Below are 72089 nucleotides of genomic sequence, written 5' to 3'. Positions count from 1 at the left end.
AACACAAAATAGTAGCATAAAACAATATCAAAAATATTGGAAAAAACAGGAAAAAATTGTTATATTTTATTCCTCAGCCTTAGGCTGTTTTATATAGTGAAGATACAATTATTACAATTGATTTTCTCCTTAGTGGAGAATAAAGAAAAATAAAGGTAGTATTAAAGACAATAATAAAACTGGAAATAATATTTTTTCCAACACCCCCCTCAAGTTGTTGCATAGATATCTATCATGCCCAACTTGTCTATCAAATGCTCAAAAGTAGGTCTTGTGAAACTTTTGGTCATGATATCTGTAGTTTGCTGACTTGAAATCACAAAGGGTAGACATATGATTCCCGCATATAACTTCTCCTTTATGAAGTTTAGATCAATCTCGATATGTTTGGTTCTGTCATGTTGAACTGGATTATGATCTATGTTAATAGCAACTTTACTGTCAGAGTACAATTTCAATGGAAGCTCAATTTTCATCTTAAGTTCTTCTAGGACTCTAAAGATTCATAATCCTTCACAAATACCTTGAGACATAGCTCTAAACTCGGCCTCTACACTGCTCCTTGCTACAACTCCTTGTTTCTTGCTCATCCATGTCACAAGATTACCCCAAACATAGGTACAATATCCAGAGGTTGATCTTTTATCTGTGAATGAACCTGCCCAATCGACCTCGGTGAAGATATACACATTTCTTTTACTAGTCTTCTTAAAAAATAATCCTTTTCCAGGATTTCCCTTCAAATATCTTAGTATCCTATAGACTGCCTCAAGATGTTCCTCGAAAGGAGAATACATAAACTGACTCACTACACTAATTGAGAAAGTAATATCAGGTCAGGTGTGTGACAAATAAATAAGTTTCCCAACCAATCTCTGATATCTTCCAGTATCAACAGAAACATTACCTTCTCCCCAAAGTTTATCATTAGGATCCATAGGGGTATCTATAGGACGACATCCATTCATTCTTCTTTCTTTTAACAAGTCTAGAATGTATTTCAGTTGTGAAACCACAATACCATTCTTTGATTGAGCAACCTCCATACCTAGAAAATATCTCATGAATCCCAGGTCTTTGATTTCAAAGTCTACTGCCAATTTCTCTTTTACTCTTGTCATTTCCACTTTATCGTCTCCAGTAAGGACAATATCATTAACATAAACAATCAGGACAACAACTTTCCCATTGTGGGAGAACTTTGTGAACAAGGTGTGGTCAGCCTGTCCTTGAATGTACCTTTGTTTCTTCATGGACTAAGTGAATTTTTCAAACCAAGCTCTAGGGGACTGCTTTAATCCATACAAATACTTATTTAGTTTGCACATATTTGATACAAATTTGTTTTCAAATCCAAGAGGATATCCATATATACTTCTTCTTCTATATCACCATTAATAAAGGCATTCTTAACATCTAACTAATGCAAAGGCCAATCCATGTTAGCAACAAGAGACAAAAGAATTCTAATAATGTTCAATTTTGCAACAGGAGCAAATGTCTTTGAGTAATCTATACCATAGGCCTGAGTAAATACTTTAGCCACAAGGCGAACCTTGTATCTTTCAATTGACCCATCTGAATTACACTTCACAATAAACACCCATTTGTATCCAATTGTCTTCTTGCCATCTGGTAGTGACGTAACACTCCAAGTTTTTTTCTTTTCAAGAGCTTTCATCTCCTCAAGTACAACTTCCATCCACTTTGGAATTTCTAGAGTAACCTGTACACTTTTTGGAATTTCTACACTAGACAATTTTGAGGTGAAGGCAAACATAAATGAAGACAAATTTGAATATGATATAAAATTGGATATGGGATGTTTAGTGCAAGATCTGACGGGTTTTCTAATGGCAACAAGATCATCTATATCAGGATATAAAATACGACTCTTAGAAACATAGATAGACTTACCTTTCCTTTTGTTAGGAAGTTGATCATGAAGGAGAAGAGCGATCCAAAATGTAACGGAATTTAAAAAATTCTCCTTTAGTGATCCTTATGAATGAGCATGATCAGTGATAGAATCGTTACCTGTTGTGGCGATTGAAACCTTTGATGCAGATCTATGAAGCGATCACGAACTTTGAATGGTGACAACGCCTCTACTCAGTCCACACGAACGGATTCCTTCAATCTCAGTGCTAGCTGCTACGAATGAAGGCTTTGAGTAAGAGAGAGAGAGAGAAACGAAATTACAACTGCACAAATGCTTATGCATAAGGGTTCTATTTATAGAACCACTTGTGTGGGCTGCAAGCTAAAAAGTCCACTTAAGTGTATGTGGCCCATATCTTATGATATGCCAAAATCACTTAAGCGTGTGGCACCTTACCATATTTCATATTCTACTTAAGTACACCGTACCTTACGATGCTCTACAATTCACTTAAGTGCACTGTACCTTACGGTGTTCCTTAGTTACTCTATCTCTCATCAATCCATCCTTTTGTGTGTGACCCTAAAGGTTTTCGCGACATTAACAATCATGTTAAATCACGTATTTAACATGATAAATAGTGAGCGGTATCTAGCAACACGTCACTGCTACCCAAGATACGAAAATGTCATGTGATCTGACAAATCCTTTTGTGATAATACTTATGTGTATAATTACCCTTTTGCCCTTATGTATATATTGAACACAAGGCATAGACCGTGTCATCCTTGTCCAGTTCAATATTGGACCCATAGACATTTATCCTGTTATGTAGGATGGGAAAATTCCATCTAGGTCACTCATGTCCCTCAGCAGGCTTCGTGGAGTACCCATCAACTATATTTATGGTCATCCAATTATGGACAACGTTTGATCATCAATAAGGCACTCCGCTCTACATGTAGGGTCCATAGTGGTTTCAGGTCGAAGGTTGGTATACACCATTATCACCATGAGAATAACTTATGACACTTCGCATAACATTCTATATAGTATTCTCATAGCGGGTCAATCTAGTATAAATATTACTCTTAATATTCATACCTATGTTTAAGACTTGATAACTGTCATACGGTGAACTGACTTGGGGTATTTTGCTTTTTATCGCAATGTCGCGGATAGCAAGAGTCGCCACCGACTTTTCTTTTATCCAATAAGGAAAGGTGGAAAAGAACAGGAAAGACCTCAATAGATTTTGGGTTCGGGAGGTACATTATACAAAGGGAAGGTATTAGCACCCTTTGTATCCATGGTTATCCATGGGCTCTTAATTGCTGGATCACTTATATTTTTGTCTGAAAAGTGTTGGTGAATTGTTTAAAAATGTTTCGAAAAGAGAGTTTAACTTTGTAATGATTCTCGTATGAATGTATACAAAGTATTTATCTCGTTTGATTTTGAAAAAAAACAGTTTAGAAAAATATAACTTGGTAATGATTCTAGTATGAATGTATACCAAGTGGTGATTTTCTAGGACTTGCCAAGTGTGAGGGGTGGAAAATGTTTTAGGTTATGATCCAGTAATTGAGAGTTATACCTTCCTAAGGTCGTTATGGGCATTTCCTATCCTTATGAGGGTAAAACTGTCCTTACTATGGAGAAGTAAGTAATTGTACCCTTTGGATGTTTAAGGGTCATCGTAGGGTCATCGATAGGTCATTGAAGGCAACAGTTGTAAGGATACCTTAGCATTCGAAGGGACGATCATCATTTAACCGTAGGCTACACCGAAGGGTCATTGAGGGACGAAATCATATATTCGAAGGCAACATCCGAGGGGCTATGATTTATTTTATGATGATTTAATCGAAGGGCCATTGCTAAGTGTATCCCCACATTCGCGGGACATGACCGTAATACTGTAATCGTAGGGTAACAAAGAGAGGTCCAAGATCACTTATTTAAAGGCAAAGTTTTACAATTAATTAGGTAGCCGTCATCAAGTAGGTAATTAGATTCATATTAAAACCAATACATTAAGAACAATTAAGCCATTAGGGTGGATCTTTGCCATAAAATTAATACATTAAAACCAATTGAATAATTCAGATTGAATCTCCATAAGGGTATCCCACCCATAAGGTGGAATGCCTAGCCGGCCATTTCCTTGGAAACATGTAAACCTTTACACAATTCAACACACGGATTAGAGCATCGAGATAAAATATAATTGAAAGTTGCACCATAAAATAAACACAACAATCATGAACTCAGACCACATGATGCAGAATCATAATAACTCATGATTAGACAAACATAAGATAGAACAGCAAAAATGAGACAGCCACTGTCCCGTTCGCCCCTGCTTCGCCTAGCGAAGGCCTAGCGAGTACTCGCTACTGGCTCGCTTAGCGATGTGCTAGCGAGTGCTGCTGGTTTTTGAATATGATATCAGTACAATCTCAACCAATTTTATGCCTTATGGATCTTATTACTGCAATTATACGATTAATCATTTAAGGTATGCATGGTATATACTAAAGTTCACATGCCAAGCTTAAGGTATTTCATAAATCTAATCAGAAAGTCATATGCAAATTAAGAATATAAAACAATGATAGCAATGTGAACCTGTTAGCAGCTGAGTTGTGACTTCGAATCGGCAAATCGGATTGAATTGGGCGGAGGTAGAACTTGGTGCCGCCGAGTTCCTTCCAGGTTTGCCTCCAATGAGTATCAGGGTTTGCTTGCTAGGGTTCTCCTTTCGTCCTTTTTCGTTTTTCCTTTTTTCGTCCTCTTCTCTGTGACTGAAGCTTGGCTATTTATAGTGCTCTTGTTGTGACCTAATGGGCTCAGAATGAGGCCCATAAATTTTGATATTCGCAAGCTTCGCTAGGCGAAGGAGTTGCTCGCCTAGCGAGCAAGCTATTTTGGGCTTTTACTGGATCTGGTGCTTCGCTGGGGCGAGTGTCATAACGAAGGGTTCGCTAGGCGAAGGATTTGCTCGCCTAGCGAGCGAGCTAGTTCGGGCCATTTTCTGGATTGGGCCTGTTGTGAGCTGGGCTTTTGCTCCTTTAAGACTAGTGCCTTGCGGAATAAGTCGGAGTGTCTTGAAAAATGTTTTATAAGATTAGTGGGCAAATTTTGGGGTATGACAGCTGCCCCTGTTCAATATTCTTGAACCGAGAGTTAGGATGGCAAGTATGCCATTCGTGGTCTGGAGGTGGAAGATTATTGAACACTAGAATGCCCCAAAGATTTACACTTGTCAATTGGTCTTGATGGAGATGGGCTTAAAGATGCCATCCAGGAAGTTTGATGATAAGAGTTTCAGAGTGTGTCGTACGTTAGACGATATCCGAAGACATGGGTGTCATACCGGGTCGTACGTTAGACCGTATAGTGGGTCGCCTATTACGCTGTCGACTTTGCTGGGGAGTCAGAGTGTGTTATATACTGCTGGGGATAAGGGATCAGAATGGATTGTACGCTAGATCGTATCTGAATTGCAGGATGAGCCGTCTGTTAGGCGGGTGACTCCACTGGGGATGCGAGATCAGAATGGATCGTGCGTTAGATCGTATCTGAGTTGCAGAATGAGCCATCCATTAGGCTGTATTCGAAGGTTGAATTAGAATAGATCGTACGCTATATCGTATCCGAGTTGAAGATCCAAAGGGGTCGTATGTTAGGCCGCATTGGAGTTGCGGAATGAGTCGTCTGTCATGCCGCGTCTGAGGATGAAAGGGTAGTCGTATGCTAGACCCCGTCAGAATGTACCATACGCTAGGTAGCATCTTATCAGCAGAATGAGTCGTTCGTTAGGTTGCATCTGATGAAATAAAGGTCAGACCGGATCGCACGCTAGATCGTATCTGAGTAGAAGAATGAGCCGTTCGTTAGGCTGAATCTGATTGTGAAGGATCAAAATGGATCGTATCTGAGTTGTAGACTGAGTCGTCCGTTAGGCTGTGCCTGATGATGAAGGGGGTAGTCATACGCCAGACTACACTTCAGAATGTACCGTACGCTAGGTAGCATTTGAGGCCTTGAAGATCCAAATGGGTCGTATGCTAGACCGTATTGGAGTCATTGAATGTCAGAATGGATCGTACGTTAGATCGCATCTGAGTTGAAAGAGTCATATGTTGAGCTGAATCAGAATGAACCGTACGCTACGCTATATCTGATAGTATTTGTATATGTTGTATTTGCAATGAATATCTGGGATGGGCTTATTGAAGGAGAATTGCCATCCAAGGCGCAGCGGAATATAAAAATTTCTCCTTTAATGATCCTTACGAATGAGCATGATCAGTGATAGAATCGTTACCTCTTGTGGCGATTCAAACCTTTGGTGCAGATCTCTGACAATGATCAACCTTTGATACAGATCCACGGGGCGATCACGAACGTTGAACGATGACAACGTCTCTACTCAGTCCACACGAACGAATTCCTTCAATCGCAGTGCTAGCTGTTTGTGAGTGAAGGCTTTGAGTGAGAGAGAGAGGGATACGAAATTCCAACTCTTCAGTTGTGTTGTCTGGAGTGTAAGTGCTTCTACCCAAGGGGTTCTATTTATAGAACCACTTGTGTGGGCTTCAAGCCAAAAAGCCCACTTAAGTGCATTTTGGCCCATATCTCAGAATATGCCAAAATCACTTAAGTATTTGGTACTTTACCATATTTCGTATTCTTCTTAAGTACACCGTACCTTACGATGTTCCTTAATTATTCTATCTCTCATCAATCCGTCCTTTGTGTGTGACCCTATAGGTTTTCGCGGCGTTGGCAATTATATTAAATCATGCATTTAACATAATAAACAGTGAGCGGTATCTAGCAACACATCACTGCTACCCAAGTCACGAAAATGTCATGTGATCTGACAAAACCTCCTGTGATAATAATTATGTGTATAATTACCCCTTTGCCCTTATGTCTATATTGAACACAAGGTATAGACCGTGTCATCCTTGTCCAGTTCAATATTGGGCCCATAGACATTTATCCTGTTAAGCAGGATTGGCAAATTCCATCTAGGACACTCATGTCCCTCAGCATGCTTCGTGGAGTACCCATCAACTGTCTTTATGGTCATCCAGTTACGGATAACGTTTGATCAGTAATAAAGCACTCAACTCTACATCTAGGATCCATAGTGGTTTCAGGTCGAAGAGTGGTATACACTATCATCACCATGAGAATAACTTATGACACTTTGCATAACTTTCTATATAGTATTCTCATAGCGGGTCAATCCGGTATAAATATTACTCCTAATATTCATACCTATGTTTAAGACTTGATAACTCTTTATCCATGATCCATGAGATGTGATCATCAGTCTACAAACATAATAGTCTTAATGCTTTAATGTTATCCCACTTCACATTTAAAGCTCGACTACGGATACTTTAAGAATAGTGTCCTTATGTTTAATGTGTTCTCATGATTAAGTCACACTTAATACATTAAACGGACTATCTATTCTAGGGACTTTATTAATCAACCATAATAAAGAAAATGCCTTTTATTATTAATAAATAATTCGATACAAGTACCAAAAGTATTGGCCTCTAGGGCTTACACCAACAATCTCCCACTAGCACTAGAGCCAATCAGACATACCCCGTATGCCCATTGATCTAGTATGGCCATCATGCTTCTGCTGCGCAAGAGGCTTTCTCAGTGGGTTAGCAACATTGTCAAGTGTAGGTACTTTACATATTTTCACACAACGCCTAAGTATGTGTTTGGATCGTTGGTGAGATCTAGGCTCCTTAGTTTGTGCGATAACACCATTGTTATCATAATAGAGACCAATGGGATCCACAATGCTAGGGACTATGCCAAGTTTATTGATCCAAACAGCTTCCTTTGCTGCACTCAAGGCAGCAATATACTCGGCCTTAGTTGTAGAATCAGCAACTGCATCTTGCGTTGAACTTTTCAAGCTCACAATGCCACCATTTAAGCAAAACACATAACCAGATTGGATTCATATTAAAGCGTCTCAGCACTTTGTCTATGTACTCTGACTTAGGCCAAGCATTTCATAATCTATCTCTATAGATTCTGATAGGCTGCTTCACCCAGGTCCTTCATAGAAAAGCATTTCCCCAACCAAGACTTTACTTGTTGCAGGGTAGGGATATCGATTCCAATGAGTAATATGTCATCTACATATAATACCAGGAATACGATCATGCTCCCACTAACCTTCTTGTAGACACCAGGCTCATCTTCCTTCTTGATGAATCCATATTGTTTTACCGTTTCATCAAAATGAAGATTCCAGCTTCTGGAAGCTTGCTTCAATCCATAGATTGATCTTTGTAGCTTACATATCTTATGGGCTTCTTCTGGTATGTCAAATCCTTCAGGCTGTGTCATGTACACATCCTCAAGAAGATTCCCATTAAGGAAAGCAGTTTTGACATCCATTTGCCATATTTCATAATCATGATATGCAGCGATAGCAAGTAAAATTCGAATAGATTTAAGCATTGCAACTGGTGAAAAGGTTTCATCATAGTCAACACCATGAATTTGTTTATATCCTTTTGCAACCAGTCTTGCCTTATAGGTATGTACCTTACCATCCATGTCAGTCTTCCTTTTTGAGGACCCACTTGCATCCTATAGGATTAACTCCTACAGGAGGCTCTACCAAGTTCCAAACTTGGTTCGTGTACATGGAATCTATTTCGGATTTCATGGCCTCTAGCCACTTCTCAGACTCGGGACCAGTTATGGCCTCTTGGTAGGTCACAGGCTCATCTTGATCCATGAGTAATACATCACCTTGATCTGTTATGAGATATCCATATCTTTCAGGTAGGTGACGTATCCTGCTTGACCTACGCTGGTCTTGTTCTACTTGAGCAGGTTGTTCTTCCACAACTACTTGTGTTTCCTGCTCTAATTCCTCCATAGGTTTATCGATACTTTGTGATTCTTGAATTTCTTCAAGTTCTACTTTCCTCCCACTGATTCCTTTGGAAATAAAATCCCTTTCTAGGAAAACTCAAGTTCGAGCGACAAACACTTTGCCCTCAGAAGGATTGTAGAAATAATATCCTCTTGTTTCTTTAGGATATCCCACAAATAAGCATTGGTCAGATTTAGGCTCAAGCTTAGTTGAAATTTGTCGTTTCACATAAACTTCGCAACCCCAAATCTTCATGTAAGACATATGTGGTCTCTTACCACTCCATATCTCATATGGTGTCTTATCAACCTTTTTGGATGGAACACGGTTAAGTGTGTAAGCTGCGGTCAACAGCGCATGTCCCCAAAAGGAGTTTGGAAGATTGGTGTGACTCATCATGAATCGGACCATGTCCAACAGGGTTTGATTTCTTCTCTCAGATACATCCTTTCATTGGGATGTTCCAGGAGGAGTAAGTTGGGATAGAATCCCACACTCTTTCAGATGGTCATCAAACTCTAGGATTAAATACTCATCACTTCGATCTGATCGAAGAGTTTTAATATTCTTACCTAGTTGGTTTTAACTCGTTAGGTTTCACCCTTTTGTATTAATGTTATTAATAGGCATTTCAAGATCAAGGACATATAGTCCATTGTTCATCTGTGCAGTAGCATAGAATATATCATTCAAATAAATTGAGCAACAATTGTTCTTTATTGTAAATGAAAAACCAAACTTGTCCAAACAAGAAATGGAAATAATATTCCTGCTAATTGCAGGTACATAATAACAGTTCTCTAACTGAATTATTAAACCACTAGGTAAAGTCATTACAAAAGTTCCTACGGCTAAAGCAGCAACCTTTGCTCCATAGCCAACTCGTAGGTCGACTTCACCTTTTGCCAAATCTCTACTCCTTTTTAGTTCCTGCACATTTGTACAAATGTAAGAACCGCATCCAGTATCTAATACTCATGATGTAGAAGTAGATAAATTAATAACAAAAATACCTGAAGTTGAAGTCTCTACTCCATTCTTCTTATCTTCCAGGTACTTTGGGCAGTTCCTTTTCCAGTGTCCGGTCTTACCGCAATGGAAGCAGGTGCCTTCTTTTGCTATGCCTCCACTAGGCTTCAAAGCAGCAGTGGGTCTGGGATTGGCAACTTCCTTGCCCTTCCCCTTATCACTATGCTTAGTGGGCCTTTTGTTCTGTCTCTTTCCATTTCCGATCATCAGAATGGACTTCCCTTTTGCCTTCAGATTCTGCTCGGCAGTTCTTAACATGGCGAGCAGTTCAGGAAGAGATTTGTCCATATCAATCATATTAAAATTTAGGACAAATTGACTGAAACTATCTGGCAACGATTGCAAGATCAAGTCAGTTGCAAGTTCCTTTTCGAGGGGAAAACCCAATCTCTCAAGGTTTTCCACATACCCAATCATTTTGAGTACATGGGGACCTACAGGGGCTCCCTCAGCTAACTTGCTTTGAAAAAGGGCTTTAGAAACTTCAAACCTCTCATGCCTTGCTTGCTCTTGATAGAGCAACTTCAGGTGTTCGATCATATCGAATGCTGACATGTTCTCATGTTGCTTTTGCAATTCTGAGTTCATGGTAGCCAGCATGAGACAAGCAGTTTCATTTGCATCATCGACATGCTTCTTATAAGCATCTCTTTCTGCCTTAGGTGCAGAACTAGGAGGTTCCTCTTCAGGAACAGGTGTCTCCAAGACATACAGCTTTTTATCATGTTTGAGGACAATCCTCAGGTTTCGGTGCCAATCCAGAAAATTTGTCCCAGACAATTTTTCCTTATCAAGGATTGATCGCAGGATGTTGTTAGAGGTGTTTGTTGTCATGGTAATCTACATAAGAAATAATGAAAATATAAGTATCATTGACATATTTAATTAGGCCTTTAATTAAACATGCTCCCACTATTTTACTCAAAAACACATGACCCTCATCATCTGATTCGGAAAATCCCGTTGGAAGATTTTCTAGTGGGTCGAGATCCATATTTCACTTCGTTCTAAGTCCGCGTAGGCGGATTACACAAAACTAGGTTATTTAGGTAGGAACTCCTTCCAATTGTATCTCATACAACTCTCGAAAATTTCAATTGGGTGAATAACTCCTTATTCTAATCCATCATATGGATTATTCCCAACTCTTGCTTCTAAACATATATAATCTTATTATAATTTGTTTAGTTAAGTTTGACCCATTGTTTTAACAGTTGGATATTACAATTATCCCATCGCACCTTACTAATATATAGATCATGCACCTCGCGTAGGCGAAACCTACAATTTCCATTACTAGTCTTGATGAGTGTTAAAACTTGGAAAGCTTAAAACTTAATATTTAGTTTTGAGGGAATTGCAATTTTACTGATCTCACCGGCTTGTTTATCATATAAACCGTCTCTCACATGCATCAACATACATACACATGCATCAACATACATATAAACAAAATGAAACAGTTATGGCCCCTAGCGCAATTGTTCTCCCAAGCCAATGAGAGAACCTAAGCTAACCTATAACGATCTAAGCTTCTCCAAGCAAGATCTTCAAGGTTGTCTTCCTTTGGCACTGACTTCTTTGCTTTCTTCATATCATTACATTACATGAAAGAAACTCGTTTTACATACGAGGGAGTGAGATGAGAAAAGAAGTTACATTTGGGAGATTAAGAGAGAGGCACGACACGCAGGTCGTATTTTAAAATCCAAAACAAAACAAAGGAAAACTAAGGCCATAACCGATCACCACAAGACAATAATAAAAACTTTATTATTATTATTAATTCCTTTAATTAATAAAATCAAATTAAATTTCGACGACCGATCACACTACGCAGAGTTAGCCGGGGGTCCGCTGCCCGGACAGGGGTCAAGGGGGCAGCGCCCCTTGCGGGGTCTAAGGGGCAGCGCCCCGCTCGAAAATTTTTAATGAACAATTCATTTAAAAATTGACGTCGTTTTTCGTATCAACACTTGATACTTCAAAGCACTTTTTCTAGCCGAACCGGTGAATTTTTCCTTGCGTTAACCGGTTAACCATATGCGTTAACCGGTTAACACTGTTTGAAAACATTTAGAAAACTCTTTTCTGCCTTGCGTTAACCGGTTAACCAAATGCGTTAACCGGTTAACACTGTTTGAAAATCTCAAAAAATTTATTTCGCATTCCGTTAACCGGTTAACCATATGCGTTAACCGGTTAACACTGTTCCAAAATTAAAAAAAAAAAAAATTTTATTTCGTATTACGTTAACCGGTTAACCTTACGCGTTAACCGGTTAACACTGTTCGGAAAAGTGTTTAGGACGCACAACTCTTGTGCAATCAAACCCCAATCGCATAACTCTCTAACAACACAACCCTTGTGTCGTCACTAACCCTGATGCACCAATTTCAGACCGTCAAACACGTCTCGATTGTTAATTCAGTATGATTGATCAACACGTCATTGCTTCACCATACTAATGTCGGATCAAGAAGCAAACGACCATTGATCGCTCAAAGGAAAACAATCATCGAGGTTTTTGAATGAATGAAACAAGAACACTATATCATATATAATGTATTTTGCATCAGGGTTACATATATCACATATATGTAACTTGATCGATCTCAATTTAACTTTGATTCATTCTGTTTTAATCATATTATTACAGAACAAAAACAGTTATCAGATTCATGGTTTCGTAAGTGGCTCTGATACCACTGAAGGAGAATTGCCATCCAAGGCGCAGCGGAATATAAAAATTTCTCCTTTAATGATCCTTACGAATGAGCATGATCAGTGATAGAATCGTTACCTCTTGTGGCGATTCAAACCTTTGGTGCAGATCTCTGACAATGATCAACCTTTGATACAGATCCACGGGGCGATCACGAACGTTGAACGATGACAACGTCTCTACTCAGTCCACACGAACGAATTCCTTCAATCGCAGTGCTAGCTGTTTGTGAGTGAAGGCTTTGAGTGAGAGAGAGAGGGATACGAAATTCCAACTCTTCAGTTGTGTTGTCTGGAGTGTAAGTGCTTCTACCCAAGGGGTTCTATTTATAGAACCACTTGTGTGGGCTTCAAGCCAAAAAGCCCACTTAAGTGCATTTTGGCCCATATCTCAGAATATGCCAAAATCACTTAAGTATTTGGTACTTTACCATATTTCGTATTCTTCTTAAGTACACCGTACCTTACGATGTTCCTTAATTATTCTATCTCTCATCAATCCGTCCTTTGTGTGTGACCCTATAGGTTTTCGCGGCGTTGGCAATTATATTAAATCATGCATTTAACATAATAAACAGTGAGCGGTATCTAGCAACACATCACTGCTACCCAAGTCACGAAAATGTCATGTGATCTGACAAAACCTCCTGTGATAATAATTATGTGTATAATTACCCCTTTGCCCTTATGTCTATATTGAACACAAGGTATAGACCGTGTCATCCTTGTCCAGTTCAATATTGGGCCCATAGACATTTATCCTGTTAAGCAGGATTGGCAAATTCCATCTAGGACACTCATGTCCCTCAGCATGCTTCGTGGAGTACCCATCAACTGTCTTTATGGTCATCCAGTTACGGATAACGTTTGATCAGTAATAAAGCACTCAACTCTACATCTAGGATCCATAGTGGTTTCAGGTCGAAGAGTGGTATACACTATCATCACCATGAGAATAACTTATGACACTTTGCATAACTTTCTATATAGTATTCTCATAGCGGGTCAATCCGGTATAAATATTACTCCTAATATTCATACCTATGTTTAAGACTTGATAACTCTTTATCCATGATCCATGAGATGTGATCATCAGTCTACAAACATAATAGTCTTAATGCTTTAATGTTATCCCACTTCACATTTAAAGCTCGACTACGGATACTTTAAGAATAGTGTCCTTATGTTTAATGTGTTCTCATGATTAAGTCACACTTAATACATTAAACGGACTATCTATTCTAGGGACTTTATTAATCAACCATAATAAAGAAAATGCCTTTTATTATTAATAAATAATTCGATACAAGTACCAAAAGTATTGGCCTCTAGGGCTTACACCAACACTTATAGATGCCATCGTTAGGAGGATGTCAGAATGAATGTTGACATGGAGTATATCTGAAAGATGTAGTTGAATCCTGAATGTAATTGATAAAGATGTCCGTCTGAATGGATCTTTGTTTTGACTGTATCAGGAAGATAATTAACCTGAAAAATAAAGTTAGCTTCCTGCCATGTCATGATGCATGAGATGTTTTATGCTTTCGAAAATAACTGCGAACGATGTATGCATGCGTATGCTGTGAAATGATGTAATGAATGAATTATGCATCTGAAAAGTTCTTCTTGAGGACTCTACTGGGGAAAATAAATCTCAATCTTCTGGTTGGGAGATACTGGTATCGATGACCCTTTCTTAGCCGGGGATGCTTGATTTCTGTCTGATGGTAGAAATGTTCAACAGAAGCCCGGCTGGGGGTGGAAGAGATGACCCATTTGTCTAGTAATGCCACTCTCTTCTGGGAATGACTGGCTTTGCTGGGGAATAGGATTAGCAACGGATTCATTGGAAAGCATGATTAGACCTTCTCCTCGATCCTGAAGCCTAGTAGTAATCGCTATTTCTATTTTATGCACGCATTTTTGGTAAACATCGATCATATCCAAATGCATATATTAATTCGAATTAAATCAATGGACGTTTATGCAAACAAAACAAAGAAAGTAAAACAAGAGCATTTTTTTTGAAACTAAAATTATATTGATTTCGAAAGAGGGCCTATAAACAGGCAATTTGTGTACAAGGAGACAAAAATCCTAGTAAGAGGAAATTGTCAAGAAAACAAAGAGAAAGCTATGCCGAAAATGTCCTATTGACTTTAATTCCACTACTGCCATTATGTCTTCAAGCCTCTCATCTCCTGCTGTCGGATAGAAGTGATTAGCTTGTTCAGTCCTTTGAACTTGGATGAAGTTGTCTGAGAACGGGACATAGTCATACGCTTTAATCCCTAATTTTTGCCTGGACCGCCTTTTCAGGTTTTCAATCCACCAGGATACCCCTTTTTGCCCAAGCCGCCTTTTCAGGTTTTCGACTTGCCGGGTGCACATTTTTTTATGTTTATCCCTAATTTTTGCCCGAACCTTTTTGGTTCGCCGGGATGCCCTTACTTTTGCCTAGGTACGTCGACCTAGCAGGTCTCTTTTATGCGTAGTATTTTTTGACTATGTCTGCGTTCACGGGATGCGGGAAGTCTTCGCCGTCCATTGTAGCTAGTATCATGGCTCCACCAGAGAATATCTTCTTAACTACAAACGGCCCTTCGTACGCGGGAATCCATTTGCCTCTGGGATCACCTTGTGGTAGAGTGATGCGCTTTACCACCAAGTCGCCAATTTGATACACCTGTCTCTTGACTCTTTTGTTAAATGCCTGGGTCATGCGCTTCTGATATATCTGTCCATGACAAACAGCCGCAAGTCTCTTCTCATCAATCAAGTTTATCTGATCGAGTCGAGTCTGAATCCATTCCTCTTCATCTAAGCTCGCCTCTTTCATGATTCTTAGAGAGGGAATCTGAACTTCCACTGGTAAAACAGCTTCCATTCCGTAGACTAAAGAGAAAGGAGTTGCTCCTGTCGAAGTGCGTACTGAAGTGAGATACCCGTGAAGAGCAAACGGTAACATCTCATGCCAGTCTTTGTACGTCACCGTCATCTTTTGTATGATCTTCTTGATATTCTTATTAGCAGCTTCTACAGCGCCATTCATCTTTGGTCGGTACGGAGAAGAGTTATGGTGTTTTACGTTGAACTGCGTGCAGAGTTCAGTAATCATCTTGTTGTTCAAATTAGTACCATTGTCGGTGATAATCCTTTCAGGGATACCATACCGACAAATAAGACTATTCTTGATGAACCGTGCCACCACATTCTTGGTGACAGAAGCAAATGAGGCGGCCTCTACCCACTTTGTAAAGTAATCAATAGCGACAAGGATGAAGCGATGTCCATTAGAAGCAGTAGGTTTAATCTCCCCAATCATATCAATGCCCCACATTGCAAAGGGCCAAGGTGCGGTCAACACGTTCAATGGAGCAGGAGGTCCATGTACTTTATCCGCATATATCTGGCACTTGTGACAGGTTCTGGAGTGATGGTGGCAATCAGCTTCCATGGTAGACCAATAATACCCTGATCTCAGAATCTTCTTGGCCATCGTATGTCCACTAGAATGAGTCCCAAAAATACCGTCGTGCATATCTCCCATAATCTTTTCTGCTTCCTTTTTATCCACACAGCGAAGCAAAGTCGAATCGTGGTTACATTTGTATAATACTCCATTACTCAGAAAGAACTTAGCGGAGAACTTCCTCAGGAATTTTTTGTCATTGATGGATGCCCCTTCAGGGTATTCCTGAGCTTCTAAATATCTTTTTACTTCGTGGAACCAAGGTTTTTCCCGTACTCCCTCAGTGTTAAGTTCATAACAGTATGCCGGTTCATCTAGTCGCTCAATGGTGATCCTGGGAGCTTCATTGTCCCATCTAACTCTGAACATAGATGACATGGTAGCTAATGCGTCTGCCAACTGATTCTCTTCTCGTGGGATATGTTCGAATGTAATCTCTTCAAAGTATGGGATTAATGTCATCACCCGTTCTCGGTAAGGGATGAGATTCGGATGCTTAGTGTCCCATTCTCCTTTGATCTGACTGATTACTAATGCTGAGTCTCCGTACACACTCAAAAACTTGACCCGCCGGTCTATAGCAGCCTTGAGTCCCAAAATACATGCTTCATACTCAGCCATATTATTGGTACAATGAAAACATAGTCTAGCAGTGAAAGGCGTATGGTAACCCTCGGGAGAAATGATTACCACACCAACACCATTGCCCAATGCATTAGAAGACCCATCGAAAACCATAGTCCATCGGGATCCTAGTTCGGGTCCTTCATCCGGTCCAGGTTCTTCATAATCAGTAACAAGCATGACATCCTCATCTGGGAACTCAAAATTCATAGATTGGTAATCATCCACTGCTTGATGAGCCAAATGATCGGCTAGTACGCTTCCTTTGATTGCTTTCTGGGTAGTATACTGGATGTCATACTCTGTTAAGATCATCTGCCATCTTGCTATTCTTCCGGAGAGAGCGGGTTTCTCAAATATGTATTTGATAGGATCCATCTTAGAAATCAATAAAGTGGTGTGATTCAACATATACTGTCTCAGTCGGCGAGCAGCCCAGGCCAAAGCACAACAAGTTTTCTCGAGCAGTGAGTATCTTGTTTCACAGTCGGTAAACTTTTTGCTAAGGTAGTATATGGCATGCTCTTTTCGACCAGACTCGTCATGTTGTCCCAACACGCACCCCATTGAATTTTCTAAAACGGTTAAATACATGATTAGAGGTCTTCCTTCAACTGGTGGCATCAGAATTGGAGGTTCTTGAAGATACTTCTTGATTTTGTCAAAAGCTTCTTGACATTCCTCATTCCATATCATCTCTTGATTTTTCCTCAGTAGCTTGAAGAGGGGTTTGCAGGTGGCGGTCAAATGGGAGATAAATCGGGCAATGTAATTCAAGCGTCCCAAGAAACCTCTGACTTCTTTATCTGTACTGGGAATTGGCATTTCTTGAATAGCTCTCACCTTGGCCGGGTCAACCTCAATCCCTTTACCACTGACAATAAAGCCCAGGAGTTTGCCGGACCTTACCCCAAAGGTGCATTTGTTCGGGTTCAACCTCAACTTGTATTTCTTCAATCTCTCGAACAGTTTGTATAAATGATCGAGATGTTCCTCCTCAGTATGAGATCTGGCTATCATGTCATCCACATATACTTCTATTTCATGATGGATCATATCATGGAACAAAACCACCATAGCACGCTGGTACGTTGCCCCTGCATTCTTTAAACCAAATGGCATTACTTTATAGCAGAACGTGCCCCATTGCGTCACAAACGTAGTTTTCTCCATGTCCTCAGGCGCCATCTTAATCTGGTTGTAACCTGAGAATCCATCCATGAATGAGAACACCTTGTGTTGAGCGGTGTTATCTACCAGAACATCAATGTGCGGGAGTGGAAAGTCATCCTTGGGACTCGCTTTATTCAGGTCTCGGTAATCTACACACATTCGCACCTTACCATCCTTCTTTGGCACTGGTACCACATTAGCAACCCATTGAGGGTAAGAAGTAACAGCCAGAAAACCTGCATCAAATTGTTTCATAACCTCGGCTTTGATTTTCTCAGACATTTCAGGACGCATGCGACGAACCTTTTGCTTAATAGGACGACAGTCTTCCCTCGTTGGCAGTCGATGCACTACTATATCGGTATCCAGTCCTGGCATGTCTTCATAAGACCAAGCAAAAATCTCTACATAGTCATGCAACATCTGAATCAACCTTCTTTTGACACCGTTTCCCAAGCCTGCTCCTATTTTGACTTCTTTCTTGTCTACTTCGGTACCCAGATTTACAGTCTCAACTGACTTCTCGTGCGGCTGTATAGTCCTCTCTTCCTGCAGTAACAGTCTGGCAAGTTCTCCAGGTACTTCACAATCTTCAACACTTCCATCCTCGGCTTGGTAGATCGGATTTTCAAAGTCATAATGAACAGTAGTATAACCAACAGGATCCAGAGTGGGTATGGATCTGCAATTCGTTACGTGAGTGTGTGTAAGAAAACATAGCTTGTTTGGAAGATGACAGAAAAGATAAAGAGCGCAATATTTGAATGCAAAAAGTCCATTGATTTATTGAATATGAATATGCTTATGAAGATGACAAAACCCTTAACAAATTAGCTATTGTGCCCCGGGCATAGACACAATGCTTGGAGAAGTTCAATTGTAAAAAAAACAAAAATTTGCAACACTAAAATAGACAATAACAATTACTCCTGACTAAAGGAAATCGGGATAGTGTCTTCAGCCTTCCAATTATTGAGTCCGTCACCAATTGTTGGGAAAATCCAGCTATCCAGGTTGCAATCGCTGTCAGCATCTTCTACAACATTAATTTGACTCTTGTCAGAGCTGAACCCCAGGCAAATTTGTCAGACTTGTAGGGTACGTTGATCAGTTGACCCCAACCAGTACGACCGCCATTTTCGACCACAGCTTGAGCATCTTTCAGAGAAATCATAGCAGGAGGAGCACGAATAACCTTGGGTACACAGGAAGTTGGCTTAAGGACAGGATTGGTCGGAGGAACTACTTCAAATGACTGACAAGGAGTCTCAATGAATTCACCATCCATCTCGACGTATCTGAAGGTATGCACACTACTGACAATGTACTCTTCTTCTCCACACACGGTGACAATTTTGCCCTTTGTGGGATACCTCAACTTTTGATGGAGAGACGAGGCTACAGCGCCTGCCCCATGAATCCAAGGGCGTCCCAGTAAGCAGGAATAGGCAGGATGAATGTTCATTACATGGAAGGTAGTGTTGAAGACTTGAGGTCCTATCTTGATAGGAAGGACTACTTCGCCATGGACAACACTCTTCGCACCATCGTAAGCACGTACCACAATGTCACTAGGTTTCAGTTCAATGCTTTTACAATCCAGCTTATCCAGCACAGCTGTCGGCAGCACATTCAAGGAAGAGCCATTATCGATCAACACATGAGACAAAGTGATTCCCCTACACTCAATGGAGATATGCAGGGCTTTATTGTGATTCTTTCCTGCTGGTGTCAGATCAGCGTCGGAAAAGCCTAGGCCATTGTCAACAGCCAAGTGAGCAACATAATGTTCGAACTGATCGACAGATGTCCCCTGAGGTACATGAGCGGTCTTCAAGAATTTTATCAATGCATTGGCATGAGGTTCAGAAGATAACAGCAAGGATAACATCGAGATCTTAGACGGGGTATGCCCCAACTGTTCTACAACATCAAAATCACTCTTGCGAATGATTTTCAGCACTTCTTCCATTTCTTGTTTGGCAACATCTTCGGGAGTAACTTCGACCGGTGTCTCTGACTGAGAAGGATTGACTGGTTCCTTTCCTCGAGTTTCAAGGACAGGAGGTGAGATTTCTGGAGAGAAGATCCTTCCGCTTCGAGTAATTTTACTAGTCCCAACAATGCCACTAGTATTAGCAGCATTATCCACTTGCTTCACGCCATGGACGTAAACATCACCGCCATAATTCCACGGAATAGCTTTGCTTGAGGAATACGGGATCGGGCCAGGTGCAGTGATGATTAGGGGAGCAACCCTGGGCTCAGCAATAATCTTCACAGGCGCCCTGGTAGCGGTAATCTTCACTGGAACTTTGGACCTAGCAATCACATATATTTCTTCAATAGGGTTTTCCGCCTTAGGAATCCTTTCGAAGAGAACTGTACGATCGTCCATCAGCCGTTGAATACCATTCTTCAATTTCAAACAGTCCTCGGGCCGGAGTATGCAGAGATTGCAATCTTCAGCACAACCTGGAAATAAACCAGCTTGCAATAAATTCCTCTTTATGATCGGGAGAGGAGATGTTAAGTCCGCCACATTGGAGATGTGAGAATCGTCATCCATAGCATTAACAGTCTTATCATGGTTAGGCATAGGAGCAGTGATGACATTAGGAGTCTCCGGAGGCTCAAACTCAATTTCTCCAGCTTCGATCATATCCTGAATCTTATTCTTCAATGACCAGCAATCGTTTGTATCATGCCCGGGGCTATCAGAGTGATATGCACACCTGGCATTGGGGTTATAACGAGAAGAGGTAGTGTTGGGATTTGTAGGAGGATCTCTAAGGGTGATCAAATTTGCCTTTAGCATTCCCTGCAGTGCCTGTGCCAAGGTCATATTGATCCTGGTGAACTGCCTTCTTGGCCTGTTTTGTTTGGGCTGGAAGTTTTGAGATGGTGGTGCTGCAATCGTAACTGCTCCAATGTCGTGATCACGGTTTTTCTTGTTACGACCCTTTTTACCGTACACAGCATTTGATTCGTTCCTCCCCTGATAGGACCTTTTGGTGCTTGCAGAGGTAGCCGCCTGTATCTTTCCACTTCGGATGCCGCTTTCAACACGTTCACCTGTTAATATAAGTTCAGTGAAACCTGATGAAGAACTTCCCACTAGATGGCTGTAGAATGGGCCGGTCAGTGTGCCCATGAACATGTCCACCAATTCTCTGTCAGTCATAGGGGGTTTGACTCTGCCAGCCAAATCTCTCCACTTTTGAGCATATTCTTTAAAGCTTTCTTTAGATCCCATAGTCATATTCTGCAACTGTAGCCGGGTAGGTGCTAGTTCAGAGTTATACTGGTACTGTTTATAGAAAGTTGTTGCTAAATCAGTCCAGGTGCGGATGTCAGAGCTCTCGAGCTGATAATACCATTCCAACTGTGTGCCAGACAGGCTCTCTTGGAAGAAATGGATCCATAGCTTCCTGTCAGTGGTATGCGGCTGAATCTTTCTCACATAAGCTCTCAGATGCATCTGAGGACAAGACGCACCATCGTACTTAGTGAAAGTGGGGATTTTGAATTTGCGAGGAATGGTCACATCGAAGACCAGACCCAAACTTTCGAAATCCAGACCGGGCGCCTTCTGACCCTCCATAGCTAGCATACGTTCTTCCAGCAACTTGTACTTATCATCTCTTGGAGAGTACTGTTCATTTTCATAATCTTCATCGTCGTCCTCAGGGTTGAAGAGATCGACATTCTCCTCTTCTGAATCATTCTCTGTCTCCTCTTCTGGACCATTCGGGATCCCAAACTTGACTCCTGCGGCCTGTCCTTTACGCCTTCTTCCTGGGTTAATGAAACTCACAGCTTTCTTGTCTTTCTTCTTTTCGAGCAAAAGAGCCTTCAGTTCCTCCTGCCCCTTGGATAAGCTTAGCATCATCTCCTTGAATTGAGCATTCTGAGTCTGGAGATCTTTGACAGTTTGTTCGAGATCCATTTTTCTGTTTAGAAGGAAGACCGTGAGAACATTGAACTTGTAGAATACCTGTTATGCAGTGTTATGTTATGTTATGCAATGCATGAAATGTTTTCAAGGACTTTTGGAATTTAACTTTGCGTAAATCACCAACAAGAGAGAAATGTTTATTGCTAATTTCTTTGATCAATGTTCATTACAAAAGGAATAATAATAAAAATACAATGAAAGCTCAAGTCTCCCAGGGGCGACTTCTTTTTGGGCGAAGATACGCATTGAGTCTTCGTTCCTCATTAAGCTGACTGGTAAGTTCTAACACTTTCTTCCTTTCTGCGACGAACTGAGTCTCGAAAGTATCCCTTTCTTCTCTCAAATGGATCCAGGATCTCTTTAGTTCCTCAACATTGGTAGGCATATCTGGATAAGGAATGATCTGAGGAGCACCTCCTTCAGCTTCAGGTTCGACAATCTGAGGTCCGATTGCAAGATATGGCATGACAAGTTCACGAGCTCTGGCGCGTACCCATCTGAGATAAGGTTCCATAGGAATAGAATTTTTCTGTCCTAACGTACCTCTCTTCACCATGCCCTAAGCTCGTACAAATCTTTGACGGAGGCCTTGGGAATCGTTGTCATAGTCGAACATGATGCCTTCGATGATCATTTCATGTGGACCATCTCTTCGAGCACAACCAAACTGTCGCAGAGCTAAAGCAGGATTATAAGTAATACCTCCTCTTATTCCTAGGAGTGGTACATTAGGGAACTCGCTACAACGGTCAATGATGGTAACATTTTCCTTGAACTGAGGACACCAACAGATGTCTGGGTGGGAGAGCGACATTATCCTTTGAGACCATTTCAAATTCTGCTCGTTCTTCAAGACCGATTGAGGAAGGTGCGAAATAAACCACCTAGACAACAAAGGTATGCAGCACATGAGAGTCCCTTGCTTCTTCATGGTACGAGTGTGGAGGGAATGCAAAATGTCTCCCAGCAAGGTAGGTACAGGGTTATGAGTGAGAAATATCTTAATAGCATTCATGTCTATGAATTGGTCTGGATTAGGGAATAACACCAAGCCATAGATTAGCAATGCCAGGATGTCTTCGAAAGCACGGACATTCATAACTTTTAAGAATTCTCGGGCCTTATTTGTCAGGAATTTGGCAAGTAAACCCTTAACTCCACTCCTTGTTACCCAATTAGCTTCAATGTCGGACTTCGTCATGTGTAAAGCTGCGGCAACTTCTTCAGACTTCGGAACCTTTTCTAAACCACTGAACGGTAGTTGATCAAGGATAGGTATCCCAAGCAGTCTGGAGAATTCTTCCAATGTGGGTACCAACTGATAATCTGGGAATGTGAAGCAATGATGTTTAGGGTCGAAGAACTGGAATAAAACCCTCATCATATCTTCTTTGAACCCAGTGGTAACTAAATTGAGAAGAGAACCATGTCTCTTGATGAACTGCGCATGATCGGAAAGTTCTGACACTAAGTTCTTGAGTTGAGGAGAGATTGCTACAAGATTAATCCGGATGGTCTTCCTGGGAGCCATAGCTTTACAGAACAGAGCAAAGTTAAATCCCTAAGTCCTTGAAATGGTTAGTACAATGTTATGATGTCATGATGTTATGATGTTAAGATGTTATGATGTTATGAGGTTAAATAAATAACAAGCACAAGCAAGTCACACAACCATCATTCTTAGGTTTTAAGGCTTGCATGAGTTCCATATGTAAGTACCCTCCCTACTGAAGTTTGGTTGGTTCAACCTGTCCTAGAATAGTAACCGGGTTCTAAAAGGATCTCCAATCATTGACCTTCCTTCAAGTCCACTTCAGTGCAACACCAAGTGGTTGACCGAAGCTTCCCTAAAGTCCAATCTCAAGGAGTGTAGTATCGAGTCTCAACTAACCCCAGTCGGAACCGAAGTCAATTATCTCACTACTTTCTAATGGCCAGGATGAGTCAATTAGGGTTCTAAAGGTCTGGTTAATGCTTTAATGACACCACGCGGAAGCCAAATTTTTCCTCCAGTGAACATGAGGAACATCAGGACATCCAAAGTGTCACATTAACCGTAGCCATCATTTTAACCATTCCAGTATACGCCGGATAGTCGCGATGATCTATTGCTACTTACCTAAGGTACACTAGATCCGGGTGTAGGATCTTTCACTCAAGAATACCCAAGCAATCCCTTAAAAGTAAATCAGACAATTTTAAATAAGTGATCTTGTTTTTTAAGGTAACCTCTCTTGTAAAGTATCCCCAGCAGAGTCGCCAGTTCTGTCATACGGTGAACTGACTTGGGGTATTTTGCTTTTTATCGCAATGTCGCGGATAGCAAGAGTCGCCACCGACTTTTCTTTTATCCAATAAGGAAAGGTGGAAAAGAACAGGAAAGACCTCAATAGATTTTGGGTTCGGGAGGTACATTATACAAAGGGAAGGTATTAGCACCCTTTGTATCCATGGTTATCCATGGGCTCTTAATTGCTGGATCACTTATATTTTTGTCTGAAAAGTGTTGGTGAATTGTTTAAAAATGTTTCGAAAAGAGAGTTTAACTTTGTAATGATTCTCGTATGAATGTATACAAAGTATTTATCTCGTTTGATTTTGAAAAAAAACAGTTTAGAAAAATATAACTTGGTAATGATTCTAGTATGAATGTATACTAAGTGGTGATTTTCTAGGACTTGCCAAGTGTGAGGGGTGGAAAATGTTTTAGGTTATGATCCAGTAATTGAGAGTTATACCTTCCTAAGGTCGTTATGGGCATTTCCTATCCTTATGAGGGTAAAACTGTCCTTACTATGGAGAAGTAAGTAATTGTACCCTTTGGATGTTTAAGGGTCATCGTAGGGTCATCGATAGGTCATTGAAGGCAACAATTGTAAGGATACCTTAGCATTCGAAGGGACGGTCATCATTTAACCGTAGGCTACACCGAAGGGTCATCGAGGGACGAAATCATATATTCGAAGGCAACATCCGAGGGGCTATGATTTATTTTATGATGATTTAATCGAAGGGCCATTGCTAAGTGTATCCCCACATTCGCGGGACATGATCGTAATACTGTAATCGTAGGGTAACAAAGAGAGGTCCAAGATCACTTATTTAAAGGCAAAGTTTTACAATTAATTAGGTAGCCGTCATCAAGTAGGTAATTAGATTCATATTAAAACCAATACATTAAGAACAATTAAGCCATTAGGGTGGATCTTTGCCATAAAATTAATACATTAAAACCAATTGAATAATTCAGATTGAATCTCCATAAGGGTATCCCACCCATAAGGTGGAATGCCTAGCCGGCCATTTCCTTGGAAACATGTAAACCTTTACACAATTCAACACACGGATTAGAGCATCGAGATAAAATATAATTGAAAGTTGCACCATAAAATAAACACAACAATCATGAACTCATACCACATGATGCAGAATCATAATAACTCATGATTAGACAAACATAAGATAGAACAGCAAAAATGAGACAGCCACTGTCCCGTTCGCCCCTGCTTCGCCTAGCGAAGGCCTAGCGAGTACTCGCTACTGGCTCGCTTAGCGATGTGCTAGCGAGCGCTGCTGGTTTTTGAATATGATATCAGTACAATCTCAACCAATTTTATGCCTTATGGATCTTATTACTGCAATTATACGATTAATCATTTAAGGTATGCATGGTATATACTAAAGTTCACATGCCAAGCTTAAGGTATTTCATAAATCTAATCAGAAAGTCATATGCAAATTAAGAATATAAAACAATGATAGCAATGTGAACCTGTTAGCAGCTGAGTTGTGACTTCGAATCGGCAAATCGGATTGAATTGGGCGGAGGTAGAACTTGGTGCCGCCGAGTTCCTTCCAGGTTTGCCTCCAATGAGTATCAGGGTTTGCTTGCTAGGGTTCTCCTTTCGTCCTTTTTCGTTTTTCCTTTTTTCGTCCTCTTCTCTGTGACTGAAGCTTGGCTATTTATAGTGCTCTTGTTGTGACCTAATGGGCTCAGAATGAGGCCCATAAATTTTGATATTCGCAAGCTTCGCTAGGCGAAGGAGTTGCTCGCCTAGCGAGCAAGCTATTTTGGGCTTTTACTGGATCTGGTGCTTCGCTGGGGCGAGTGTCATAACGAAGGGTTCGCTAGGCGAAGGATTTGCTCGCCTAGCGAGCGAGCTAGTTCGGGCCATTTTCTGGATTGGGCCTGTTGTGAGCTGGGCTTTTGCTCCTTTAAGACTAGTGCCTTGCGGAATAAGTCGGAGTGTCTTGAAAAATGTTTTATAAGATTAGTGGGCAAATTTTGGGGTATGACAATAACTTCTTATCCATGATCCATAAGATGTGATTATCAGTCTATATACATAATAGTCATAATGCTTTAATGTTATCCCATTTCACAATAAAGCTTGACTACGGATACTTTAAGAATAGTGTCCTTATGTTTAATGGGATCTCATGATTAAGTCACACTTGATACATTAAACGGACTAACTATTCTAGGGACTTTATTAAACAAACATAATAAAGAAAAAGCCTTTTATTATTAATAAATAATTCGATACAAGTACCAAAAGTATTGGCCTCTTGGGCTTACACCAACAAATCATTCCCCAGTTCAGATTCCTGGAAGTATTGAGATGTGGACTGGTCCTTTCCTTTATGGTGCTTTTTAACAAAAACCTTTCCTTTCCAAGTCCTATTTCCTAATTCAAAATTATTTTGTTGAAGTAACTCGTTATTTTGTGGCATTTCAATTAGATCATCATTATCATCATTTTCAGGATTCTCATTGTTTTCCACAAGAGAAAATGTAGGCTCGGATTCACAAGATTCCTTACTTATAACAAGAGTAGGATCAGATAAAGAATCATGGCCATTTTCTGTTGGTGCAGGTGTAAAAATCTCAGAATTTTGTGATACTGGCAAGATAAGTTATTTAAAAAGCTCATGTCCTCAATTTGAAACGAGTCTTCGTTTATCTCCCCCTTAAAGATGAGTGTCATCAAAAAAAGATTTATTTTCAAATAGTGTAACATCCATAGTGACAAACATTTTCTTATTTTTTGGATCAAAATATTTATATCCTTTTTGGGTTGGGGATCCAACAAAGATACATTTTATAGCACGTGGCTTAAGTTTTCTAACATTTTTATGTTCATGAACAAAGGTTGTGCAAACAAAGATTTTTAAAGATAAATTAGTTAAAACACGAGTACTAGGAAAACATTATTTGAAGACATTAATAGGAGTTTGAAAATTGAGAATTTTGGAGGGCATTATGTTAATTAAATACGCAGTTGTTAAAACAGCTTCGCCCCATAAATAATTTGGTACTTTATTTGAAAAAAACCTTTAGTAAATGTCTATTTTTCCTTTCGGCCATTCCATTTTGTTGAGGAGTATTAGGACATGAACTTTGATATACAATCCCATTTTTTAGAAAAAAATCATCCAAGATAGTGTTAAAATATTTTTTTTGCCATTATCACTTCTAAAGACTTGAATATTTGTTTGAAATTGGTTTTGCACCATTGAAAAAAAATTCTTTCCATTCTGACAAACATATGATTTCCCCTTTAAAAGGTACACCTAACATACTCTTGTATGATCATATATAAATGGGATAAACCATTTTTTGAGAGAGAGTATACTTGTATGTTTAAGGTCCCAAACATCACTGTGAATAATAGAAAAAAGGTTTTGATGGTTTATAAGGTTGTATTGAAAACTGAGAACAATTGTGCTTTCCAAACTCACATGTTTCACATTTAAACGAAGAAATGTTCTTATTGTGAAATATCTTAGGAAACAAGTATTTAAGTAGCGAAAACTAGGATGACCTAATCTTAAATGCCATACCATAATGTTGTCATATTTATTATTCAAAACAAAAAAAGACTCAAAGCAGAAACTTATTGTTTTTTAAGGTAGTTGTGATGTAGATCCAATGTCAAGGTAATATGGTCCTCCACTCTCCTTAGCACTGCCAATCATCTTCCTTGAGTTCAAATCCTGAAATACACATGTGAGATCGGAAAAAAATAGTTTTGCAATTTATATCTTCGGCTAATTTATTGACGAGCATTAAATTACAAGATAAATTTGGAACATGAAAGATATTTTTAAGAGTTAACATTGGAGACAACACAACTGACCCTTTATCTATAATGACTGAAAAAGAGCCATCTATGATTTTTATTTTTTGATTACTTGCACATGAATTATATAAAGAGAACAAAGTAGATTCACTTGTCATGTGATCGGAGGAACCTGAATCTACTATCCAAGTATGACTGGGACTAACACTAAGAAATACATAATTACCTTTTGTTTCTATAGAGCAAGAAAGGGTTGGAGACACGAGAAGTTTGTACAGTCTGTCTAGTTGCTCCGTAGTGAGTGGAAACTGAGAAAAAAGGGGTTGCTGCCCTTGATCAGAATTACTAGCCTGAAATGCACTACCATTTTTCTTCTTCCAGTTAGGAGGTTTGCCTTTGAGCTTCCAACACGTTTCACATGTATGCCATTCACGCTTGCAGTGATCATACCAAGGAACTTTGTCTGACCTTTTTCCCTCGTCAAGGTTCCTAGTAGCCAAAGCTAAGACTTCAGATTCAGAGCTTTGTGGTCTCTTGCCCATCGTAATTCCTTGTCGTGCCTCATCCCTTCTTATTTTTGCAAAAGTTTCACGAAGAGTTGACAATGGTACTTTTATTAAAACTCTACGTCTTACCTCATCAAGGTCTTTATTGAGCCCAACGAGAAACATGAATACACGACCATTTTCTTTCCTTTTAAGAAACAAAATATTGTCTTTCGCACACCTTCATTTGTCATCATAACAGAGATCTAACTCTTGCCACAGTGTCAACAATTCATTGTAATAAGTAGTTACACTCATGTCACCTTATTTCGGATGCCATAACTTTGGTTTTAAACCAAAAAGTTGAGAGGAGTTTTGCATATCAGAGTATGTTCCCTTAACAACTTCCCACACATCCTTTGCGGAAGGTAAAAACATGTAAGGCTTACCTATTCCAGTTTCCATAGAGCTTACCAACCACACAATAATCAAGGAGTTTTCAGACTTCCATTGTTTGTAACGAGGGTCTCCTGTTGCCAGTTCATCTACTGCTCCTGTTAAGAAACCAAGTTTCCCTTTGCTATCCAATACAAACCGAACGGTTTGAGCCCATTCATTATAGTTATTCCCATTCATTTTAGGGATATTGACTTTGAGGAAGTATGAGGAACCCTCTTGATCATTAATGCATATGTTGGAATAACTGTCACCAAAAACAATGTTGTTCCTGTTTCCATTGTTGTCGTCATTACTGCAAAAAACAATGATGTTACTGTTTTCATTGTTGCCGTCATTACTGCCACTGTTTATGACCATTAGAGGTTCCTCTTGTACACCGTTTCCGTGACCACCACCATTTCCGCGACCGACGCTCGACTCAGGTTGCGGTTGTTCACCGTGATTGGATCTGGTGTAGGCCTATGATGGGGGATGCCACATGTTGTTGTTATTCGTCATAGGAGGCTAAACAGGTATGTGAATCGAGTCGGGTAAGAAAACGAGTCAAACATAATTTTTTTGATACCGTAACACCTAAACCAGTGCTATTGATACCATACTGGAAAAAATAGGTAAAAGCTATTATATTTTATTCCTCAGTCTTAGGCAGATTTATATAGTGAAGATACAATTACTACAATTGATTTTCTCCTTAATGGAAAATAAATAAAAATAAAGGTAGTATTAAAGGCAATAATAAAACCAGAAATAATATATTTTCCAACATATAATAAAAAAGAAAAAAAAGAGGAGATGAGAGATTAAAGAAGATGAAAAAGAAAGAACATAAGAGATGCGATATTAGAGAAGAAATGTGCGATAAATACGTAACTGGAAGAGAAATTAATAACATAAAAATAAGAAAATGATAAGTAAAGAACATAAGAGAGTAGAAATTAGAGTAGAAGATGTGAAACATGTATGAAAAAGAAGATGAGAAAAATGCGCAATACTACTAGGAGAGATTTGAGAAGGTTGAAACTAATATTCTAAGTGTGAGTAAGAGAATATTTGTAAGGTTAAAGCATAATAGATTTGGATTTTGGGTTGGATGTGGGATAAGTAAAAGGTTGATTGTAACATAATGCGGTTTGATTTGATTTAGTTCGGTTTGAAAAATACAAACCACAAACCAAACCAAACCACATGGTTTTGTTAAAAAATGACCCAAAGACATCAGAACCAATTGCGTTTTTTTGCGATTTTGGTTTGGTTTGGTTTGTGGTTTTTTATTTGGTTGCTTCGGTTTTGAACACCCTTAAAATTGCTCACACCAAACACTTTGTATCAGTAAAAAAAAACTTCCATCAGTAGAATTAACCTACACTTACCAATAATTACATCAGTAAAAAGGGCATGTGCATCTAAACAACCAACCGAGTACATCAGTAAAAACGTTTACATCAACAAATGAACACAAGAATTACATTAGTACAAACAAGAACATTTACATCAGTAAATAATTATAGTGAAAACAAATCATAAGTTGTAGTAAAAGAGTTCATAGCAGAAGATATTTTGGGCAAGCTCCTCAAGCATGACTATTTTCTCCAGCTCATCAAAGGGCACGTTTTTCTCCTCCATATGCCATCTCATAAGTTCGTTACAAACTTCACACACTTGAAGGTATCTTTTCACACGAGTTTGACTCAAGAGACTTCTCTTATAAATTGAGCTAATCTAAGTGAGATTTAGCCGTTTCAACTTTTTTTATTTCCTACTTCCTCCATGCCACGTGTCAGCCGCCAGTAAGATGTGTTGGACGACACCGGTTGGTGATTTTTATTAGCTGAGTTAAACATGTTTGGACTCCATACTTGTTGTGGCCAAGCATCGTTGTGACTTTCTTTTTTCTCTCATTTGTTTTTGCGCTACCGGCCTGAAAAATAATATTGGGCCTTGGATTTAGTCCCAAGCGCCTTTGTGACTTGCATCAACATCAAACTTTTGTTGTTAGCACCCCATACATTTATTTTTTACACTCTCTAGTTTGCATTTTATGTTTTCCTTTAATTAATTAGTTAATGTTTGATTTAGTTAGTTATTTTTTAAAATTAAATCTAATTAACTTAATTACATGATTGGATTTTTTTAACCAACGGGGTTGCAGTAATTAAATTTAATAAAATTAATTGATGAGTTTAATCAAATTTTAATTAATTAAATAAATATTGATCTTTTTGTTTAATTATTATTTGCTTCATTATGTCCACCATGATAAAAATTATCCCTATCCATTAATTCATAGCTTACTGTGTCATTTCGTTTTGATTCATTTTTTTTCTTAGTTAGGATAATTGAATTTAATAAACAACTCGACTACCTAAAATCAACCTTTTCAAATCAAAATCTTTGGTCAATACCAATGGCATTTTCCAAACCTACTAAAATTCAAATATTTGGTTAACACCAAGTTTCCATTTTCAAAATCAATTTTCAAACCACTTCAAAATCAATTCTAAATCATCAACCATTTTGACAACTCGCTTTACAACGCAAATCAAATGCTTGACCCAACATCAAGCTCTTTTCTCAATCAAAATAAAAACCATTAATTCATACTTTGACTATTTCAAACAATAATGAAAGAAAAAGGCTATCTGGGCGAAGAGTTCAGCCATAGCCATGAGTGTTAGACCCAAACCATAATACATTACAAGTTATTAATACTCGTCTTTCACTAAAATTCAAATGCGTCTTCTTTTCGCAATAAATTGAAAGAAAAAGACTACCTGCATGTAATGTTCAGTCATAGTCCTGAATACTAAGTTAAGTCGTAATAACTTGCAAGCTCGAGTGTTGTCTTTCGCTTAACACACTTATAAACATCCAAACACTTTCATAATAAAATAAATTAAAAATACTATCTGTGTTTAATGTTCAGGATGAGACACAAACTGTAATAGCTTGTAAGTCATAAATACTCGTATTCCAAACCTAAATGATACTCAAACACATCAAATGCATAAATGCTCATATCCATTAGACAAAAATGCCTTAAATGACCAAGCTCCAAAAGACACTTGATGTGTGATTGGAGTTTGAAGAAACGATGCTTTGCTTGATGTGTGATTGCAATTTGTTATGTTTGTGTTTAGTAAAAGTCTTCATCACATATTTTTACTTATGTATATGAAACTAGAAGGATTAATGGAAGGCTTAGATTATTATTTATAAGCTTTCAATCTTTCTTTCAATAATGTGCAATTATGCATGCCATTTGAGTGTAAAGTCATCTTCTGTAAGTTCATCCTTTCAAAGTTTCACCTTAAACTAACAGGTATTTCAAAAAAGAAGGTCTGTGTCTGCAATTTGAATCTAGAAATCAATAGTTTCACAAGCTGCCATTTGAAACCTTGATACTTACGACAAATCTTGAAGCACAACATGATATGCATTTTCTGTGAAAGTTCCTTGTAAGAAGGTTATTGTTTGACAAAAGTGATGAAATGATATGCATTTTCTGTGAAAGTTCCTTGTAAGAAGGTTATTGTTTGACAAAAGTGATGAAATGATATGCATTTTCTGTGAAAGTTCCTTGTAAGAAGGTTATTGTTTGACAAAAGTGATGAAATGGATGTATCTGCGAGTGACCTTTTGACGAGACTTCAGCATCCTCGTCACACTTCAATGATTTTGATAGAGATGCTGAGTCCCGGTAATCACATGTTTAAAATACTTAATCATTCTTTTGGTAAAATATATCAAACTTTCAGGCTCTGCCAAGTTACATCACATTCAAAATTCAATAGGCAAAAAACTTGATAGAGAAATGGACATGAAAAAAAATTAACAATTCATTACACCACTTAATCATAAATTGAACAACTTGCGGTCGCATTTGTCATAAGCGCAATTGAGAAAATGTTAACAGCTATCTTCTCCACCTAAAGATTAAGCTAATCTATTTCATCTTGTCCTGAAACATGGGTTTTTACTAAGGCGAAGAACAAGAAGCAATGCGTCTACAAACAAGGAGCTACAGCAGCTACAGTTAGTACCTCCATAAGGGTAGCATTTTATCAGACACTTCAATCAATTCAAACCATGATATCCTGCCGAATCCAAAAGTACTGCTTTAATTTGCTCGGGGGGAACATCCTGACCTTCTCTGCATTGCTGCTAAGAAACAAGAAAGGGTATAAATCAAAACCATAACTTACAAATTACAAATGGTAGAAGAAAGCCAATAATACTTGACTCAAAATATTTGAACTCAAAAGACTTCAGAACAAACAACCTAGAGAAGCAATTAAACATCAACAGGCAAGCATCATAATAATAGAAAGCAAGGAAGGCTAATAACAGATATGTTTAAGTGAAGTTTGGAACTCGAGAAAGAGCTATACCTCGGCTCTGAAAACATCCAAAGCAAAGCCATTGAAACAACTAATAACAGCTTGTTGAACATCCAATCCAAGGTTATCCAAAGCCCTCATGGTAGAAAGCAAAAGTCCTGGTCTTCGGGTACAAAACATATGAATGTTGACCGCTCTCCCTTCCCTTACCCTAACTTCCACCTGTAAATTTCAGAAACAAAGTCAAAACGACATCCTAAATTACCATGCAAATAGTTTGCATTCATGTACATACACTTGTTTGCTATGTTACTGATCCATATGAAGGAAGCGTGAGTTGTCGTGTCGTGACAATAATTTACATGGTTTGCAAGCCACAAGCTATAAATCTGATAGATTCTTAGAACAAATTCGCGTTAAGACAAACAAAAATTACCTTAGGAGATTGGTTTTTGGGGCTTAGCAAGTCACCAGGATATAGATCTTCCTTGACTCGGCAAGGAAGAGTCGGTGGAGTGGGTGTCAATGGGTGAAAGCTTGCACTTGCAGAAGGTTGCAGCAATGAGCCAGGAGGAGTTGATTCCAGTTCGTTATGAAGATTGTTAATCCGCTGCAGTAGCTCCTTCAAGTAGTCAACTGCATCACCAAGTATTGAAGCCCTGTCCATCTAACAAACGAAATAACCCAACATTAGCATGGTCTACTTCCTAAGTTGTTCATTAACACATAAAGGAAAATGTATTGATATGCTACCATTAACATAGACAACAAGATGACATCAAGTAAATAGTCTAATTACACATCAAGATAACATTATTGATATTTCTTCATGGGCGATGAAGGCTGCATCAGTCGCGTTTGACAGCAATTCGCTGCGATATCAAGAATCAAAACTCGACTACAACCATTATCGCGACCTCAATTTAAAACCTTGATAGAAACTAATATAGCAAACAGACTTTCTGGAAAAAGAAAAAAAAGGGAATCGATTTCTTCTTCAATACCTTGCTAATCTTTGGCACAACAGACCTAAGCATGTACAACCTATCATTGAGTTTCTTCCTCCGACGCCTCTCGGCCATGAGATTTTTGGCAGGAAGCCCCTTCTTCTTCTTCCCCTTTTGATCTCCACCAGTAACAACAGTCCCATTGGAATTGTTCAAATCATTTCCATTCTCATCAGAATCATAATTCAACTCAGAGAAATCCTCAACATCATCCTCACCACCACCATTTCCATCTTCCTCCCATTTTTTCTCCACCTTTCTCTTCTTCTTGTTCCCCACCGTCTCCAACCTCGGAATCTCCAACGCCCCTCGCCGCTTCTGAAACAGCGTGGTCGGCTGCTGTTGTTGTTGCTGCTGCTGCTGTTGAGGTTGCGGTTGAGAGAGCTCAAGAGGCATAGAAAACGAAGCACTGAAAGGTGGTACAGAAGCATCGAGTTCAAGAGTCGGTGGAAACTCGGAAGCGGAAGTCAGGTCGAGGGAGGCACCCATAAAAACAGGTGAATTGGAAGCGTTGCTGTTGTTGTTGTTTCCCATAAAGAATCCATTGTCGAATCCCATTTCAAAAGGGTTATTATTGCTGTTGCTATTGTTGAAGAAGTAGTTGTTGTTGTTGTGGAAGAAAGGGTGTGGATTTGAAATTGAATCCATGGTGTTTGTGTTTTGGTGCATGAGAAAATTATCATTTGTAGAATTGGGATTTGAAACAAACGGAACAACGTTGTTGGTTGTTGTAGTAGTAGAGTTGAGGTTGTAGAAGTTATCAGGTTCGGGTTTGAAGAAAGGGAGAGAGGTAGTAGAAGCAGCCATGGCAATAGCAATGGCAATGTCTTGGTCGTTGTTGTTGTTGTTGTTGAGTTTAGGTTCGGAGTTAGGTGTGGACCATGAAGGTGATTGTTGTTGTTGCTGTGGTTCAGACCAAGGTATAGTAAGAGAATTATGAAGTCCTTGTGGTAAGGGTAGCGTGTAACGTTCCATGAGAGACAAAAAAGGTGAAGAGGTTTTTGTTTTGTTTGATGAATTGTGTGAAGAATGATGTGTTTGTGCTTGTGCTTGTGTGTGAAAAAGAAAAGAAGGAATGGAATGGAATGGCTGGTTGAGTGAGTGAGTGAGGTTTATCTATCCAAGCAAGTGTGTCTGCAATCTGCATGTGCTTGCTTTGCTTCTCTTTCTTGCTAAATTAACTTCACCAATTTATACAACCACTCTTGTTTAAACAAATGTTCAACACCTATTAAGAGAGGGATAATTATTGTTTCAATTGAAATTCACAAATTTTCAAATTATTTAGACAGCAATTTAATTACAACTATATACAATTTAAAGAAAAAATGGAAAATTTTGACATCAATCGGAACGACAATTATATTTCTTCAAGCAATGAATTTAAGTCGACAATGAAAAGACATAAAATGAACCTTAAAATAGATAAATAACTATATGAAACAAATATTATGCAAAAAAAGGCAAATGAAAAAAAAAATCTATCGTATATAATTAATAAAGAATGCACTTTATTTGAAAATAATTCTTCATTTTAATTTCTATAATTTCTCACAACACTAGAATGTAGCATATCTTCTCTAATTAGTAATTATTATTATAAACAAATATTTTATTTTAAAATTTAGTAAATATAAACTTTTTTTTTACTTTAAATACAGATTAAGTATATATGTTATTTATAAATTTTGAAAAAAAATATTTATTTAGAATAATGACGAGAATACTTAGCATATCATTTATACATCGAATATTATGTATTTAGCCTTGACGTTATTGATGTGAATGGGTGATTCATTGTTAGAATTACTTGTGTTGCAATATAGTTACTTGTAACATAATTTTGTTATGAAGTTGTTATGTTTAATCAAAACTAATTAAGTTGATTGAACATTACACCTTTGATATATAAGTTGTAGAATCATTTCTTGTAAAGTACATGTTGTTTTTAGTCAAACAAGCTTTACATTTCTTTCATGTTCATTCTTAAGCTTGATTGTTTTTATTTCATTACGCCTAATAAATTAAGCATTATTTAATAATGATTTAATAACAAATAAAAGGACAACCTCAAATCAATTCACAACAAATCTATCAATTTTTAAAAGAGAATAATATGATAGGCGGTGCTCGCAAATGAATGTCATTTAGGTTTTAAAATGTACCGGATAAATTGAATGATTACATACTTGTATCGGAATTCAATATAACATATGCATAGAAAACAACTCATTGTGAGTTTTCCAAGAAGGATGAGAAAATTATGTTTTAGATTCATATGGATTCAAATATTTTTAGAACATAGTTATCATGTCATTGTTGTTTTGAAGTTGCACATTCGTGAACCAAACACATCCATTTGTGTCAGTTGACGAACGAAGATACTCAACATTGACCAACCATCTTTTATCGTGGTGGTTAATAAGACGATTTAGTCAGTCCAATTGGTCCTTCAAATTATACGTTGTAACATTGACATTAATCCTAAACAAATTAAGAGCCCCTTTGTTGTAGTAAATTGCAACTAGGTTAAAGTTCATTTTGATTGGGTATGGTTAATAGTTCATTTATTCTGTGTTGTGAATAAAAAATATATTAGTTTATACAATACTATGTGCACTATATCCATAAAAATTGTTAGTGTGATTTATACCACGAAACAGAGAGTCCTTCATTGAACATTTTTATATCCCATAATATGTATGCATATTTAACATAATTAAAAAAACTCAAATTCTATAGTTTGAATTGAAATAGATTCAATGTTTGAATACTATAATTAGAATGTGTAAAGTACTTCATTTACATATTCTAATTATAAAGTTTAAACATGTGTTTTACAACAAAATATGTGTTTTTATTATATTTAAACCTTTATTTTACAAAAATGTCAATCGATCATAACATGAAAAAATAAAATAATATTATAATAAAAATTACTCAGGAATTTAATATAACACATCATCTAGAATTCACAATACATATTATTATAAGAGTCTAAACAAATGCATAATATAAAAATACATCATACTATGTTAGACGCAACCTACCTATACCTCTTCAACCTCTTGTAACCGAATGCAATCTTAGACTCTCATAAAATCTATTGCATAACATCATGAACTCAGGATTTTTCTTTAAATCCTTATCATATAATATCTCAATTGTATTTTTCTTTAAATCCTTATCATATAATATCTCAATTGTATTTTCTCTTATATGTGTGCATGCAGGGACCAAACTATCTGCATGGTCGCCTTTCTCTTAAGATGATTCCTCCTTAGATGGCCTAAGAAGTTTTCCTTCATATGTGGGGAACATGTATGAATGTAATAAATCAATATCATTTCAAGTATTCCACCCCATTTTCTCAACCGTGTATAATATGGCTTCCTCGGTCGTTTAGAGTCAATACATGGTCTATATACTCAACATACTTTTCACCAACTTGTTCTCAAGTTACAGATATTGAGCAGAGACAGGTGGATTATTTGAAATAGTCAACATGTACCCAAACTAGCGCAAGACTCACTCGAGCAGGAATTAAGTGATGCCTAATCCACATATGATTCAACCAAATTATAAGCATACCTAGTAGTGATTAATGTAGGGGAAGAAAACACATCTTATTGTAGTAGTCGATCAAAACGTTTTTGATATGGGTCTAAAATTGAGTGAACTTTAATCGGATAGAAGAGGTTATATTTCATCTCATTCTCCATATACACATTCTCATAATCTTGATTGCCAATAGAGAGAAAATTTTGGAAGATCCATGCATGAATAAATATATACTAATCAGCAAACAACATTGAATTTATAATTTTTTTAATAATTAATTAAATAATCACATGAATATCTTACCTGAAGAAGTGTCATGTAACTTGTTAATTGTTTCGTATTGAGTTAATGTGGTAGTATTAAGCTAATGTCAATGTAAGCCATTACAACAATGTCTCAAATGATGTCATTGATGATATCGATGCCACTATAATATGGCAAGTACATCGCTTAAGTGTAGGTAGCACTATTTTCTGAAAAGATCGTGTAACCCATCAAAAAAAGTGGATACAATCTAATGGAAAAATGCATGTGGAGGTCTCTGCCCACATCCCCACCTTTGGCGTCACATGCATTTGTTGCAGTTAAGTATCATTCAAACTCATTGTTTAGGAATTTGAATTATGCATGGACCCCTTATTCATTTTAACTTCTCGGTCATCTTTCATTAAGTCAAATTCAATCAGATCCACAATAAGTTCTATCGCCTCACCTTTGTTCATTATTGTGTACTCAAATAAAGACAATGGATGGGAAGATGCAAACAAAATAACATCTCATCTAGTGTTAATATCATCTCCTTAAATGGTAGATAGAAATTGTTAGTCTCTCTGCACCACCTCTTATAATAGCGGCCATTAAGCCATGGTCAATTTGGTTGTAGCTCATGGTGGCGGGGTCTTCTAATCCACAACCCATGTTAACATTTTCAAATCATATTTAGTTTGGAATAGTCAAAAGATTCATCTTCATTATGTTGCTAACACATTCAAATGAGGCGTCATGGAATAACACAACATAAGCAATATATAAGAAAAAAAAGAAAAAAAATTGAAAAAAAAACTAAATGGAAAAATATATTATACATTTATCTCACTAATATATATGACCACATGGTCTTTGTAAAGTGTCAATAGTGACGTAACAACATGTCTATGAGATATGACTCATTAGTCTATTACGACCCTTCTTATGCTTAAAGTTTTTATATGGTTGTGGCTTGAGTTAAGGCTGTGGCTCACAATGTTTGATTTTATCAGTTCCGTTTTTTCGATAACTCCCCTACCTAGCATAAGGAGTGGCTGCAATTTTAGTCCCCTTAAGGTGATCGTTGAGAATATTCATATCCATTATTGAAAATTTGACAAAAAAACATAAACAAATCAACACATATGACAATAATAAATGAAAGCATGCATTGAAAACTCCTAAAACACCGAGAAAGAAACACATGCATGCATATCACAACATCTTAGAATATAGATTCTGGAAGCATGGATATGATACGTGATCAAATTTTATAATCCAAAGGCCTGCAAAACGATGCATGCTCAAATTCTATAATTTGAACAAAATCATCCGCTTAGAATGGGGAAATAAAAAAGCAAAGTTAATATTTGAGAAAAGGGTAATGCTAACTTGTGCCCTTAGGGCACAAGTTAAGAACTAAAGAAAGTAATGTTGGGTTGGAAATTATGCATTGATTTTAATAAAAATATAAAATTATTTTTTTAATAATTTTTCCCCATACAAATTTTCTATAAGTATGTTTCTTATCTTGTGCCTTAGGGCACAAGTTAGTATTATCCTTTGAGAAAATATGTACTAATATTTTTCTCTATAGTCGGAAACATCAAAGACGTGATGGATTTGACCAAATTTAGAAGAAAAATGACACAATGTAATGGATTTTAAATAAAGACTTTTGATTTTGTTTGATTGTTCAAAAATAGAAATGCGGAATTGAAGAGGAAGAGAAAGGTTAATGGAATATTTGGAGTGCTCATATTCTAAAATTTAAGTACTAAAAAACTCGCTCCGAAAACAAAAAACTTTTTTTTTTTAATTTTAAATAACTTTTGAAAACATCGAAGGGAAAATATGTTCAAGAATATAAAATGGAGTGTTCGTTCAAGTCATATGTCATCCTACCAAATTTTCACTATCATGTCCAATCCTAATAATGGAAGAATATATATATATATATATATATATATATATATATATATATATATATATATATATATATATATATATATATATATATATATATATATATATATATATATATATATATATATGAGCAAAATATTCATTTTACAAATCATTTTTATTAATATAATATAAAAACAATAAAAATATAAAATTGTATTAATATAAGAGTATCGTTTATGTTTTATGTTACTACTACAAATAATATATTTTATGACAACGATTTTACCTCATGTTTCTTGGGCACTTCCTGTTTTATATATATATATATATATATATATATATATATATATATATATATATATATATATATATATATATATATATATATATATATATATATATATATATATATATATATATATATATATATATATATATCATTTAGTTTTATTTGTCTAAACAACACAAACAGAACCCTAACAATGAGCCTTTTACAAAAGAGCCATAAACACATATCATCTTCAATACGAAGATGTTATGTATTTGATGCTCTCGTTTCTTCTTTAGAGATCCAACTCGTTTTCTTTTACTTCTTCAGAGATCTGGTATGTCAAACATCACTATTAATATTGTTGTCATATTGTTGTTGTTGTTATTATTATTATTGTGGTGGTGGTGTTGAGATCCTAAACTCTAGAGGTTTTCTTGTTGTTATAGATGTTATTTTTGTCAATGTTGTTGTTCTTGTTGTTGAGACCCTAAACCCTAGAGGTTGTTTACTGATGTTGTTGTTCTTGATATTGTTGTTGATGTTGTTGATTGTTTTTTTGTGTTGTTGTTTAATATAATTGTTGTTTTTTAGTTGAGCTTATTAAATCTATATGTTGTATTTTAATTGTTGTTATTGCATTTGAGTAGTGATTGATATTGATTTTGTGATTCTTTGTGAAACTCTCATCTTGTTCCGTCGAGTTGAGTTTATTATATATAATGTCGACTGTTTGTTTCACTAACCTCTCTTTGAACATATAACCTAATAAATTGATTTCGAAAATAACCATATGAAAAATTATGTTCTATCTGAAACTTATCTTACACTGATTAATAATTTTCTAGCATTCTGTAACTCATCATTCATCTCATGTTATTTTATCGTTAAAATTTCTCCAATACTTCAAGTTTTTGTTCAACTTTCTTCCATATTTATTTATTTTTCGAATCATCGATTTTTTATGCTTTCGAGAATGAATTAGTAGAAAAATAAGTGTTGAATAAAGAACTTGAAACATCAGAGAAATTTTAATCATAAAAAACAGCGTGGGATGAATGATGAGTTGCAAGATGCTTCAAAATCACTAATCAATGTAAATTGTTCTTCAAATATAACATAATTGTTCATATAATTATTTTCCTAATCAATTTTAAAAATGTATATGTTTAGTATATGGTTTAGTGAAATAAGCAATTCACATTAGATTTAATAAACTCAAAGTTGTTTTACCCCATGGTTTTATAAGATAACCGATGCGAAAATGTGGTATATTCGCCGGTGAAATGACAAAACTGAGACGACGTGTATTTTTTCCATTTGAGAATTCCAAAAAGATCTCCATGAGGATCGAACCCATGACCTTTACACATATCCGTCAGTTTCTTTAAAATTGAGAGGTAAAATATGTCCTTCTCATGACGCCCTTCGTTACCTCGCTTCTTTAATCGATGTTAAATTTATTTTGCATCCAAGGTTAAATGTGTTTTTTATAGTGGTGCATTGATCTAAATAGTCCCATATTGTTTGAGAATTGAGACTAGTGGTAGTTTATATAAAATATCCATATATCTCAATCCAACAAGACATCTTTTCTAAAGGATAAAGTATGAGTTCTCACACCCAAATCAGATAACTCTTCATAGTCATAGTGGCGTAAACTTGAGATTGAGAACTATTTCGGAATGATTAAAATAGTATCACATTGCTTAAGAATCGAAGCTAAAAATAATTTATATAAATCACTCATATACCTTAACCCAACTTTGATTCTGATCACACTCAAAGTGAATACTCCCTTTATCTCACAATAAATGACTCGATTGATCATTCCATATAGATTAAATATATATATATAATAAAAGAGAGAAAATAATGTTTTTACTAAAATACAATTTATCAAGAGACAATTTTATTTTATAAATAAATAAGTCATTTATTATGAGGTAAAGGGAGTAATATCTTGTAGTCTACTGTCATTTTTCAGAAATGACCAAGATAGTACTTATATTTTACAATATATTTGCTTATAAAAAAATTAAACAAACCTACAAAAATGGTTTATATATTAGAGATAGATACAATGGCCCATAGTGATTCAATGTACCTTATTTTAATTATTAAGTTTGTAACAAGAAAAGTCTAAACGAACTAAGAAAATTCAAATCTGAACAAGTCTTATTAAAATGAAACACATGAAGCAAAGGGGCAGCAGTTTGATGGGGAGATATGCTCTAGGAAGGTGGGCGTGATGTACTCTGATTGGAGGGTCCTGAGGCTGTAAGTACAACAGCAAAGACAGAAAAAATAATGTGGACTTGAGTGAACTCAAGATATGTTGATAATTTTGGTATTATTAAGTTTATAGAGTGGTCCTAGTCATCATGATATAGTTTCAAGTTAACAAAAAAGTAGTAATCTTAATTAACATGTTTTATGCTAAGGTTATTGTAATATATGGTTTTCATGAGTCAATTATTAGCTGGTTGTGTTGTTGAAGGTTTTGAAAGATATGATTAGGTGGCATCTAGCAGGTAGTTTTTAATGAAATCACAGGTTTTATACAAGTAGTTATAACTTCTTTAAATTTGTTTACTTATAGATCTTTGAATGCCCTCTTCCGACATGCATGTATATATAGATAATATATGAGAAGGAGAGAGATATATACAGTGAGGTGAGATAAATAAGATGAATTTCTTGGGACCAGAAAGCGACGTAAACTTTTATATTTAACATCATTAGAAAATCAATTTATAAAAAAATAATTCAAAATATTTCTGACAAAATCCTAAATAAAATAATATTACATTCAAAATAAAACATGATGAGATCGTATACGTATACTATTCCACAAACACACACCGTATATTTATGTTCAACTTGAAGTGAGTGTAACTAATGTCTCAACAGAGGAACTCCCTGAGTTATCATTTGTTTGAACCATGCAAGATTTTGAAAGGCAAGTGTTTGGAATAAATTTTCCGGAACATGCCCAAGCTTCTCGTGACTCCTTTCCCCCTCTCTTTTATGACACTGCTCTCTAATCAAACTTGGAACTATCAACACTACTTTTCAATTCCCTCTTCTTCAAAGCTTGTTCTATCTTTCTTCCACTTGTCCCTCCAAACTAATCAAGTAGATTCATCGATTTTGAAAGACAATCAAAACTTTAGGTGATTCAAAGACTGTATGTTTGAAAAGATTACAAGCAATTTGCATTGGCTTTTGTCACTATCTTAGGATTTTCCATCACAAGGCGGTCAACAAAATACAATTTTAAAAAGTTGAAACTTTTAATTCACCAAATGACCTTCTCTCTAACTATAGATTGCCAAAAGCTATTTGATTTTGTTTAGTACTCCCTCCGTTCCTTTATAAGTGTCACTTTCTTACAAAAAATTTGTTTCTTTTTAATTGTCACTTGCAAAGTTCAATGTAGTATTAATTGTAATTTTGTCAAAATTACCCCTAGATAATGATTGCAGAGAGCGAAAAAGTAAAGTGAATGTAATAAATAATTAAGGGTATTATAGGTAAAATAAGAATTATTGTTTGAAAAGTAAGAATAATGATTAGTTTCCTTGGTATGTATAAAAAATCAAAAAATGACACTTAAAAAGGAACGGAGGGAGTATGAATTATACTTATAAAAGACAAGCAAAGGATATTCATGTAATATATATATATATATATATATATATATATATATATATATATATATATATATATATATATTGTTTTTTAAATTAATAATATAGATCTACAATTGCTCTAACAGTCGTAAACGTGTGCATATTTAGTCGCAAACGTATGCGTATTTAACTCAAATGTGTAAACAAACTTTGTGTTTGTTGTTGTAATTTACGTTTATATTTACTCTTTTGTTATTAATTGTTGTTTTTTCATTTGATATAAAATGACAATTAACTCTAATGTGAAATTTGAGGTGGCGAGATTTGACGAAACAAACAATTTTGGATTATAATAAATAAGGGTTAAGAATTTGTTTGCTCAACAAGGTTTGTAAGAACAAAAATTGTTCTACAACAGATTCCTTGATTTTGATGATAACAAAGGATGAAACCAAAAATGACACCCTAACGAAAAGTTTCTAAGTGTGCAGGGTTCTAAAGAAAGAAGTAATAAATCTGATGATGTCATCAGATGCACAACAAGATCAGATACAAATTATCAAGTATCAGAAGCATCTAAAGTAGAATCTCGTTCAAGAAAGTCTAGAAGCTCTGACTCTGGACAAAACTGCAAGTATCAGAAGCATCTGAACATGAAGTAAAGTCTAGAAGCTCTGACTCTGAACAACGCCCTCTGAAGAATCTATTTTGATCAACATCAGAAGCAAGATTCCAAGTTTCTCCAGTTACACAAATACTCTGATTATGGATTTGCTAATCATGAAAGAGTAACGTTGAAGACAAGTAAAGATTTTCAATTGGATTTCCTGATTAAGAAAGAGACGTTAATCTCCGCTTCCAAGAGAAAAGATACTACTTGTGGTAAGTAGTCACTTCAAAGATGAAAAAGTCTCCTGCAGAAGCTATTTATGGAATGGCGTAATTACATCTCATTATCCACCAGATTCAACTCTACTTCAACTCTATTTCAACACTACTTCAACTCCTATATAAATAGAGAAGAAATCAACTTTCAGTAAGCAAGAAATCAACTAGCCAAAACTATACTGAATTATTTCACGCTCAAGAAAATCATCTTTGCTCTCAAAGAATTTCACTAAGCTTTTGCTTATTAAGTGAAAAATCTGTTCTTAAGTTTGTAATACTTGCTTTCTTAGAAGCACTCTAGATTACATATCTTGTATCTAATTTTTATTTGATTTCCTCAAGTGACTCTTTGTAGTCTGTAGACTTGAGAGGACTAAGAGATTTTCTTCTCTCTTAGGGGTTGTTTGTAATCTTTCAAGATTAGTGGATTAAGTCCTTGTTGAAGGCGAAATCACCTTGGCCGGGTGGACTGGAGTAGCTTTGTGTTATAAGCGAACCAGTATAAAATCATTGTGTGATTTTTCATTTTGGAAAAGCGCTTATTTTTTAAAACAATTCAAACCCCCCTTTCTTGTTTTTCTCACCTTCAATTGGTATCAGAGCTCCGGCTCTGTTATTGATTTTCAAATCAAACACTTAACCGTGTAGAGAGATCCAGTGCGAGAAAAACAAATGGCTCACTCAAATGAAAGAGATTCTTACAATGCTAAACCTCCTGTTTTTGATGGAGAAAAATTTGATTACTGGAAAGACAGAATCGAAAGTTTCTTTCTGGGTTATGATGCTGACCTCTGGGACATTGTCACAGATGGATACAAACCTCCAGTCTCAAATGGAGCTGAAGTTCCCAGAAGCAAAATGTCAGAAGATCAGAAACGTGATTTCAAAAATCACCACAAGGCCAGAACAATACTTCTAAATGCTATATCATACAACGAATACGAAAAGATCACCAACAGAGAGACGGCTAAAGATATACTTGACTCTCTGAAGATGACCCATGAAGGAAACTCCCAAGTCAAGGAGACGAAGGCTCTGGCGCTGATCCAGAAATATGAAGCCTTCAAGATGGAAGATGACGAAGCTATAGAAGCTATGTTTTCCAGATTCCAAACTCTTATTGCAGGTCTTAAAGTGCTAGACAAAGGATACACGACTGCAGATCATGTTAAGAAGATTGTCAGAAGTCTGCCAAAGAAATGGAGACCAATGGTTACTGCTCTGAAGTTATCAAAGGATCTGAACAATATCAGCCTTGAAGAACTTGTTAGTTCTCTCAGAAGCCATGAGATAGAACTAGAGGAGGATGAGCCTCAGAAAAGGAACAAGTCAGTGGCGCTGAAGTCCAGACCTGAAAGACGGAAGTCAGACAGAACCAAAGTCCTTCAAGCAGAAACTGCAGACACTGATGACTCTGAATCTGAAGACTCTGATGATGAAGAAGAACTGTCCCTACTAACCAGAAGAGTTAAGCAACTCTGGAAAAGGAGGAACAACAACAACTTCAGAAGATCAAGACCCAGAGGGGATCGATCAGAGTCAACTTCAAAAGGTAAACCTAACAAAGATATTACCTGTTTTGAATGTAAAGAAACAGGTCATTACAGAAATGAATGCCCCAAGCTGAAGAAAGATAACTCTAAGAAAGAAAGCTTCAAGAAAAATACCTTCAGAACAAAGAAGGGATTAATGGCCACCTGGGACGATAGTGAATCCGAATCATCAGAATCTGACTCTGATGAATAGGCCAACGTAGCTCTTATGGCTACCACATCCAGCAGCTCAGATGAAGAATCTGAAGAGGTATTTTCTGAACTTTCTAGATCTGACTTAGAATCATGTTTATCAGAAACTCTTACCTCTCTTCAGAAATTAAAACAAAAAGTTAAAGACATTAAAGGCCTTCTTAAAGCAAAATCTGAAGTATGTAGTAGACTTGAGACAACAATTCTAGCACGAGATGATACTATCAGATCTCTAACGATAGAAAGAGATGGAGCTAAAACAAAAAGCTTAGAATTAGAAGAAACGTTGTCTCAAGCACCACAAACTTCAAATGAAATTATTTATAAATATGAAGAAGCCTTTCAACAATTTCTGAAGAATGGGATAGATAGGAGTATTATGGCATCCATGATTTATGGAGTAAGTCAGAATAATAAAAGGGGAATTGGGTATGATTATGAGGAAAATAAAACCTCTACCAGTAACCAGCTTAAATCTCCGTTTTCATATCATTACACACACACACAAGAACAAAAATTTAAGAATGCTAGAAGACCCAAAGTTGTAAGAAACTCTGGGAAAACTAATCTGAAAGGACCCAAGAGATTCTGGGTACCGAAAGATAAGATCATCTATGTTGCAGATATCCTATGCAGCAAAGTTCAGACACCAATCATGGTACCTGGACTCTGGATGCTCGCGACATATGACGGGAAGAAAGTCTATGTTCCAAAGCCTGGAACTTAAAGACGCTGGATTTGTAGGCTTCGGAGGAGATCAGAAAGGAAGGATCAGAGGCTCCGGAACTATTGGTAATGGTACTCTTCCCTCTATATCTGATGTTCTTTATGTAGAAGGATTAATGCATAACTTGTTATCCATAAGTCAATTAAGTGATAACGGTTATGATGTAATCTTTAATCAAAAAACGTGTAAAGCCATTAGTCAGAACGATGGCTCTGTCCTTTTCACAGGCAAGAGGAAAAACAACATTTATAAAATAAATCTTTCTGATTTAAAAGATCAAAATGTTAAATGTTTAATGTCAGTTCACAAAGAGCAATGGGTATGGCATAGACGCTTAGGCCACATTAGCATGAGAAAACTTTCTCAGCTAACTAAACTTGAGTTAGTCAGAGGCCTGCCTAAACTGAAGTTTTCTTCAGATGCTCTGTGTGAAGCTTGCCAGAAAGGAAAGTTTTCAAAAACATCTTTTAAAAGGAAAAATGTTGTTTCTACCTCTAAGCCTCTGGAGCTTCTTCACATTGACTTATTTGGTCCTGTGAAAACAGCATCAGTCAATGGAAAGAAGTATGGACTAGTAATCGTTGATGATTACAGCCGCTGGACATGGGTAAAATTCCTAAAGCACAAGAGTGAGTCTCACTCTGTATTCACCAGTTTCTGTTCTAAAGTGCAAAAAGAATTTGACTCTAAAATTGTTAGAGTCAGAAGTGATCATGGTGGAGAATTTGAAAATAAAGATTTTGAAGAATTATTTGATTCTAATGGAATATCCCATGATTTCTCCTGCCCTAGAACTCCACAACAAAATGGAGTTGTAGAGAGGAAGAATAGGACACTCCAAGAAATGGCCAGAACCATGATCAATGAAACAAATATAGCAAATCACTTTTGGGCAGAAGCTGTAAATACAGCGTGTTATATTCAGAATAAAATCTCTATTAGACCTATTCTGGAAAAGACTCCCTATGAACTGTGTAAGGGAAGAAAACCCAACATTTCATATTTTCATCCTTTTGGATGCATTTGTTTTATATTAAATACTAAAGAACATCTGAACAAGTTTGATTCCAAAGCACAGAAAGGTATTATGTTAGGATACTCAGAACGCTCTAAAGGCTACAGAGTATATAACACAGAAACCAAAATTGTGGAGGAATCAATTCATGTTAGATTTGATGATAAGCTTGACCCTGAAAAGTCAAAGCTAGTTGAAAAGTTTGCAGATTTAGAGATCACTCTGGTAGAATCTGAGAAAACTCCAGAAGCAACTGTCACTCCAGACTCTGAAGAAATTAAATCTCCAGAAATTCCAAGGAAAGTTAAAAGTCGTATTAACGTATCTGAAGATTTGATTTTGGGAAACAAAGATGAACCTGTTAGAACCAGATCTACCTTCAGAACTTCTGAAGATATTCCTCTGGGACTAGTGTCTCTGATTGAGCCTACGTCCTGTGATGAAGCTCTTCAAGATAACGATTGGGTGGCAGCTATGCAAGAAGAGTTAGATCAATTCTCCAAGAATGATGTCTGGGATCTCGTTCCTAAACCCAGAGGCACTCATGTCATTGGAACCAGATGGGTTTTCAGAAACAAGGTGAACGAAAAGGGAGAAGTTGTCAGAAACAAAGCACGACTGGTAGCTCAAGGTTATAGTCAACAAGAAGGTATTGATTATAATGAAACTTTTGCTCCAGTCGCGAGGTTAGAATCTATTCGTCTTCTTGTATCTTTTGCTATTAATCATTCTATCAAATTATACCAAATGGATGTCAAGAGTGCATTTCTTAATGGTTATATTTCAGAAGAAGTGTATGTCAATCAACCTCCAGGTTTTGAAAATTCAAACTTTCCAGAACATGTTTTCAAACTTAAGAAATCCTTATATGGACTTAAACAAGCTCCCAGAGCTTGGTATGAACGCTTAAGTAATTTTCTTCTGGAACAAAATTTTATCAGAGGGAAAGTTGATTCTACACTCTTTTGTAAAAACCTTAATAATGATCTCATGATATGCCAAATTTATGTTGATGATATTATTTTTGGTTCTGCTAATATCTCTGTTTGCCAAGAATTTTCTAAGTTAATGCAGGCAGAATTCGAAATGAGTTTAATGCAAGAACTAAAGTTCTTTCTGGGAATTCAAATCAATCAAACTCCAGAAGTCACGTACGTCCATCAAAGTAAATACATTAAAGACGTTCTGAAGAAGTTTGACATGACTGAATGCAACTCTGCAAAAACTCCTATGCACCCAACTTGCATTCTGGAAAAGGAAGAGGTAAGCAACAAGGTTTGTCAGAAGCTCTATCGAGGTATGATAGGCTCTCTTCTCTATCTGACTGCTACTCGTCCTGATATTCTCTTTAGCGTCTGTCTTTGTGCCAGATTCCAATCAGATCCTAGAGAATCTCATTTAACAGCTGTTAAGAGAATTCTTAAGTATCTGAAAGGAACTCCTAACCTGGGCCTGATGTATGAGAAAACATCAGAGTATAGGCTTTCTGGTTATTGTGATGCAGATTATGCAGGAGATAGAATAGAACGAAAAAGCACATCTGGAAATTGCCAGCTTCTGGGAAACAATCTAATCTCCTGGGCTAGCAAAAGACAGTCAACTATCGCTCTATCAACTGCAGAAGCAGAATACATCTCAGCATCACTGTGCACAACTCAGATGCTCTGGATGAAGCATCAGCTAGAAGATCTTCAGATTTTTGAGAGTAACATTCCTATCTTTTGTGATAATACTGCTGCTATTTGTTTAAGTAAGAATCCTATTCTACATTCTAGAGCCAAACACATAGAAATAAAACATCATTTTATCAGAGACTATGTTCAGAAAGGGATAGTAACATTGAAGTTCATTGATACAGAACATCAATGGGCAGATATCTTTACTAAGCCTCTAGCTGAAGATATATTTCTTTTTATATTAGAAAATCTGAACATTAAAAATTGTCCTGAGTAAAATTTGGCTCTGAACATGTAAAATGAGACTCTGATAAAAACAAATACACTTCTGCCTCTGACTCTGATACTTCTACAAGTTAAGAAGATATCTGAGTTAGAAATCTTCAGAAACCAATCTCTTGGTATTCCTGAAGATCAGATACATCAACACGTGGAGCATTAAATATCTAACCTTAGAACTTCTAGACAGCTGTCAAGAAATTCAAAAGGCAGACGTTTGAGTTTTCCTCGAGCAGTGTGCAAACTGTGGGATTAGACATTCATTTATTAGCTGTAATCATTTTTCCCCCCAAGCGTGCTATTTTGAGTGTTGTGTCTAACGCATTCTGAGGTGTCGTTTTGCATGTGTTTGAACTTAGGTATATAAACACTTTTCTCACACTTCACACACTTATCACTTTCACTCACTCTAAAACCCTAAACCCTCTCTCGAAGCATTCTCTGCAAGTTCTTCAATCTTCATCTTCTTCATCAATCTTCTTCATGGATGCTCAACAGCAAGAAGTTTTTAACTTCTCCCAACAGATGGAATCCAGTTCTAATCCCCAAACCTCAAACACTCAAACACCAATTGTTACAGGCGTCACCATAACCCCTGTTTATCAAGAACCCCACATTCTTGACCGAGAAAGCCACATAAACCTTTCAACTCCCTTTGAAGGTTTGGATGTTTTGTGTGAATCTTTGGTTGATTTTGACAACCTAAGTAGAAATGGCGTTGATCTTACCAAGGAACTTCGTCAACAAGGATGGGAAACCTACTTCAACAGGCTTTATGGTCCAATCTACCCTCTTCTGGTCAAGGAATTCTGGAGACATGCTGATGCAGATGACCAATTCATTGTCTCTTTTGTTCTAGGGGTAAAAATTGTCATCACTGAAGCGTCAATAGCCTCCTTGCTGAATATGGAGGAAAGTGGAGGAAAAAGGATTTACAACATTCCTCCCAGGTCTAAGCGCATCACTGAAGTTATCAACCCAACTATCTTCAAACCTAATGTTGAAGGAAACCCCTCTAAGAACAAGGAGCTACATCAGAACCTCCGAGTGTGGCTGAAGATAATTCTGGGAACAATCCATCACCGTCCAGCCTCTAACTCTTCAGATTATATCAATGCAGACCAGAAATGCATTCTGTACTGCATTCAGAAGGGTATCAAGATCAACCTCCCTACTCTCCTGTTCAGATATCTGAGGGATTCAGTCAGAGAAACCAGGAATAACATGAAGCCCAGATCCTACATTCCTCTGGGTAGATTGCTCTCTGACATCTTCATTGAGCATGGACTGGTAGATGCTTTGGAAAAGACCAGATGTATGGATGATCTGGCAATTGATGTAGGGAAGCCTCTGAATGCCAAAAACCTCAAGAGCATGGGAATCATCAAAGACATTAGAGTCAAGCCCACTCTGGATGTTTCTTGGGAATCTCTAAAAGATCAGAGGAAGATGCCTCATGGCCTGGCCAGATTCTTCAAGAATGAGCCCAGAGACGCTGTTGCCCTCTATCTTCATCGTCTGCTGGAAGAAGGTGTTGATGTCTCTGATTTCAGCATCGATGACTGTCTGGATTCAGAAGAAGATCTAGTCAGATACAAGAGAGGTGTCTCTGAGAAACAGATAGCTGCTGAGGCAAGGAAAGCAAAGAAAGCCAGAATTGAAGGAGCTTCTGGAAGCGGATCTTCAGCTCCTCTGCAAATCTCAACTAGTAAGTCTATCCCTCCTGTTACTTCTGTACCTATGATGGCTTCTTCTCTTCCTCTCACAACACCTCCCTTATATACTACCTCTGAAATACCACCCTCAATCACCAGAACCTCCCAACCTACACCTGTTCTAAACATAGCTAGAACCTTCATTCCTCCCTCTATACCTGTACAAACTCACCTAAGCCCTTCTTCTTCTTCATCATCCTCAGAACCTGAAACACCTCCTTATGTTTCTCTCTCCTCTGACCCTGATTTTTCTGATCCTGACTCCCCAACAATAGCCACTCTATATGCTCATAGACTTGCCTCTCAACAACAAACTCTAACACAATCTGAAGTAACCTCACCACTCCAAACTTCACTTCCACCACAACAAACAACAACTCTCCCCTCTGAAACTCAACCATCTGATCCCTTCACCTCTAATATCACTTCACCAATTATTCCCGCTGTACCTGGACCAGACTCTGACCCATTAGACCTAAATCCACTTTATGCTTCATCCCCCAGTCTTCAACCAGAAGCAGATTCTGAACTTCAACCAGAAGCAGAATCTGAACCTCAAACTCTAAATCTTAGCCCTCCAAACTCTCCACCTCATTCACCTGAACCTGAACCTGAACTTACCATACCTACCCTTGAGGAAGCCATCAGGCAGGTAGCAGAAGCTTCAATCCAGAAGATCAAGTCTCTGGCTAACAACTCTGAAGTCAGTGATGATCCTAAATCTGTTAGGACACACTGGAACAGAGTCATTAGTTGGATGACCTCTGAGTCTTATAAGCTGAAGAGTGTCTCTGAACAAGTCAGAAATGGCTACATCAGAGATGCTGAGGAAAGACTCCAGGAGAGATTAGCCAGAGAAGCTGAAGCCAAAAGGCTAGAGGAAGAGAGGTTGGCTAAGGAAGCTGAAGAAGAAGCAAAGAGACTAGAGGAAGAAAGACTGGCAAAAGAAGCAGAAATCCTAAGGCAACAAGAAGCTGAAGCTAAGGCTCTGGCAGATGCAGAAGCTCAAGCTGCTGCAGAAGCTGAAGCCCAGCAGGCTCTGACTCAGGGGGAGTCTTCAACTGCTGTTCCCATGATTCTTCAGACTCTGAAGGACCTTAAGGAAGATCATAACATCCTCCGAGACAGAATGGACAAGCAAGATACGGTCAATGAGAACATCCAGAAGATGCTTGCCATGATCTTGCAGAAATTGCCTCAGAACCCTTAGGCACTTAGGATTTTATGTTTTGCTTGCCTTTTTGCTTTCTTTTTGCTTCTGTCTTCTTTTTGGATCTAATGTTTTGCTTTTGATCTTTTTGAATTGATGTTTTATGTTTCTCTTTTAATGAAGTGTTTTTCTCTTTAATTCAATTTTTATTACTATGTCTTTTTGATTCTGACAAAAAGGGGGAGAAATCATTAAATAGCTCTGATGAAAATTGTCTAAAAACCTTAAGCACTCTGCAACAATTGATTAAATAGCTCTGATTAAATAGTTGTAAAAACAGCTCTGATTAAATAGCTCTGATTAAATAGCTCTGATTAAATAGCTCTAACATTAAATTTAAGAAATTGCAGAAAGTTTTCAGAAATCTCATTACTTGGAAAGCTCTGGTAAGAACTTCTGAACTCCCTAGCACTAACTCAGGGGGAGCTTCTGTCTATCTGATCTTATTTCATTCATGTTTCATCTGCTATTTTAAGTTGTTTTGTCATCATCAAAAAGGGGGAGATTGTAAGAACAAAAATTGTTCTACAACAGATTCCTTGATTTTGATGATAACAAAGGATGAAACCAAAAATGGCACCCTAACGAAAAGTTTCTAAGTGTGCAGGGTTCTAAAGAAAGAAGTAATAAATCTGATGATGTCATCAGATGCACAACAAGATCAGATACAAATTATCAAGTATCAGAAGCATCTAAAGTAGAATCTCGTTCAAGAAAGTCTAGAAGCTCTGACTCTGGACAAAACTGCAAGTATCAGAAGCATCTGAACATGAAGTAAAGTCTAGAAGCTCTGACTCTGAACAACGCCCTCTGAAGAATCTATTTTGATCAACATCAGAAGCAAGATTCCAAGTTTCTCCAGTTACACAAATACTCTGATTATGGATTTGCTAATCATGAAAGAGTAACGTTGAAGACAAGTAAAGATTTTCAATTGGATTTCCTGATTAAGAAAGAGACGTTAATCTCCGCTTCCAAGAGAAAAGATACTACTTGTGGTAAGTAGTCACTTCAAAGATGAAAAAGTCTCCTGCAGAAGCTATTTATGGAATGGCGTAATTACATCTCATTATCCACCAGATTCAACTCTACTTCAACTCTATTTCAACACTACTTCAACTCCTATATAAATAGAGAAGAAATCAACTTTCAGTAAGCAAGAAATCAACTAGCCAAAACTATACTGAATTATTTCACGCTCAAGAAAATCATCTTTGCTCTCAAAGAATTTCACTAAGCTTTTGCTTATTAAGTGAAAAATCTGTTCTTAAGTTTGTAATACTTGCTTTCTTAGAAGCACTCTAGATTACATATCTTGTATCTAATTTTTATTTGATTTCCTCAAGTGACTCTTTGTAGTCTGTAGACTTGAGAGGACTAAGAGATTTTCTTCTCTCTTAGGGGTTGTTTGTAATCTTTCAAGATTAGTGGATTAAGTCCTTGTTGAAGGCGAAATCACCTTGGCCGGGTGGACTGGAGTAGCTTTGTGTTATAAGCGAACCAGTATAAAATCATTGTGTGATTTTTCATTTTGGAAAAGCGCTTATTTTTTAAAACAATTCAAACCCCCCTTTCTTGTTTTTCTCACCTTCAAGGTTTACATAATGCATTATGTGAAACCAAACTAGTAGATAAGAGAGACGATGATTGGTTATAATTGCAGGAGAAGATCACATGATTGACATGTCAGTGTCTTTCAAACGAGGTGATGTATCATATCTTGGACCTAACTTCTCAGAAGGCGATTTTGTATAAATTGGAGAGTTAGTATATGTTCAAAATGCTAATGAACAAATTGTTCGTGAAACAGTGACTATACAATCCGAAGATACAGGAAGGATCTAATTTGCAATAATACGACGAATATGTTTAACAACATAATCATTGATCTGATGAGGCTTAGGATGAAGGTCGATGATGAAGACAAGGAAATTATAATGTTGTGCTCATTATCAATTTTTAGGACCACTTGATTACCACTCTTACCTATAGAAAATATACCATCAGTCTCAATGTAATTATTGTTACACTCTTCTCTCATTCTTAAAGGAAACTAAATAAAAGAGGAATGAACTCAATGTGAAGGCCTGTATGTGAAAGGGAAACAAGACCGTAGGCAGAATCAACGAAAAACAAGTTTTGGAAAGAAGACCTTTAAATCCAAGAACAAAAAAACATCAAAGTTTTATGGTTGAAAACAAAGTGAACATTGGGTGAGGGGTTGTCTACATAAAAAGTAGTACTCATCAAGTTATGTGAATATGGTCCAAACTGATGACTCTTGTAGTGAAGGTGTCATACCCTAAAATTTTCCCTCCCCTTTCATTTTCATCTAACCTTTTGGTTTAAGATTCATTTGCGTTCATGAATATCCATATCATTTAGTGTACTAACATCATCATAGATTCAAAGGTTTGAGACTAATTCTACTTGATAAGGACCTAGGGTTTGCTTGAAGATCAAGCCCTAGGAGTTGTAATGCTACAATCATTATGGAGAACTCATCATGGTGATCAAAGATGCAAACTCTAATCAGGGACAATTGGTGCTTGAGACCTCAAAGGTTGCATCCTAGTGTTCTTTCATTGTCCAAACCCTAATTCTTGATCCTGAAGTATGGGGAATCTTGTGATTTACTTTGAGAGATTATAAACCCTAACTTGGCTCAAGGTATTGATGTTTGTTGCTTACTTGGTTTGAGGTTTGATTATTGTTTGACTTGAGGTTTGACTGGAGCTAAACCCTAATTCTTTATGCTATGTGGTTGGTCAGAGATGTGCTTGTATTCATGATTTCTATTCATATTCCATTAATTTGATTCATTTTCCATGTGGCATTGAAAAGAGATTACAAACTTCATCATTTTTGCATAAGTTGACTTTTTGGTCAACCAGTTAACCAAAGTCAACTAATCATTCTTGACCATTTGAGACTTGTTTCTATGCATTATATCATGTTTCAACATAAAATCATTGTTTCATTGGGTTTTGCATGATTTTGAGGCTTACTCCATTTCTTGGTCTGACTAACTTTTAAAACAAGGAACTTGGTCCATGACCAGGTCCAAAACCTGGTCAGACCTACTTTTGGACCGACATCTCTTTTGCCACTTTTTGCCCCTTTTCACTTCAATTGACCCAAATACCATTTTCTAGCCAAATTCCATCCATATCCATAAACTCATTCAAATTTCCGTTCACTCACTAATACCATATATTCAAAATCATGTCCAACCATTAATATTCACATCTTCATACAAATACATTCAAATGTCCATTTAGTCATTAAAATCATTTCTAACTAAAAATAGAATTTCAGCTGAATTTGCATCTCATTTAAAAACAGATTTGAAACTCTATAAATATCATTCATATCTCATAATCACGATCACGCTTCTTTTTCATAAATTTCTCAAATTCACCATTGATTTCTCTATCTCTCGATTCTCACACAAAATTACTTCCCTACTAAGCAACCTTCACATAATTTATCAGGCATTGCAAGACTTGGTATACTAGTCACCATTTCTCGTGTGACAAGTTCATTGCGTGATCTAAAGTTTAAATGACCAAACCTCAAATGCCCCAACCAACTTTGCTTGTGTTCTACCACTGCTTGCAGACATTGAACTTTTGAGGAACTGGTCATAGTCTTGAATGTCTTATTCTTAGAAAAAGGAGATTTTAGGACTAATATGTCGTTACAATCAAACATTTCAAAAGCCTCATTATTCATGATTAGTGAGAACCCTTTCTCAATTAGTTGTCCAACACTTAAGAGATTGCACTTCATGCTAGGCACATATAACAAGTATTCAATTATGGCTGATTTGCCATTACTTATTCTAATAACCATGTTGCATGCTCCTTCTGGTTGCAAAGAGTTAATATCTGCCAATCTAGTCTTGCTTTTCATTGTCTCATAAAATTTGTTCAACCAAGCCTTATGACCAATCATGTGATTTGAACATCATGTGTCCAAGAACCAGGTTTTGGAATCAATATGGTCATCTGAAACTACAGCTACAAACACCATGGTTTCAGAATCATCTGACTTCTTATGAGCAAGATTTGCTCCTTCATCGTCTTTGTCCTTTGTAGTCCATTTTCCTTTCTTGTACAAGCAATTCTTGGCCAAATGACCCACTTTTCACAGTTGTAATACTTTACACTTTTTTTGTCAAGCTTTTATTTTTGATTTGAAGCTCCTCATTCTCTCTTGGAGGATTCATAAAATTTCTCATTATTCTTTAACTTTTGAGCTTTAAGCCAAGGTCCATTCTTGCTATAACCTTTGTCAAAATTTTCTTTAATCTTGTTAAAACCACCATGTTTCATCTAGGTTTGAACTTGCGAGACCTGTATTGATTCGTTAATAACTTTTCTCTTAATTATTCTTAATTCATGAGCCCCAAGGAGCTAACCACACCTTCCAACTTCAATGTTTCCAGGTTACTCGCTTCTTGTATGGTCATGATGACATGATCAAAATGAGAAGTTAGAATTATCATTACCTTGTTAATGACCATCATATCAGACTTTATTTCACCACAACCCTTTATCAAATGAATAAGATTATGAACCTTGGACACATATCCTACAACATTCTCATCTTTACCCACCCCCAATGATTCGTATTTTCGTTTTAATGCTTGCAACTTGACACTTTTCACCTTATAATCACCTTCATAGTATTTGACAAGAATATTTCATGCTTCTTTTTCCGATTCACCATGAGAGATTCAATCTAAATTTTCACCGTCAACTACGGATTATATGCAAAATGAAGCCTTACAATCATTTTTATTTGCATCTTTATGAGTCATCTTCTGAGCTTCAGTCGCTTGTGCTGCAAGCTCTGGTACTCCATTGAGGACGACTTTAAAAGTTTCTTGAAATACAAACAAGAACTTCATTTGTTTTTGCCACCGGCTCCAATTTTTGCCATCAAGAATTGGAAGAGAGTTAGGAATTCTATTGCTACCATTCATTGTTGCAAAAAATGTGAATAACAATCCATGGAAACACGACCACTTATGCACAAAACCAAAGAGCTATGGATACCAATTTGTTAGTGCAAGTGCAACTGAACTTGGATTGAGAGGGAAATGATAATTGAGATTGATATTTATAGAGAATTGAGTATAACAGTTATTGATTATAGTTAAAGATAAGTAACAACTAATGTACTTTTATACAAAAAGCTAGTTACTTGTGTAATAGCTAACTGGATAATGACAAACTAACTAACACTAACTTATATTACACATGATTGGATTATATCACAACAAAGTTCAAGTTGTGGAAAGAAGAAGTAGATGATCTATCAAGAAGAAAAATAAAATATTTGCGGTCAGATAATGGGACAAAGTACATTGATTCTAACTTTCAGAAAATGTGTGCACAACACAATATCTATAGACATTTTTTAGTACGAAAGACACCACAACAAAATTGTGTGGTGGAAAGAATGAACATGCCTCTAAGTGAAAGGGAAAAATGTCTCTGGTTGAATGTTGGACTCTCAAAAGGTTTTTGGGAAGAGGGTATTAACCTGACTCTCCATTTCATCACAAAGTCACCACAAGTTTCTTGGATGAGAAAGGTACAAAAATGTTATGAGCATGTAAGTAAATGGTGTTTGTGGTTTATGAACTGCACTGAAACAAATCATATTAATGATTCAATTCAATTTTTAATAACCACTTTAATAAAATACAGTTAACTGCTAAAGCAATTTCAATTAAGCTTAAAACCAGTTTGTATTTATAAACTGATTTATAATCAATTTGCATTTATAAATCATTTTTATATTTTGAACATATTTTTTTAAGATTTTATTTTTATTTTCATAAATAAAAAATAAATCATTTTTTAATTTATAGGAATAATGAGTATGGTTCAGAAATATTCTTGTAATATTATCTCAATTCTACACTAAAACTCTAATTTATTTAAATAGTAATATGGAACTACAAATACTTTGTAAATGGAGATGTTGAACTGCTCCTTTTTGTTACATTTGCTATTGTTTTTCATTTTCCTAACCGATGTAGTTGCTGATACTAAAATTAAAGTCTTTAAAATTGTTTTGAAATTGAAAGATTTAATTACACCAAGAGATTTAATGTGTAGGGGACAAAGAACAATAAAAACTAAAATAAATAAATACATGTCAATCAAATAAGCTATTTTGGCACAAACCTTACCCCAAAAACTCCATGACAACTCAACGGTCAAATATATTTTTATTCCTTGTCTTCTTGCAAAACTTATTAAAGTGCTCTAAAACAACCTTCAAGCATCCATCATGCCTTAACCTTAAATCACATAGCTTATTCTCTTCATGAAAGTCTTCACTAGATGATGATGACGACGAATGAACAACAACATTGAAACCTTCTTAAACATATAAGTCACATTTTTTATACATTTAAGTTATGATTATTTCACCATTCAAAATATTTAACGCCCCATGTTAAATTCTAGTGAAATAATCTAAATCACCAACATATTTATGGATAACAAATTTCGCCTGAACTCTGGAACATACCCCACGATGTGAAGAAAAAAACTCACAATCAATAAATATTTTAAGTTTGATAGTACCAATACCATGAACCTTGCAAGCCTTATTGTCACCAAGAAAAATTATTCCACTTTGCTACAACTTCAAAGTCTGAAAGTATTCTTTTCTTGAACACATGTGATAAGAGCAACCTGGGTCCATAACACAAATCTCTCTAGTCTCCAAACTATACACCACTAGTATATCAACACTCTCATAAATATCCTTCTCTAAGACAACTACAATCTAAACATAATCATCATTGTCCATCTTCCCTAGACAATCTCTCATAAAATGACTGGTATTTCTTTTTTTTGAAAAATAAGACATTTTAACCTTTACTTATCAAACCTCTTTGATTTGGACATCCCTCTATACCCACTTTCTCCCCGAGAAAATCAAGCCTTAACCACTATCATCAATCCTCAAATATTTCACTTTTGAGAATTATTTGGATCTCACAGTCGTATGGACTTCATGCAAAGTAATAGTACCTTATTTATCATAAATAAGGGTATCCTTAAAATGCTTACGAGATATGGTAATGAGCTCAACAAGAGTACCATGCATTCATCATTAATATTCCCCTTAATATTATTCAAATCATCAATGATCTTGTGAAAATTTGTCAACTCCTTTACTATGAATTTATTCTCTACCATTCAGAATGAGTAAAGTCGTTGTTTGAGACACAATCTATAAGTCAAAGACTTGGTCATATACAATAATTCAATTTTTCCCCATATCAAAGTCTCAGTCTTCTCCCTGATGACTTTCCTTAGAACTTTATCTCTGAAACTCAAGATAATGGCCCTTCCAGTCTTATTCATCATCTATGTCTTTTCTTCTTGTGTTAGGCATGCATGTATCAATGACTCACCCTTTAATGCTTAAATACACTTTTCTTGAGTTATGATTGCTTGCATCTTCACTTTCCACAATCCAAAGTCGGTATCTCCAGAAAACTTCTCAATCCTCCATTTAGAATCAATGATGCTCACTTGTAAACAAAATGCCCTTTGCCCCATGGTGGGTGTCACTTATTGTGAAATTGAAAGGTTCTATCACACCAAAAAAATTATTATGCAGTGACAAAGAACAATGACAATCAAAATAAATGATATTCAACAAAAATATTTCTCTATGTATTATGACAACACTTAATTTAACTTGGCAAAAGAAGATAAAAAAGACAAGAAACACAATTACTTATTTATTCATTTTAATAAAAAAATCTAATTTAGGAGAGAAATCACCTTTGTGAGTTTGCTATACTTTAAAAAATTGTTACAAAATATTAAAAATGAGTTATAAGAAAATTGTTACCTAAGTTCCCAAGAACAAATCTTATTTTTCATCCACAAGTATTTCTCTATCTCTTCAACTATATATATATATATATATATATATATATATATATATATATATATATATATATATATATATATATATATATATATATATATATATATATATATATATATATATATATATATATATATATATATATATATATATATATATATGAATCACACAAGCCAAAGATCAATGACGGAGTCAAAATATTTTGAATAATGGAGTCAATATATATTTTTTCTTTTGAGGATTAGGAGTCGATGATTGCTCTACTGATTTTGTTTGAAAAAAAATCAATTACATATTACTAAAAAAATAAAATAAAAAACAACACACTAAAAATCATATTCGAAGAGAATTCATATTAATTACATAAAATTGAAACAAACACTACAAACAAAATTGTAACAATAAATTTTCTACCATTAACATAGTCTCAAGCTATTTAAGGTAAAAATACATTTTCAATCTTATTACAATAATAAAAATAAGTAATAAATATATAAAAATTGAAATTTAAAAATTTATCTTTTAAAAGATCAATAACAAATAAAAGATTAAAATCAGAGATACACTTTAACAAGAGAAAGAAAAATACACATGTGATTTGTCTCTGCTTTAAATGTGTCTTAATATGAATAAAAAAACAAAGAAATGGATTATTTTCTATTTTATTAGTAATTAGTTTATTACATTGAAGTGAATATTTTTCAAAAGAAGTAAATAAATAAAGATAAAAAAAATAATAGTTAAATTTTAAATGTAATGGGATGAAGGTGTGGGAAACTATATCAGTTACTATTCTTTTTATTAAATTAAATGTAGATTAATATAGAACTTTTAATTTATATTATATTTAACATAAAATTATATAGTATATAATACTAATAATTAAAAATATGTTTAGAAAAATTTCTCAATTCTCCTTAGATACTCTTAAAAAAATTCAAATTCTAAAAATACACTTTTAAGAATTCACCATTGTATTTTATAGATTACCATTATAATTTTCAAATCATTAACTTTGTCTTCAATTCTAAAGTTATAAAGGTTCTGAAGATAAAAATAATAGAGATACATATTTATAGTTGATGAAACCCAATTGATGAATATTTTACCCTATACCCCCACACTTATCCCCTCACCCTAACAATTTTTGAAATATTCCAAATTTACCCCGGTTAATTTTACTTTATTTTTTTACTTTTATTATTCATTCAAGTCAATCAAAAGCAACCGTTGAGAACCCCTACCACGAGAATCGAATAACATTGAGTGACAAAATTTGGTATGTATTTTCATCAAACCGGAAAACTTGAAGCAAAGATTTCTGGTTTTTATATTCACAAAACCTGATAACTTGTTTAATAGTTATCTGGTTCGTAATATTCAACCAGATAACTTTAACAAGTATTTTCCGTTTTTTTTCATTAACCGGATAACTTCTTCGTAAGTGTTTCGGGTTTATAGTTTTTTAAACCGGATATCTTATCTTGAAGTATTCTGGAAGTCATTTTTTTATTTTATTAATTTTTGTTACATTTATATTTAGCAGGTATGAATATGCCTTTGATGATATGCGGTAAAAACCAGACATATGTAGATACCACTGAGATATTCTCAACTGCAAATAAATTTGATACACGAGAAGAGGCGACTAGATGAATTATTGAGGCTGAAATCAGGAATATAGTGATTGTTATAATAACTCGTCCGGACACTAAAATTGGCAAGAGAGGAAGAAGTGACAAAGTTATATTTGGTTGTGATAGAGGCGGAAAATACAAAGAAGGAGATAGCGAAACACAAAGTGCTACAAAAAATATGGTTTTCCATTCAAAATTAAGTCAACACCATCAAAAGATGGTTCTGGTTGGAAGATTAACGTAAAATGTGGACTTCACAACCATGGTTTATCGGATAGATTTGAAGGTCATTCGTTTGTAGGTTGACTTAATGTTGATGATCAACAACATATTGTTGATTTGAGAAAACGTCATGTTCCACCAAGACACATATTGTTGTCATTGCAAGAACGAGATCTGGAGAATGTGACTCGGATTACCCAAATATATAAACATAAGAGTAAGATGCAGAAATACATGAGGGGTCCTATAACAGAAATACAACATTTGTTTAAGTTGATAGAGGATTCAAATTATGTTTATTGGAGTAGGAAAAAAGACGAGTAAGAAGTTGTGAGAGATATCTTTTGGTCCTACCCAGAATCAGTGAAGTTGTTGAATATGTTTTCTAGCGTGTTGGTTATGGACAGTACGTACAAGACAAATAAGTACAAACACCCTTTGTTTGAAGTAGTTGGTATGACATCAACTAAGTTAACATTTGTTGTTGCATTTGCCTATATGGAATCTGAGCAAACAAAGAATTTTTATTGGATATTGGATAAGTTGAAATAGTTGTTTACTAAGCAAGGGTTATAGCCACAAGTGATTCTAACTGATAGAGACCTTGCTTTGATGAAAGTAATTGAAACAGTATTTCCAAGGATAATTAATTTTCTTTTTCGATTTCATATCGACAAAAATGTGAAAGCAAAGTACAAGGAGTGTGTTGTGAATGATATGCGAGAGCTGATAGAGAAACTATTGTATGAATTTATAAAGGCTAATGATAAGGTGGAGTACCATCAACAGTTGCAAAAGTTTGAGCACGCATGTATGGATTTTAGACCATTTTTTGATTATGTGAAAGACACATGGTTGACTCCTCACAGACATAGATTTGTTGGAGCTTGGATCAACCAAGTGTTGCATTTGGGCAACATCATGACTAATAGGTAATGTGTTTAAAATTAGCCATAGTTTGTTTATCTTAATATTAAGTATACTGATTTAAGTTTTTTTTAGGGTTGAGTCTGTGTATTGGAAACTAAAGCAGATGTTAGAGAATAATTTAGGTGATATGTGCAAATGTTGGGAGAGTTTTTATAAAGTTTAGCACGCGTATAATAGTCCATTTTTTTGGAATTTGCATGGTTCGGTATCAAGAGCAGATTTGTGACACATTGTTGAAGAGTGGTTGAGGGTTGACATGATGGGTACAAACACCCAAATGTGTGGGTGTACTCATAGAAAAGTATACAAGTTACCCTGTGCTTGTGAGTTAGGTAAATACACATTGAATGGTGAACCAATACCAATTGATGCTATTTATATCCATTGAAGGAGGTTAATAATGGAAGGTGAACAAGAGGTAGATACAAAGGATGACTCATAGGTGGACATGACCAATGCAATTTATGCACTTTGGAAAAGGTTCAGGTCACTAGATGTTGCAGAAAAAAGAGCACTAAAAAATAAGGATGTGTGAAATTGATGTTATTCATGTTATATTTTGAATTATATTGCATCAGTCATGAAATAGTAAAGAAGTATCAAAATATATAAGTCTAAAAAACTAATACATAACTCTGAATAGTGCATAAGTCTCTTAATTCATTAGTATTAGTTATTGGTCTGTACTAAGGTATCGGTCCACTCTGAGCTACACATAGTGCTGGAAAAACCTCAACAAATCATCGCCATCCTCTTCCGCCTCGTGACGATGTAAATAACGAAGCAACTCATGTGAAATGAATGATAGCCTCAAATCTGACGGTCCTTCTTCATAGACAGGAACAGAGATTTGTCTTACCTCCCCCCCGAGGTGGTGGTACCAAACGAGGATGTAACACCCTGTAGTACCAAATTCAAGTAATAAGACGCCGTATCATATGGTGTGGATGCCACATCACGTAGAGTGTGACAAGTGCAGATTCCCCCCAACAATATCTACCACATCCAGATAAGTCCCTAAATAGTGATAAATAATTTGCCTCTATAAGAGTACAAGTCTTATGGACAAAAATGGTGCATCCTACCAACAACAACATATAGGCTTTAGCTGCACAGTCAAATCTACTATCAGCTTGCTGACGCGTAAAAATCACATTCAGCCAATCCAGCCTATAATATGCACCTCTACAACTACGAACCTCTTCAGCTGCTTCCTCCAACAAAACACCCAACAAATCAATAGGCATGGTAATGAGATCAGAATCGGTGAAACCATGTGTAAGGTTACAAAAGTATCCCATACATGGTATATGAAGAAGACAAGAAACATCGTCCAATGTAATGGTCATCTCGCCAAACGACATATGAAATGACGATGTTTCTAGATGCCATCTCTCCATAAAAGTTGATACTAAATTATGATATATCCTCGATAAATGGGTTCTCTGTAGGGAGGATGGACCGAAATCAGATAACCATCTCTCTATCACCGATGGGAGACAGTGTGGAACCCATCTGATCAATTTGCTACCATGTGTAGCAATCTTCAATTTTTTCTTAGGAACTCTCTCCTAAACAAATTCATAATATATTATAAAATATAAATAATTAACATTATATTTGACTCAACATAAAATGACAGAGATTAACTTACTTCGCCAAACCACAAATGGCGAGCAATGTGGTCCTGGTACCTCACTAGAAAAGACATAACAGACGGTCATTCGGGGAACGCTGGATGCAACGGACAAGGCTCAAGTGCACCTATCTGATCTTCCTCTCGATTCGTCAACTTCTATCCATCACCATATCGTTGATAATTGTTCTCGTCTTGGTCTCTAATTCGAGCCACTGAAAAAAAATAAAAGTCAAAAACATGAATCGGAAAATTGAGAGCCAAGTTCTCCGAAATACTTTTCAAATCGGATAACTTCATGGCTAGTTATCCGATGTTAAAAATTTATGAACCGGAATACTTGCGCCTAAGTTATCCGATGTGTTTTTTTCTCAAAAAACAAACTAGAAATGGAAACCGATGAACCGAATGTCTTTATGCGGGGTTCTCTGGTGTAGAAATGGAAACGACAATTTTTTCTCGCTCTCTCTGAAATGAAATGAGGAAAAAGTGAAAATTTTGAAAATATAGGTATTTGTTCAGGGGTATTTTGGTCCAACTTTTTAATTTGTTGGGTAGAGGGATAAATGTAGGGGTATGAGGTAAAATTTTCCCAACTGATCCATAACAATATCAAAACATACCCATTAACGAATAAATACGCAAACTGAAACAACCAGGTCTGATACACAAAAAACTGTTTGGGTCGTATCTGATACCCAATAGATTTGAATCTCTTGCCATAATCAATCTGACCGCTACTAACCAGTCGGCTGCCCCCATTCGTCAATTTTCAAACTAGTTTTTTTGTTTATGCAATTTCAAAACATATTTTATTTCTTTGTATCCTTTTAAAATTTTAAGACATATATTTTTTTTGAAATTTTTACTCAAATATTCCATTTTAAAAAAAAAAAAATCCCAAAATAACCTAGTTTTCAAAAAAATCCCAAACTACCACAATTTCAAAAAATCGTAAGGCATAAGCGGCAGACCAATTGGCTACATCACATGGTGATGTCAATCCAATTGGCGCCCATGTGTTATTTAGTAGAGGAGGCACCAATTGGTCTGGCGCCTCAGTGTAATGTGAAATTTTTTGGTTATAAATAGACGTGTTGTGTGATTCATTTTTCTACATCTCATTTCGTCATATTGCAAACATGTTTGGTGTTCGTCGTCGCTATGGAAAAGTGATTTATTCAAGAGACAAGCCTCCGATGTTGATGCTCTTCTGGAACATCTGTAGTTTCGATCAACTGAAGAGGGAGTTGGTTCGTTGGTTAGATGGAAAAATACCAGAAAGGGAAAAAATTAGAAGTATTGAGAGACTCGATAATATATTTGGTTGGTGTGAGTCAAAACTGATAAGGATACTGGGGAAATGATGTTTGGACGAGATGACATCAGTTTGATTGTTGTAATCAGTTAGAAATATGCTATTTTAAGTTTGCTTATGTTATGGTGATGTTTGTTGTTAACCTTGTTGTAACAAAAAGATAATGATATATAAAAATCCAAGGTTACAAAAGAGATACTAAATTATGATGCAGATGTTACTCCTAGATTGGGACATTTGTGTCCTGGTTGACAATATATACTACATAATCTTATTATTTTATCAGTCATATCCATTTCTGTTCTAATACGTGTGCTGTTTGGCCGTCCTTTTTTCTTTCTTCGCATCTCATCGTTGTGCCAAACTATGTCACCTTCATATGGAGGCCAATATTCCTCCATTGGTAACACTGAAAATCTTTTGTTATACATATTCATGACGGTAATGACCTTGTAAACATCAGATAGATGGTTGTAAGCATTCTGGCGAGTATGTGCACATGCCGCAATGACATGGGAGCAAGGAATACGTAAGGCTTGGAACTTTCCACAATCGCACCAACTTCTGTTTAGTTTGACAGCATATGATAAATTTAACCTCCCCTCATTGTGGTCCATTGTTTCTTGTACACTGAAATTTTTCCTATGACGGTCAAAGACTATAACCGCGTGTGTGCTAGCTTTGATACTTTCCTCTTTTATCACTTTCATACAACATTCGCTGAATATTTGACCCGACATTAACATTGCACTCCATATTTCACCTCTGGTTGCGTAGGTAGAAGCCAACCTAAAATAGATTGTTCTGACCAAAGCGGTTATTGATAGATTTCTAATGCTTTTGAATACGCCGTTCATGCATTCCACAAGGTTTGTTGTTATGTGGCCCCATCGACAACCTCTATCAAATACCCTTATCCACTGCTCTACCGGTATGTTATCCATCCATCTTCTTGCATCTGCATTAGGCAATCTAATTTTATCACGGTAATATTGAAATGACGACTGAGTTAGAGCATACCATGCATTCACCACTTTTTTGCGAAGGTTCTTATCTTTGATTGCACGCATGAAGTTTTGTGCGATATGTCTAATGCAATAGATATGGTTAGAAAGAGGATCATGTCATCCGTTATCATGGTTATTATAAGCAATCTCAATGGAAGCATGTCTATCTGAAATCAAACAGAGACTGCCTTGTGGAGCGACATGTGTTCTGAGATGTCGAAGGAAGAAACCCCAACCACCAGCGGTTTCACCTTCAAACAAAGAAAAGGCAATGGTAAATACATTATTGTTGTCGTCTTATGCAACAACCATAAGCAAAGTACCCTTGTATTTTCCGTATAACCATGTTACATCAATTTGAATAATAGGTTTGCAGAATGTAAAACCTTTAATGCACGGTTCAAACGCCAAAAAGAGGTGGTGAAATATTATATTTCCAGCAACACAGGTTCTGTCTGGCGTAAATGTTGGCAATGTCTCCATAATTGCAACAATTCTTGGTACGTGTGTTTTTAGGGCCCATAAAAACTGTGGCGATTCTTTGTATGAATCCTACCAGTTGCCGAATACCTGTTCAACATCCTTTGTCCTTGCAATCCATGCTTTCTTGTAAGATGGAGTATAATTATATCTTGTGACAATATGGGATATTTATTATACTCACCTTCACTGATGGGTCTTTGTTAACAAGCGGTAAAATGTCTTGACATATTAATGTGGCACTTAACTTACGGTGATCTTGTTCAACATTAGTTATAATGCAACTGTGAGGTGGGTCTATAGAAGCTATCTCCCAAGATTCACTTCTATTTTTGTGAGAGAAACCAACCGAAACTTGCAAAGGATGTTACGACATTTGATGACATACCTTCTTAAATCAGTGCGCTTCACGGTGAAATCAGTAGAGTTATTCATGTGAAATTTTTTGATAGCTCACACACATTCTTCTTTAGTGCAGAACATGTCTCCCATTTTTAACTCACCCTCTGATCGTGGATATGGGTTATAAAAAACATTATTAGATGTTTCATCGTCATGCAGATCCATGTTTGACATATGTTAAGGCGAATTATATACATGACTTGGAGGTAATGATGATGGATCATCGTCATCTTCAATGTTGTTATTCAACATATGATCGACCTGTGTCTCGGTCTCTTCTTCTTCTTCATCAACGGCGTTGACTTCTGCTTCTGCTTCTGGATTGACTTCATCTGAGTTTTCTGAATCAAATTCATCAGATTCAAATTGATTAGTTATCTGAGATTGTTGAGATGGTATATCGTGACTAACAAACATATATTCAACATCATCATCGTCCCGTACCTTTAGCAGGAAAAAATTGCATTGACTGTTCTCGAAAAAAATTGGATTATGATACATGCTTTGTGACACAAGACCAGATCATATGCATGATTCAATTCATTTTTTCAAATGCAAGAAATTTGAATTTCTCTTGATCGTAAGTCAGATAGTATCGGTGTTTCGAAACTAAAACCCATATAGATCAGACTCATATGTCTCACCGTTGCAGTGAGCATTGATAGTATATTTTGGTGCAGATGACATTGTAATATTTCTTGTGCATATGAAAAGTAATATATTTTTTTGGTGCAGATGAATTTGTGTTGATTGTTGGATGTAAATAGTAAGACACTTAAATAGGTAAGTGATGTGTCAAGCATGCAAGTCCTAGTGCCATTCCAATTGGCGCTAACATGTATTCCTTGTACATGGACGCCAGTCCAATTGACGCTACCATATCTTCCTTGAAGATCTCGTAACTAAGCATGCATAGCCATGCAGGCGCCAGGATAGATGAAGACCATGCATGCATGCAAGCCTAGGAGGCACCACTTTGATTGTCACTAGCATGTGACATTTGCATGTGTAAGCCAAACCATTTGGCGCTAGCATGCAAGCACTACTATCCATGCATTCAAACTTTTGCATGTTTTTGCATGTCACTCATTATAAATAGCCATACAACTCTCACATTTTTTCCTCACTAACAATCACTTCTTCCTCTATAATAACAATTGTTTCAAATATTTACTCCGACAAGATGTCTCTCCTCACTATGGGTGAATCGCACAGAGGCACAGTTGCAAACATAACAACTTATGTAAGCGTTTAATTCTTGTATTATTTTTCTAGAATAATTTTTAATAACGATACTTAATTTGTTGTTTATCTTTTATAAAGTAACGTATTTTGTTGTTTCTTTTTTAGGATGTTTCTAGGTTTCGAACTCGGGTCCACGAATTTTTACACATGGACCCGATGATTCAACCGTATGTCGAACTCACCGGTTTTGAAAATATAAGCAAAATAAGGTCTTGGTCGGTGGATAATAAATTTATTCTTGCGTTATATGAAAGATGGCGTCCCGAGACACACACATTCTGGTTTCCAACCGATGAATGTACCGTGACGCTAGAAGACGTCTACATGTTATTAGGACTGCCTATCGAAGGTTAGGCGGTAAATGGTAAAACCAACTATGTGAATTCAATTTGCATGGACCTCTTGGATGCTGATTTGTTAGATGATAACTCGAGAGGTCAAGGTATACTCCTTTCATGCCTTAAGGCATATTATAACAACTTACAGTTAGATGAGAATTCTACCGAAGAGGCTCGAATAATAAAAACTAGGTGTTACATTATCTTTTTAATTGATTTATTTTTATTTCCCGAAGGTAGTGTTCTAGTATGCATGTTATGTATTTACCTTTACTAAGAGACATGTAGATAGAATAGGAAGTTACAGTTGGGGGTCCGCTTGTTTGACTTATCTTTATAACTCTTTGTGTAAAAATGCATACAAAGACACATCTACATTCTTTGGATGTGCTTTTTTGCTCCAAGCATGGGGTTGGTCCAGACTACCGTCCCTAGCGCCCGTCAACAAGAACCCATTCACATTCCTGTATGCACAAAAGTAAGTTCTTAAAAATGGACTATATTTACTTACTTTACCGATTATTATCTCTAAATAATATTTTTACTTTTATGGTGCAAATGGTCGACACGTGGTATGAGTTATAACAGATGTCCTAGACATTGTATTATCTAGTATCGCAATCTCTTGGATCACCTTCGACCAACAGATGTATGGCCATTAACCTAATTATTTCATAATAATTTGTTAATTTCTTCTGCCAAATTTATAATCTAATATATGTTCACATTTCAGTTTATTTGGCGTCCATATCTAAATTTGGATCATGACCATGAAATCAACGAACAAGACACAGCCGTTTGGACTGCATGCACATCGATCATAAGATTCACCACTGTGGAGATGCACAATAGTGATCGTGTTAGATTGCAGTTCAGTATGCTTCAACACATCCCAGATCCCCCGACAAACCTAGGAGAATGGCATCTACACAAAGTTAACGACCAATGAAACTTTAACCCATGACAAAGCTTCGCTAGATCTGAGTGTCGCAAATGGAAGCACCGCCAGGACCATGTCTTAATAGACGTTGTGATGCCAACTGAAGAAAAACCAAGTCGTAATTATATGGCTTGGTACAGATCGGTTGGATTTGAGTTCATCGCCGAGGATATGTACCTATATGGTCCGCGCTAGGAAACTTGCACACTAGAAGGCTCAACATCTAACCCTCAACATCATTGTCAGACCGACTACTCACAACCCTCTATCCATCAAAATTCCCGATCCATAAACACACAAACCTACAACCCTAACATATCAAACACTCAACCATAATACCAAGAGCATACCCCATACCACCACCAACAACTAGATTATCATCAAGATATCCAACATCGTTATGCACCCAACACATCACCCTATTATAGCCGTCTTAGTCAAAACACTCAAGGATCATTTAACATCAATCGCCCCTCCTCCTACTATAGCCAAGAAGCCCAAACATCTCAAAACCAAAACCTTCAACAACCATATGTCTACCAAACACCACAACAATCATTTCAACCTTTTCTCGACGCACCATTCACACCAATGTCTCCCTTAAATCGTCTCGGTCGCCCTCCAACAACTCAAACACAACTCAACTACTCTGGCATGGGTCATGAACTCAGCTATGGCGGCACCCCTTCGATGCTTACATAAGATTACGCTGATTTGTCTGACTATCTCAGGCAATCTCTTGTAGTTGGTGGTGATGTTCATGAGTCCTCAGATACTCAAACACCTGGGGTGAATCATCAATGTCGGTTAGGACCACGGGTTCGGGTAACTAGGGTATGTGGGACCGGAGGTCGGTTAGGTGATCCCAGTCATCGACATTAGTTTTTTTTATGCAAATGGGTATTAATATTAATATGAATTGATCTGATTTCGATTTTATCTATCATGTACAATAT

The 72089-nt window shown here is 36.5% G+C and overlaps 2 protein-coding genes across 3 annotated transcripts; both read right to left on the bottom strand.

The window, feature by feature from the left end:
• Nucleotides 1-1420: 1420 nt before the first annotated feature.
• LOC127130724 (uncharacterized mitochondrial protein AtMg00820-like) lies at nucleotides 1421-1780 on the bottom strand. Its single transcript, XM_051059692.1, has one exon. The coding sequence runs from the start codon at nucleotides 1778-1780 to the stop codon at nucleotides 1421-1423; it is 360 nt and encodes a 119-aa protein (XP_050915649.1).
• Nucleotides 1781-32647: 30867 nt separating this feature from the next.
• On the bottom strand, nucleotides 32648-35428 carry LOC127126761 (transcription factor SCREAM2). 2 transcript variants are annotated; one of them, XM_051055750.1, is made up of 4 exons: nucleotides 34171-35428; nucleotides 33603-33833; nucleotides 33218-33388; nucleotides 32648-32990 (listed from the first exon to the last, which is right to left on the bottom strand). In XM_051055750.1, exons 1-4 carry the CDS (start codon nucleotides 35146-35148, stop codon nucleotides 32904-32906), a joined length of 1467 nt encoding a protein of 488 aa, XP_050911707.1. In that variant the 5' UTR covers nucleotides 35149-35428; the 3' UTR covers nucleotides 32648-32903. The 2 variants fall into 2 exon arrangements, with proteins under 2 accessions (XP_050911707.1, XP_050911709.1); XM_051055752.1 differs by having other exon boundaries at nucleotides 32648-32987.
• Nucleotides 35429-72089: the final 36661 nt, after the last annotated feature.

This window comes from Lathyrus oleraceus, chromosome 3 (assembly GCF_024323335.1).
Source record: "Lathyrus oleraceus cultivar Zhongwan6 chromosome 3, CAAS_Psat_ZW6_1.0, whole genome shotgun sequence".
In the NCBI taxonomy this organism is placed as follows: Eukaryota; Viridiplantae; Streptophyta; class Magnoliopsida; order Fabales; family Fabaceae; genus Lathyrus; species Lathyrus oleraceus.
This window is presented reverse-complemented; position numbering and strand designations above follow the sequence as displayed.

Excerpts from the sequence above, each read along its gene's own strand:
- LOC127130724 (XM_051059692.1), bottom strand. The coding sequence starts at position 1,780 with ATGTTTGCCTTCACCTCAAAATTGTCTAGTGTAGAAATTCCAAAAAGT.
- LOC127126761 (XM_051055750.1), bottom strand. The coding sequence starts at position 35,148 with ATGGAACGTTACACGCTACCCTTACCACAAGGACTTCATAATTCTCTT. Across the intron at positions 33,834-34,170 it reads TTGTGCCAAAGATTAGCAAG|ATGGACAGGGCTTCAATACT; the intron begins GTATTGAAGAAG and ends TTCGTTTGTTAG. Across the intron at positions 32,991-33,217 it reads TGGATGTTTTCAGAGCCGAG|CAGCAATGCAGAGAAGGTCA; the intron begins GTATAGCTCTTT and ends CTTGTTTCTTAG.